This window comes from Zootoca vivipara, chromosome 11 (assembly GCF_965207765.1).
Source record: "Zootoca vivipara chromosome 11, rZooViv2.hap1.1, whole genome shotgun sequence".
Lineage (NCBI taxonomy): Eukaryota > Metazoa > Chordata > Lepidosauria > Squamata > Lacertidae > Zootoca > Zootoca vivipara.
This window is the reverse complement of record NC_142594.1, coordinates 51,782,679-51,854,606: the sequence shown is the minus strand read 5'-3', so window position 1 is coordinate 51,854,606 and position 71,928 is coordinate 51,782,679. Positions and strand designations below refer to the sequence as shown.

General features: G+C 47.3%; 1 protein-coding gene across 1 annotated transcript; it reads right to left on the bottom strand.

Annotated features, from left to right (window-relative positions):
• Positions 1-26,535: 26,535 nt before the first annotated feature.
• GHRHR (growth hormone releasing hormone receptor) lies at positions 26,536-68,348 on the bottom strand. The gene is made up of 14 exons (XM_035129516.3): positions 68,285-68,348; positions 65,709-65,723; positions 62,996-63,079; positions 55,503-55,610; positions 55,113-55,210; positions 50,018-50,115; positions 49,196-49,328; positions 47,332-47,485; positions 47,179-47,239; positions 45,899-45,974; positions 44,050-44,135; positions 43,010-43,139; positions 31,096-31,137; positions 26,536-29,519 (listed from the first exon to the last, which is right to left on the bottom strand). Exons 1-14 carry the CDS (start codon positions 68,346-68,348, stop codon positions 29,394-29,396), a joined length of 1,275 nt encoding a protein of 424 aa, XP_034985407.1. The 3' UTR covers positions 26,536-29,393.
• Positions 68,349-71,928: the final 3,580 nt, after the last annotated feature.

Here is a 71,928-nt window from a genome sequence, read left to right as displayed (position 1 = left end):
CCCAGTGGATCCTGCTGCCTGAGGCAGTCATCTCACCTTGCCTCATGGGTGGAACAATGTAGGGAATGAGACTAGAAAGGGTTTTGGTGTAACCTAGCAAAACTCTGTTCCCGCCCATAAAAACCAGAAACCAGAATGAAGCAAAATAGAGCTGCCCTCTTTCCTTGATGTTGGTTTTAATGTGATGTACATTTGCATTAAATCTGCATGTGCAGATTTTAATGAGAACCCCAATTATCTCCCCTCCCCCCCCTGCCAACTGCTTTCAGTACTATTTTGTTGATGCTGTTGGTTCGGGATTAAAAGTAAATAAATGAAAAAGCTATCGTATTGCTGATAAAAGCTACAAAGCCTTTTGCATTTTTTAAAAAATGATTTTTCAAGCCACAAATTAGTGAGCCCGGAATATGTGGTGTTATTATATGTAATTAATCGATGCTTTTTAAGATGTGCAGCCACACCGGATTAATCAATGCTCTTTAGCCACGCACTCGTGCCAGACCCTCGAAATTGCATAAAATCTCAGACATCTGTAAAAATGGTAATGGGCACCCAGACAAAGAGGGTCATGGTTTCCTTTTGTGTTGGTCTGGGTGATGGGTCATTCCAGAGGCATCGGCCATGAAGTGTGGAAGAGAAGGGGGGCAGCTGTGTCAAGTGTTTTATCTTTTAATTGAGCTCCATGGCGCTCTCTGTTTCAGGGTGGGGGTGGGGGAATAGCGACAAACATTGCTGTTCCACAGCATCAGCAAAAGCATGTTTTAGAGTTGGAAAAGTACCAGATTCGGGTAGCTGAAGGTATCAGAAGGCTGGAGCAGTTTCCAAACGAGAAAAGGTTGCAAATAATTGGGGCTTTCAGGAATCTCAACTAAAGCATCCATGACAGATGGCCATCCAGCCTCTGCTTAAAAACCTCCAAGGAAGGAGAGTCCATCACCTCTTGAGGGAGTCTGTTCTACTATCCAACAGCTCTTGCCATCATAAAGCTCTTCCTGATGTTGGGCCTCCATTGGGCCTCCATTGGATAACAACCATTCATAGGCCTGTCCTTCATATATGTGTCTATTTCTGAACGCATAGCTTTTACATCTGCATCAAAGTTTCACTTGTCCTCCGAAATCTCTCTAGTTTCATCTAAACTCTTTTTAACTTCCTTCAAAATTCCCCAGATGTCTTGCCTGAAGGGGAGAAATCTCTTTGTGGCCACTTTCAGTATCAGTTGTGCAAGAAATGATGTATCCAAATAAGCACAGTGGTACCTCAGTTTGCGAACGCAATCCGTTCCGCAGAGGCGTTCGCTCGCCGAGGCATTTGCTCGCCGAAGGCACGCTTCTGCGCATGCGCAAAGCACTGATAGAGCACTTCTGTTCACGCATGCACGCACGCGCTGCGCAGCTCGCTTCTGCGCATCTGATGCCGTGGAACCCGGATGTAAACACTTCCAGGTCCACGGCGTTCATAAACGGAGGTTTTCGTAAATGGAGGTAGTCGTAAACCGAGGTTCCACTGTAATGCAAAAAACATACCAGATACTATGGAGAGTCAGTCCCACAAGCTGGCTGTAACTTGACTGCAACCTGGTTTCTCCATCAACTGATGTTCCTACTCACTTCCAGTGGGTGTTCCGGTCATGAAAGCACACAGTTTCTCTTTTCCATCTGCATCCCATATACTAAGGTACAGAGTGAATCATCACAGGTGTGTTGAGAAGCTCAGAGTGAGCTCAAGAGTTCTCATCAATATGAGAGCACTGCTGCGCTCTGCATGTGTCTTGCTTTGCCAAGTGAACTGAAGAATGATTGAATATTCGAATTATTGCGGAACAGGATGACGTTCAGGAAGGTGAGAAGAATTAAGTGAAGAGGTTGTCAGTCTTGAGCTCTCGGGGTGGAATAAAGCATTGCAAGGAACTCAGGGCAGCTAAAAACAAAAGCCACATGAAAAGTTCTCCTACGTTCAATGTCTGGAACAACTTACTCCATGACCTGACACCAGGAGATGATTCTAGCAGTGTCATAACTATCAATGTAATTGGGTGATGTGGACGGAGGGGGAGTCACAGGCCTTGTGAATGGACAAAACACCTCCTGTCTACCTTCTAAGAACATGCAAAGAGTTCTGCTGTTCCAGGCCAGCATTCTGTTACCACAACTGCCAGCCACACATCTATGGAAAGTCTTCAAACAGGACCTAAACAGCATCATTCTCCTGTGCCTCTTTCAGCGGCATGCTGCCCAGTAGCGTAGCGTGGGTTGCCAGTGCCTGGGGCAACAACAACAACAACAACAACATATTATTATTATTATTATTATTATTATTATTATTATTATTATTATTATTTCTACCCCACCCATATGGCTGGGTTTCCCCAGCCACTCTGCGTGGCTTCCAACAAAATATTAAAATACAATAGTCCATCAAACATTAAAAACTTCCCTAACCAGGGCTGCCTTCAGATGTCTCCTGAAAGTCTGGTAGTTGGTTTTCCCCCTTTGACATCTGGTGTGTGGGGGTGTTCCACAGGGCAGGCACCACTACCGAGAAGGCCCTCTGCCTAGTTCCCTGCAACTTGGCTTCTCGCAACGAGGGAACTGCCAGAAGGCCCTCGGAGCTGGACCTCAGTGCCCGGGCAGAACGATGGGGGTGGAGACGCTCCTACAGTTATACAGGACCGAGGCCGTTTAGGGCTTTAAAGGTCAGCACCAACACTAGGAGCCAGTGTCGTGTAGTGGTTAAGAGCGGTAGACTCTAATCTGGGGAACCGGGTTCGAGTCTCCACTCCTCCACATGCAGCTGCTGGGTGACCTTGGGCTAGTCACACTTCTCTGAAGTCTCTCAGCCCCACCCACCTCACAGAGTGTTTGTTGTGGGGGAGGAAGGGAAAGGAGAATGTTAGCCGCTTTGGGACTCCTTCGGGTAGTGATAAAGCGGGATATCAAATCCAAACTCTTCTTCTTCTTTGAATTGTGCTCAGAAACATACTGGAAGCCAATGTAGGTCTTTCAAATGTGGTCTCGGCGGCTGCTCCCAGTCACCAGTCTAGTTGCCGCATTCTGGATTAGTTGTAGTTTCCGGGTCACCTTCAAAGGTAGCCCCACGTAGGGCACATCGCAGTAGTCCAAGGCAAGTATTGCACCCCCTAACCAATGGACCGTTAGCACGGGTGCCAAGAGGGTGCACCGTGGAGCGAACACCATGGAGATGGCTCTGTGTGTGCTCGCCACTCTCCTCCTTCGCCACCCTCCTTGCTCAATTGTCCCTGGGGTGTTTATTTTCATCTCAGGGTGTTTGCACCAATAGGAAAGGCAGTAGAAGAGGGTGTCTGCTTGGTTCCCTTCCCTGCCACCCGCTCCCAGCTTGGGGGGCCTTTCTCTCGTGCCTCCGCTTCAATCGCCAGCAGCACGCAAGAAGGAGACAAATGCCCAGCGAGACTTCCAGCAGCCTCTAAGCACGACCCACCCTCCTTGGGAGCTCACCAAGGATCTTTTGCAAGGCAGGGCTTGGCGATGCCCTGTGGGGCTGAAATGGACCGAGTTTGGGAGCTGTAAGTAACCCTAAAATCAGAGGCAGGCAGAAAAGCAAACACAACTTTCCGCTTGCTTGTTAGTTAGTTTGGGGTGTTGTTGTTTAGTCATTTAGTCGTGTCCGACTCTTTGTGACCCCATGGACCATAGCACACCAGGCACTCCTGTCTTGCACTGCCTCCCGCAGTTTGGTCAAACTCATGTTCGTAGTTTTGAGAACACTGTCCAACCATCTCGTCGTGTGTCGTCCCCTTCTCCTAGTGCCCTCCATCTTTCCCAACATCAGGGTCTTTTCCAAGGATTCTTCTCTTCTCATGAAGAGAAGTTTGGGGTAAGTCCGTGCAATTGGTCGTTTCTTTTTAAGAGAAGGGCTTTCTGAATCTGAGGAGGTGGGAATCACAGCATGAAAGAAGACAGCAGCAAGCTGTGAAATGCTGGGATTTTTTCTTTTCACATATATTCCCAGCCCTAACTATACTACTAACTATGTACTGCAGTCACACCATCAATCAATCAGTAGCTGAATTGGGTTCCACACAGTCACAAACAAACAAACAAAAAACCCGCAAAAACAAAAAAGCAAAATAAATAGCAAAAACAGGTAGACCTCAGGGTAAGACTCAAAATGGAAGTGTGGCACTAAAAATGGAAGTGTGGCACTCAAATTGGAAGCGTAACACTCAAAACAGAGCACGTTCGGTTTCCGGATAAAGTTCACAAACTGGAACGCTTACTTTCGGGTTTGCAGTGTTTGGGTTCCAAGTTGTTTGAGTCCCTAGGCGTTTGAGAATCAAGGTACCACTGTAAATGTCAGAGATTGGACCATGGCCCTTATTCATGCAAAGTAGATGTTCTCCAACTGATCTCCACCTAAAGGGTGGGCTGGCAAGTTGCAAATGAGCAGGATAGGCACCTCTGCTGAACAGTTGTTCAGTAGAAGGAAATATGTGGGGAGGAAAGGCACCCCTTGTCTCAATCGGGAGGGGCAGAGGAGACACAATGTGGGACTGAATTCAGGGCAGGTGGTGTTCCCGAGGTACAACCAGAGAGAATCATCAGTTTGCTCCCCCCAGATCAGAGCCATGGGGCAGATCAAAGTGTGCATGTGTTTGGGCATAGCCCTAGTCAACACTGACTCCCTTCGCAACACATGAGGAGAGGAGAGGAGAGGTTATAACTGTACAAGCCCTGTTTGTTTGTTTTTTTGCTGTGCTCTGTTCCATCCTGATGCTACAGAGCATCACATCTCCACACCCCTTTGGGGGGGGTGAAGGGCTTGATGTTTTTTCCCCCAATTCTCTCTCCCCATCACTTCTTGCCTCTCTTAATAGGGCTAATTTCCTGAATGTACTCCCCCCCCCCTCGCCCTGTTGTTCAGTAGCAAACTAAGTAGCTTTTAACTGCTGGCTGGATATTAATTTTACCTCTCTGAGCTTTAAAAGCTTTGGGGAGTGTGGGGTGGGGGTTGGGAGGAGGATGGAAGAGTAGCTTTTAATAAAGGGGAAACTATTGGAATGGCAATCATTTCACTTTTCTCCCTGCCTCTTCAGTGGCTGCAGAGAGCGCTATTTAATTAGATTAATTCACAACTCATATGCAGAAAGCTTTTCTCCCCTTCCTATTTTTCCTTTCCGCAAACCATCTGAAAGGTATTCAGCCACCTTTGCTCAAGAGCCGCCTACGAGCAGCAAGTACCCTCATTTACTCTTTTGGTAACGAGGCAGCCGGCTGATGAGGACAGAGCTACATGACCAATTACTCCAGAAGAGAAAATGGATCGCACTCATGCAAAGGGGACGGAGATGCGCGCATGAAATTGAACACGCTAATGGATGGGTGGGTGCAAATGCAGACACAATCACGATAATTTAAACACCGTGCAGCACACAATAGTGGAGATGATCTCCCAAGTCCCCGCTCGATTTGCTATCTGGGTGCTCACTGTGGATGCATAACTTCTGGGCCCTTCCAGTGCTCTCCCGACTTAGAATAATTTACCCACAAACTGGACTTGTACCAGACAGCCTTTCAAACAAAGGATGCCTTTGAGCAGAGGACATCCTCTGTAAAGTAGGACACTTGGACACCGCAGGAGGCAGTGGAATCATAAGGTAGATCCAGGCCAGGAGGGTGCACTCCTCCTGGCACAGGGACACGGGTGGCGCTGTGGTCTAAACCACTGAGCCTCTTGGGATTGCCGATCAGAAGGTCAGCGGTTCGAATCCCCGCGACGGAGTGAGCTCCCGTGGCTCTGTCCCAGCTCCTGCCCACCTAGCTGTTCAATAGCACGCTGGTACAAGTAGAGAAATAGGTACTGCTGTGGTGGGAAGGTAAAACGGTGTTTCCGTGCGCTCTGGTTTCCGTCACGGTGTTCTGTTGCGCCAGAAGCAGTTTAGTCCTGCAGGCCACATGACCCGGAAAGCTGTCTGTCGACAAACGCCGGCTCCCTCGGCCTGAAAGTGAGATGAGCACTGCAACCCCAGAGTCGCCTTTGACTGGACTTTACCGTCCAGGCGTCCTTTACCTTTTTTGTTACCTTGTGGCTAGTTGCATTCTCCTCCATGAAATTATCTAATCCTTGATCTAATCTCCATGTTGGGTGCACTGCCTCCTGCGCTGTCCTTCCTTTTGTCTTCCAATGTTCAGCTTCATTGGATGTCCATGAAGTCTAGTCTCAGGAGAAAAGGAGGAAAACCTCTCTCTTATCCATTTTGCCTTATCATGCATCATTTAACACACACACACACACACACACACACACACACACACACAGAGAGAGAGAGAGAGAGAGAGAGAGAGAGAGAGAGAGAGAGAGAGAGAGAATTATATAGATGCAACCATTTGCATACACAGTCCTGCATAGCTTGAGCAAGATCACTGCATTTTGTGCCTTCAGAGCATCATAACCATGGCTCAATTTGACAACAACAACAACAACAACAACAACAACAACAACAACAACAACAACAACAACAATTTAATTTTTTAATTATAACCCACCCATCTTGCTGGGTTTCCCCAGCCACTCTGGGTGGCTTACAGCACATATAAAAACACAACAAAGCATCAAATATTTTTTAAAAACAAAATGTCCTATTTGAGCAGCAAACAAACCAATAAATCGATCGAAACCAACAACAACAACAACGATAATAACAACAACAACAACATCAACCCGACAAAAACAAAACAGAGGAACCAAAATTAGAGCCATTTAAAACATTTTGAAACATTTTAGGCAGTTGCCCCAACCCCAGAGTGCATGTCTGAGAAAGTAATTGGGGTGGGGGGATTTCTAGATTTGAAAAACAAATGACCTGACTCCCAGCTCATACCTGAAGGAGCGTCTCCACCCCCATCATTCTGTCTGGACACTGAGGCCCAGCTCCGAGGGCCTTCTGGCGGTTCCCTCGCTGCGAGAAGCCAAGTTACAGGGAACCAGGCAGAGAGCCTTCTCGGTAGGGGCACCAGCCCTGTGGAACGCCCTCCCACCAGATGTCAAAGAGAAAAACAACTACCAGGAGACATTTGAAGGCAGCCCTGTTTAGGGAAGCTTTTAATGTTTAATAGATTATTTGTATTTTAATATTCTGCTGGAAGCCTCCCAGAGTGACTGGGGAAACCCAGCCAGATGGGCGGGGAATGAATGAATGAATGAATGAATGAATGAATGAATTATTAGTTCTGATGATGTTGCGTCCTGATGGCTCATGCTTTGGCGATCCTCTGATACATACTTGGTGCATATATCTTTCCCCCACTATAATATGCGCCTCCGATGTTATGCGGACATTGGCCATTGCAGAAATGATAACTCACAAATTTAGAGTATTCCGAGGAAAAGAAACGCCTGAACATTTCTATGCTGTATGGGGGGACTTTATCAGCCACAAAAGAAACCTGGACCTTATAGTATTTGATTCTGATACTTAAACACACACACACACAGATCCATAACGTTTTGACCTGCATATCTATTACAGTGGTACCTCGGGTTAAGAACTTAATTCGTTCTGGAGGTCCGTTCTTAACCTGAAACTGTTCTTAACCTGAGATGCCACTTTAGCTAATGGGGCCTCCCCCTGCCGCCGCACGATATCTGTTCTCATCCTGAAGCAAAGTTCTTAACCCGAGGTACTATTTCTGGGTTAGCGGAGTCTGTAACCTGAAGCGTCTGTAACCTGAAGCATCTGTAACCCGAGGTACCACTGTACTTTAGGAGTTGTTGCGTATCGGGTTCTTTGAGATATACAAGGCTAAATAAACAAAGATTATAACATAAGATGAAAAGTGGAACCTAATCTGTGCACACTTGGTGGCATATTTTAGCCCAGACACCCCCAAACTTCGGCCCTCCAGATGTTTTGGACTACAATTCCCATCTTCCCTGATCACTGGTCCTGTTAGCTTGGGATCATGGGAGTTGTAGGCCAAAACATCTGGAGGGCCGCAGTTTGGGGACGCCTGTCTTAGCCCTCTGAAATGTGAACTGCCTCTCTCTGCTGTCATTTTGACTAGTGACTGGCTAGATGACTGGTAGCTGCTCGAATCCTCTCACAGTCTCAAGTGGTACAGTCATCTGCGGCTGATGTACTGCAGCACACCCACAAAGCCAGCCTCCCCATCTCTAGCACAGCCGTAGTTTACCTGGACGGAGCTGGGGTGAGCCAGGGGTTGGGTGGGGTGGCAAGTTTAGAGCTGGTTGTATGGGCAGGGCAGTGGGGAGGCCGGCTCAACAACTCCCTCGTATGCAAAAAGAGAGAAGGAATCCTCTCCAGGTGAAAAAGAAGAACCCGCTTTCGCAGAAAACTTTTAATGTGGGAAGCATTTCAGATCTTTTATTGAGATTGCCATGACAACGGCACTCGGAGCTTGGTCATCGTTATTTTATGGGCAGAAAGCAAAGGATTTCTTTGCCCTGGCTATTTTCCCCAGCTGGATTCTAGAACATGCTGGAGGGAGATGTCAGACTCCAGATTTTGGATGGTGTGCCCTCATTAAGAATTCCCCTCTCCTTTCCTTCCAGGTTTTGTTCCAGGAAGGCGATAAATATCTCATGGAACAGATTCCAGCTATGACAGATGCGTCTCTCGCCCAGAATTTTTTCTGGATAAAGGTAAAGGTACCCCTGGCCATTAGGTCCAGTCGCGGACGACTCTGGGGTTGCGGCGCTCATCTCGCTTTAGTGGCCGAGGGAGGCGGCGTACAGCTTCCAGGTCATGTAGCCAGCATGACAAAGCCGCTTCTGGCGAACCAGAGCAGTGCACGGAAACGCCGTTGACTTTCCCGCCGGAGTGGTACCTATTTATCTACTTGCACTTTGACGTGCTTTCGAACTGCTAGGTGGGGAGAAGCTGGGACCGAACAACGGGAGCTCACCCCATCGCGGGGATTCAAACCACCGACCTTCTGATTGGCAAGCCCTAGGCTCTGTGGTTTAGACCACAGTGCCATCCATGTCCCTTCTGGATATGTGGGGCCAAAAGCCCCACCCCATCAGCTGCAGGGTTGCATCCTCTCCAACATTTCTCTGATCAAAATAGAGACATCCCATCCCATACCCTTTAACATTTCTCTGATTCAAATAGAGATTTTTCCCCCTCTAACATTTCTCCAGCAAAAATAGGGATGTCCTAATGAAAAGCGGGACATTCCGTGATTAATAATAATAATAATAATAATGATAATTTGTTATTTATACCCCGTCCATCTGGCTGGGTTTCCCCAACCACTCTGGGCAGCTTCCAACAAAAGATTAAAAGTACATTAAAACATCTGAATCTGAAACCAGGATGGCTTCTGCAAATCTGGGACTGTCATTGGAAAAATAGGGGCACTTGGAGGGGCTGGCAACTGTAGAATTGGAAGGAATTCAGAGGGTCATCAAATTCAACCCCCTGCAATGCAGGAATCACAGCTAACTTTTTAAGTTCTCCATCCTCATCCCCATATGAAATGGGGCTTATCCACACATATGTTTTCTCCACAATTTCCAGGCATGGTCCAAAGTCTTTTCTTCACCTCAGAGCTTTCTCAGTGAAAACCAGCTCTTTACTGCTGAATTGGAGCAAACCTGAAAGCATCTGGTACGCAGGCTGAGACCCTATCTCCCTACGGACTGTCTCACCAGAGTGGTGCATGCTTTGGTTATCTCCTGCTTGGACTACTGCAATGCGCTCTACATGGGGCTGCCTTTGAAGGTGACCCGGAAACTGCAATTAATCCAGAATGCGGCAGCTAGACTGGTGACTGGAAGTGGCCGCTGGGACCACATAACACCGGTCCTGAGAGATAAACACTGGCTCCCAGTATGTTTTCAAGCACAATTCAAAGTGTTGGTACTGACATTTAAAGCCCTAAACGGCCTCGGTCCAGTATACCTGAAGGAGTGTCTCCACCCCCATCATTCAGCCCGGACACTGGGGTCCAGCTCTGAGGGCCTTCTGGCCATTCCTCCTTTGCGAGAAGTGAAGTTACAGGGAACCAGACAGAGGGCCTTCTCAGTAGTGGAGCCCACCCTGTGGAATGCCCTCCCATTAGATGTCAATGAAATAAACAACTATCCGACTTTTAGAAGACACCTGAAAGCAGCCCAGTTTAGGGAAGTTTTAGATGTTTGATGTATTATCGTCAGGGCCGGTGCCTCCATTTCGGCAAACTAGGCTATCGCCTAGGGCGCCGAAATGGAGGGGGCGCTGACGAGCCTGCCCGCTGCCAGCTGCCGCCTGCCCGCCAGCCGCCCGTGCTGCCACCTCCATGCGCGTCGCCGGAGCCTGGCGGGCGGCTGCTCGGCTCCTTGGCTCCTTGGCTCCGCCCCTGAAATGGAGGGGGCGCTGACGAGCCTGCCCACCGCCTGCCCGCCGTCCGACCGCGTTGCGCGGCAGCGCCGGCGCCTCCATGCGCATCACCGGAGCCTGGCGGGCGGCTGCTCGGCTCCGGATCCCGGAGGCGCTGCGCCCCACGGGGGACCCTGTGTGCAGGTAAGGGCGAGGGGCATTGTGCCGCAGCGGCCGCGGAGCGGGGAGAGCAGCGGTGTCCTGCCTCGCCCGCCGGGGTGCTGCTGCTACTGGGTGGGTGGGCGGGTGACGGGGCGGGCGCCTTGCACAGGGACAAGATGAGGCAGTGCGCCAGGCAGCCTCTCTGCATGGGGAAAACAGGCGGCCAGGCAGCGCTCCGCCGCAGGGGCAGGCCAACCCCAGACGGGAGCCTCTCACTGGCTCTCCGCACCCCTTGCGCGCCCCTTGCGTGCCTGCCTGCCTTGCGCTGGCTCTCCCGCGCTCCACTCCCAAGCTTGGCGTGCACCCCCGCCTGCGTGCAGCGGGACGCGAGGAAGAGCGGAGGCGTCCGAGGTACCCGAGCTCTTGCGCGCAGCCCCCTCATTTCACCTTGGCTCTCTGGCCGAAAGATCCATGGAGTTTTGGGAAGCAATAGTTCACATTTCCAATTGCACAACCAACGCAGCATGGGGATGCTTGCTGGGAGTCTGCTTCTAAGCAAGATGTTCTTGCCTTAAAAGAAAAAGAAGTGGTGAAATTGGGGCATCCATTAAGTTTTCCATTACCTCTAAGCCATTTATGCTTTTTATACAGTAGTCTTCTTTGTAGAGTGGAGGCAAGTTTGATGACTTAGTAGTGTGAAAGGCAAACATCTCAAGCCCACATGACTTCTGTGATGTAGTAGTGCTAGTTTCTCTTGGGCCTCTGATCTGAGGCATGCTTTTCTGGAGCTTTTAGGTTCGTTCTTGGGGGCTTTGTGCGTGTAAAATGTAATCCTGTACATTTGGAGAGTGGGGGTTTCATATCAAACAGGAAGCAATAAGCTTGGCTCTCTGCTCTTGGTTTACCATAAAGCCTCTTCCCGTCTCGAAGGGAGGAGGGGTTGTGGGCAGCACGCGAGCTTCCCGCGGGGGGGGGGGAATGGCTAGCATTCCTCCCCAGCCCATTGGTCGGCCCCCTGCCGCGGCACGCCTGCGGCGCGTCCAATCAGGGCGCGCCGGGAGGGCGTGGCTCACCTATATAGGTGGGCCCGCGGCAGGAGCTCGCCCTCTCGCTTTGGACTCGCCTCACCTTTTCTCCCACCCACCTCCCCCCGTTCAGGCAGGGTTTCCCTCTCGACGTTGCCTACGGACTTCGGTTGGTCGCCGTATTCGGGGCCTGGTAGGAGTTTTTCCCACCTGGCGAATTGGCTCAGGCCAGGTGGTTTTTCGCCTACCTCGTGGTAATCGTCACAACTTGGTTTTGGCGATAGGCATTGGATTATCTCTTGAAGGTCCAGATGTGGTGGGGAGGCTGCTGCCATCACCTCCCCCAAATGCGGAGGGGTACTCCCTTAAGGAGTCCAAGGGGCGTTGCCAAGTCCGAAGCCGTGGAAGGTGAGGGCCTGAGGGCACGACCCCGAATGGTGACCCCAGGATGGGTACCTAGTTGATGTGCATCGCAGGACCCATCCAACGGTGGTTAACCCTTCACAGACTGCCAGCAGAGCGGGCTGGAGTCAGATATAGTCGGTTAGATCCAATGCCTATGCCAATACCTCTTTTCTTCCGTAATCAATAAAGTTGTGGCCTATTCGACCCATTAACCATAAGCTACGTGTCCTGTGTCTTTATTCCTTCCGGGGAGACCGCGTGCATTGCCACACAACTAATACACCGTCCGTGACCTCCTAACTTCCTCCTGATCCTACATCCCTGATGAGCCGTTTCTGCTTTTTCCAGCCTGTTGGATGTTTCCAGTTTCCACTCTGGTGTGGCTGGGCTAACTATAGACACTACATCAGTGGGACCTGTGTGCTGAACAGATTAAATGGCAGCATGGGGACAGCTAGGTGTGGAATGAGTGGCTGCTGCTGGGGCAGTAGCTGCTGAACCCTCATCCATGCATCCTTTTTTTCTCAAGTCACCTTTCTATCCCCCCATGTTGCTTTTGCTTTTGCCTTTGCCGTGCGAAGTGCGAGCCTGGGGCCACCTCGCTGCGCCTCTCAGCTGTTTTTTATTTTATTTTATTTTATTTTTATTTTTTCCACTTTTTATTTTTTCTATTTTCTATTTTGCTATTTTGCTATTTTGCTATTTTTATTTTTGCTATTTTCTATTTTATTTATTTATTTATTTATTTATTTATTTATTTATTTATTTATTAGTGGGGGGCGGGGGCGCCAGAAGGTGATCTCGCCTAGGGCGCAAAAAACCCTAGCACCGGCTCTGATTATCGTGTTTTTAATATTCCGTTGGGAGCCACCCAGAGTGGCTGGGGAAACCCAGTCAGATGGGTGGGATATAAATAATAAATAATAATTATTATATTACAGTGGAACCTCGGTTTATGAACACCTCGGTTTACGAATTATTGGTTTACGAACGCCGCGGACCCATCGGGAACAGATTAATTCACTTTCCATTACTTTCAATGGGAAAGTTCACTTCAGTTTATGAACGCTTCAGTTTAAGTACTCCGCAGACCGTCTGGAACAGATTAATCCACTTTCCATTACTTTCAATGAGAAAGTTCGCTTCAGTTTATGAACACTTCAGTTTATGAACAGACATCCGGAACCAATTGTGTTCATAAACCGAGGTACCACTGTATTATTATTATTATTTGTTGTGTTTCAGTTTTAAAGAACAAATTTTCACTGGGAAAGCTCTGGGGCGGGGGGGGGGGGGGCGGGCGGGCGGGGAGAGCTTTCAGACATGGAGCTTTAAATCTGTGCCTGGAAAGGGTGAGGCAAAGGATAAGTGTGGATAAACTCAGGTCTAAAGGCAGATGTGGAACTACAGCTCCCATCAGCCCCAAGAAGCATGGACAATGGCCAGGAATCATGGGAGTTGTAGTGCAGCAACATCTGGAGGGCCAAATAGGGCTTTACAATACAGGAGATGGTTTGCTTCCACCACTACAGTGTATGAGGCTTTTTCAATTTCAAAAAAAGAGATAAAGGAGGAGATGCAGAAAGAAGATTACACCCCAAGCTTGATATTCACATGTCCCTGGGATTCCCAATGGATCCCTCCTCCGTGCAGCAAATGCATAGCTGCCAAGTTTTCCCTTTTCTCGCGAGGAAGCCTATTCAGCATAAGGGAAAATCCCTTTAAAAAAAGGGATAACTTGGCAGCTATGCAAATGATGAGTCTGACTCGTGCCGTTTTCTTTTGAAATTTCTCCCCGCAGAAGCTATTCACCAGCCAGCTGCGCTCACGCTGGGAGACTGAGCCGCAGAGGCAGTCAAAACATTCTCAGCGGAAAAAAACCAGCAGCCTGGCTTCCAGAGACTGCCTGCCACCTTGTGGCTGAGAGACTGGATAGCTGCTCTGCTCTCAGATGGTTTTGTTTCCCATCCAACAAATGGCTTCTGAAGGAAGAACGTTTTCAGTTGGCCCAGATTCAGTAGCCTGAAATCTCTAGCAGGGCCGGCCCTTCCCTTAGGCTATGTGAAAAAGCTGCCTCAGGTGGCACATGCTGGAGAGGAGGGGGCAGGCAGCGGGGTGAGGTGTTGGAGAGCATCGTAGGGGGTGTGCTAGAATTCCAGCAGCGTCCCCTAAGCTCACAAGGCAACAAGGAATGCTGGAGAATTCTGGCAAAAGCAGAAATAGGAACAGCGGTTGCTGCTATTCGCTTGTTCAATCCATGTTCAAGACGGGATTCAATTCAACGAATATGAGCTCAGTATTGTGAGTTTGTGAGCACAGGTAAACAGGAATATAGACTGATCTATTAACAGGGACACAGGTGGCGCTGTGGGTTAAACCACAGAGCCTAGGGCTTGCTGATCAGAAGGTCGGCGGTTCGAATCCCCATGACAGGGTGAGCTCCCGTTGCTCGGTCCCAGCTCCTGCCAACCTAGCAGTTCGAAAGCACGTCAAAGTGCAAGTAGATAAATAGGTACCGCTCTGGCAGGAAGGTAAACGGCGTTTCCATGTGCTGCTCTGGATCACCAGAAGCGGCTTTGTCATGCTGGCCTCAGGACCTGGAAGCTAGACGCCGGCTCCCTCGGCCAATAATGTGAGATGAGCCCCGCAACCCCAGAGTCGGTCACGACTGGACTTAATGGTCAGGGGTCCCTTTACCTTTACCTATTAACAGGTTTCAGGCATGACTGGCCTGGTGGGACACAATATTCAGATGGAGGAATGGGGAAAACTATGGAAGAATGAGTTAAAATTTACAGCATGTGTGACGATTAAAGAAAACTATATGAAAATGATGTATAGATGGTAATTAACTCCAGTCAAACTAGCAAAAATGTATAAAACTAAAAAAAAAGCAAGTGCAAAACAACAGAAGGGACATTTTTCCACATGTGGTGGGCTTGTAAAATTATGAAGAAACATTGGGAAATGATTTATAATGAAATGAAGATCTTTAAAATCTTTTTAAAAAAAACCCAGAAGCTTTCCTATTAGGTATTACAGGAGTGGACTTACCAAAATCACAAAAGAATTTATTTATGTATGCAACTACAGCCGCACGGACATTATTAGCACAACATTGGAAAGAAGAAGGTGTCCCAACTAAAGAAGACTGACAAGTTAAATTAATGGAATATGCTGAAATGGCAAAACTGACAAAGAAATTAAGAAGTAGAGACGACAATGAATATATGGAAGAATGGAAGGCGTTTATTGCATATATACAGAAGCATTACATACATACATTAGCATCACACCCTTGCCTACCCTTACTAACCCAAGCAATCCCCACAGACCTCACTCCCCCACCCTTTTTATATATTTTACTCAGGGAAAGCAGAGGAAACCTGCAAGAATCAGCTGTTGCTGTTTGGCTGCTTAGCCTGAGGCAGCAGGAACAGTTAAATCCTCTATACACGGCTTACAGGAGGCAAGCTGGGACCGCAAAAGGGGAAGGAGGCTTTTGGGCGATCGCCAGTAGCACGGCAGCTGTGGGGGAGCGTTGAAGCAAAACAACAGCGGCAGCCACGTGGGCAAGAGCCAACTGAGGCGCAGGCTGGGGCCTGGGTTACCCGATCTGCTGTAGGCAGGGAAGAAGCAGTGGGAGGCCCCGATCCACGGCGAGACAAGGGGCAAGCGGAGGCTAAACAGGCAGGAGGCAAGGTGGCACGGAGCAAAGCGGTGGCGGCCCCAGCTGGTCTTGCTATGCTAGCAAACATCTGAACAGCTGAGGGGAAAGCGGGCAAAGAGGCAGAGTTTCCGCCTCTGCTCTGTTTAAAGGGGGTGAGGCCCCGCCCCCTAGCCGACCTTATTGGTCAGCCCGGGCGTGATGTAGGCGTGAACTCCCTGCACGCGATGGGCTGGGCTCCCAGCCCCATCGCGAGAGTGCAGAAGGGTCCCGCCCATAACACCACCTCCGTTGGGATGCGGAAGTGGTTTAGCAGGGTTCGAAAAGTACTGGAAATTTTACAATGAATGGATAATAGTGATTTAAATATGTTGGAAATTAAATAATGGACATGCAGCATGTTGAAAAATAATGGAATCAAGGAAGGGACTAGAGGGAAGTCCAGGGGAGATGGGAAGCATAGGAATTTGTTTTGTTTTTGTTTTGTTTCGTTTGTTTTTCATTTTTTGTTATTTTTGGAAAACTAATAAAATATAATTTTAAAAATTAAAATAAGGCATGACTGGGAAGGTATCCGATACAGTCATACCTTGGGTTTGCGACCACAATTCGTTCTGGGGAGCCGGTCGCTCCCTGAGTTCATCGTAAACCGAGGGGCTTTTCTGCACATGCACAAAGCGCCGGTAGAGCGCTTCTGCGCATGCGTGCACTGCGCAGATCGCTTTTGCGCATGCGCACGCTGCTCAAATTACTTCTGCGCATCTGAATGGGGTCACTGTGCCCCTGAAGGACCAAGTGTGCAGCCTGGGAGTCATTTTGGACTCACAGCTGTCCATGGAGGAGCAGGTCAATTCTGTGTCCAGGCCAGCTGTCTACCAGCTCCATCTGGTACGCAGGCTGCGACCCTACCTGCCCGCAGACTGTCTTGCCAGAGTAGTGCATGCTCTAGTTATCTCCCACTTCGACTACTGCAATGCGATCTATGTGGGCTTACCTTGGAAGGTGACTCGGAAACTGCAGTTAATCCAGAATGCGGCAACTGGGCTGGTGATTGGAAGTGGCTGCCGAGACCATATAACACCGGTCCTGAAAGATCTTCATTGGCTCCCAGTATGTTTCCGAGCACAATTCAAAGTGTTGGTGCTGACCTTTAAAGCCCTTTAAATGGTCTCGGTCCTGTATACTTGAAGGAGCGTCTCCACCCCCATCGTCCAGCCTGGACACTGAGGTCCAGCTCCGAGGGCCTTCTGGCGGTTCCCTCACTGCGAGAAGTGAGGTTACAGGGAACCAGGCAGAGGGCCTTCTCGGTAGTGTCGCCCGCCCTGTGGAACGCCCTCCCAGCAGATGTCAAGGCAATAAGCATCTATTTTACTTTTAAAAGACAACTAAAGGCGGCCCTGTTTAGGGAAGTTTTTAATGTTTGATGCTGTTTTGTTTTTAATATTCAGTTGGAAACCGCCCAGTTTGGCTGGGGAAACCCAGCCAGATGGGCGGGGTATAAATAATAAGTTGTTGTTGTTGTTGTTGTTGTTGTTGTTGTTGTTGTTGTTTAGTCGTGTCCAACTCTTCGTGACCCCATGGACCATAGCACGCCAGGCACTCCTGTCTTGCACTGCCTCCCGCACTTTGGTCAAACTCATGTTGGTAGCTTCGAGAACACTGTCCAACCATCTCGTCCTCTGTCGTCCCCTTCTCCTTGTGCCCTCCATCTTTCCCAACATCAGGATCTTTTCCAAGGATTCTTCTCTTCTCATGAGGTGGCCAAAGTATTGGAGCCTCAGCTTCACGTTCTGTCCTTCCAGTGAGCACTCAGGGCTGATTTCCTTCAGAATGGATAGGTTTGATCTTCTAGCAGTCCATGAGACTCTCCTCCAGCACCATAATAAATTATTATTATATTATTATATTAGCCTGGTCTCCCAGGTCCTATTCCACTATATCACACTGGCTCTGACCCCACACTCATAGGTCTAGAACAGGCATCCCCAAACTGCGGCCCTCCAGATGTTTTGGCCTACAACTCCCATGATCCCTAGCTAACAGGACCAGTGGTCAGGGAAGATGGGAATTGTAGTCCAAAACATCTGGAGAGCTGAAGTTTGGGGATGCCTGGTCTAGAAGGAGGTATCTGAGACCAGGGGAGATGGGAAGCATAGGAAACTGCCTCACACCATCTGACTATTGGTCCTCCTACCTCAGTATTGTCTATCTGACTGGGAATGGATCTCCAACATTTCAGCCCGGGAGTTTTCCCTACATTTATCTGAAAATGCTGGGTATTGAACCTGTGACTTTCTGCCTGCTCTACCACTTCAACTGCATGATGCAGCAGTCAACAAGGAACATTGCCTGTGAAGAATTTGCCTCCCACCGACTGGAGACATTTCCAAGAACTGCAAGCTGGATGTCATCTGAAGTCCGCCCTTCCACTTGATTGAAGAGGTACAATTACATCGTTGGGTGGAGGGCATGTCCCAAGTCCAGGGCTCACGTGCCCGAGGTTCCTATTATGAGGCACTCAAGAATGAAATTACCATCCAATTATTCCAGGGAGCATAACACATTTAATCAAGAGCTATTCTCCGATCCAAATCACACAGCCCTTGAAAGCTTGATCTGGAGTCGTTTGTGGGGGGAGAAGATGGGCTATTTGATGGAAATTGTCACATAATTTAAAGGTCTGAGACCAATTACAGAAACTTTGCCAGAGGAGAAGTGGCAGTGGGGGGGTAGAGATTTCTATTCCGTGTCAAAGCAAAGTTCATTAAACACTTTTTTCTCAGGATGGCCAGAGGGGCTTATGATCCTTGGGGTTATATATTTCTTAATTTTATGACATCTGCATTCCATTCTTTTCCCCTCCAGGGTAGATTGAAGATAGCATGCATGGTGTTTGCCTAGCATCTGAGACTCAAGGAAATGCTGGGCTTTGCTGATGGAATTGCAACGACTCCTGGCCATGCCCTAGACCAGGCATCCCCAAACATGGCCCTCCAGCTGTTTGGGGACTACAACTCCCATAATCCCCACCTAACAGGACCAGGAGTCAGGGGTGATGGGAATTGTAGTCCCCAAACAGCTGGAGGGCTGAGTTTGGGGGTGCCTGGTCTAGACCAGTGTTTCCCAAACTTGGGTCCTCAGCTGTTGTTGGACAACAATTCCCATCATCCCTGACCACTGGTCCTGCTATCTAGAGATGATGGGAGTTGCAGTCTGAAACATCTGGAGGGCACCAGGTGAAGAATGTAAGGTGAATCTGCTGGATCTTGACCCATCCAGAATTCTGGAAGTTGTAATTTGTTAAGGGTGCCGAGTGTTGTTAGGAGAACCCCTATTCCCTTCTTGGAGCTACAATTCCCAGAGTGGCTTGACAATCACTCCCTCTTTCCAGGGAACTCTGGAAATTGTAGCTCTGGGAAGAGGAAAGGCATTGCCTAACAGCTCTCAGCATCTATATAACAAACCACAGCTCCCTGATTTCTTCTGAGGAAGCTATGACTGTATAAATTAGCATTATGCATTGTAGGGGATTGGATCAGATGAGGTCTTTTTCCAGCTCTACAATTCTATGATTCTATGGCAGTATAATATTTTAAACATATGGTGCGAATGTAGCCTTAAACGACAACACTTAACAAATGTATTTTTCTTAGTGCGATCAAGATCCACCCACACACCGCGCAAATATAGAATTATACAACTGCACCTGTCCTCCACTTTTATGTATAAGCTAGCTGGCCCTGCCACGCGTTGCTGTGGCATTGTTTGTTAAATGGCAGGTCAGAGTCCCCCTTCAGATTCCCCAGGCCGTCAGAGTCCCCCCCTGTATTGTGTTTAGATAGGGGCATACCTGTGTCTCCCCACACTCTGTAGCGACCCATCCCAGGGAAGGTCTTAGTTATCCCTGTCACCTATTGACAGACCCCCCATCCCAATCAGGGAAGGACTTACCTATCCGTGTCCTCCATTTTGACCCCCGAAACCCACCCCAACCTGGGAAGGGTTTACCTATCACTGACCCTTATTTTCCCCCACACACACCGATTGAGGGTAATACGGAGGGGGGAGGGGGCTTGTTTGGGGTGGGAGGCGGGTGAATCGCTGGGGGCGTGATCCGTGGGGTGGGGGTGTGTCTGGAGTTGCTTGGGGACTGTGCAGAGGCCTAAGAGTGGCTTACGCCTGAGGCATAGCTGCCAAGTCTCCCGTTTTCCCCGGGAAATCCCCGTTTTTCCAGCTGTTCCTAGCTGAAAAAACACATTTTTTTGTTTTTCCCCAGTTTATTCTGGTGTGCCGGCCATTTTGGAACTGGGCGGAGCATGCTCAGAAGCGACTTTTGATGCTGCTCTGCCCAGTTCCAAAATGGCTGCAGTGCGACTTCTGGCGCGGCGGACGTTTTGGAAGTGGGCAAAGCAGCATCAAAAGTCACTTCTGAGCATGCTCCGCCCAGTTCCAAAATGGCGGCAGCGCTACTTCCGGTCTGCTATTTCCGGCCCGGTCCCTCATTTCTCTGACAGCAACTTGGCAGGTATGGCCTGAGGTGGTAGGGTGAGATAGGCCTGAGGCATCAGGATCGCAGGGGTGGTCCCCAGGAGACATCGGGATCAGCGGGGGTGGAATCTGTGGGGTGGGGGTGGGGAGTGGGCTTTGTTTGGGGTGGAATCAGCAGGGGCGCGATCCGTGGGGTGCGGGTGTGTCTGGAGTGGGTGTGGTTGGTCGGGAGGGGGTCGCTGGTACATGATCTCCTAGGCGGGCGTGGGTCCCTAGGGAGCAGCCTGGTCTCGGATGTGCGATCTCCGAGGCGGGCTTGGTTCCCTGAGGAGTGGCTTGCTCTCCAAGCGGTTTTCTCTCTGTTGAGGCGTGAGAGTGGGAGTGAGGGATTGTGGGAGTATGTTTGTCCATTGTTCATTGAGTGTCCACTGGAGGGCGCAATTTTTTGGACCACAAATCCAGGTTTATACCTGTCTTAGGTGTGCCAGCTGGTCAGTGTAAGTGCATGATGACCTGCTCACGTGTGAGTTTGAGGTTGTGGCCAAATTTCAGGACGATCGGGTAAGTGTTTGTGGGAGAAAAGTGGGGAATAACACACATGCACCTTCACCATTATAGATTTAGAAAAATATTTTTTGCAGATAATGTAGATTCCACTGTGGCAGTAGGGCTAGGACAGGAGAGTGCCTGAGCTCTGTCTAGTCAAGTTGTATGGGATCAGTTTCAACCTGTTACCTCTGAGGATGTGGACAGACTGCTTGGACAAGTAAAAGTGACCACCTATCTCCTTGATCCTTGCCCATCACTCATAAAAAGGAGCCAGGCAGGGCTAGGCAATGGGCTCCATGGGCTGGTGAATGCTTCCCTCCATGAGGGAGTCTTCCCAGACCCGCTTGAAGAAGCGGTTATTAAGCTGCTTTAAATATTTTTTTAAAAAAACCCACCATCTTTGGACCTGGCCATTATGGCTAATTATCACCCAGTCTCAAATCTTCCATTCCTGGGCAAGGTGATTGAGCAGATGGTCTCTCTGAACAACTCCAGGCACACCTGGAGAATGCAGACCATTATGAGGCTGAAACCACCTTGGTTGTTCTGGTCGATGATCTCCAGCAGGCCACGGACAGAGCCATGTATGTGGACTAGTGGGAGCAAAGAGTTGTCTGGAGGAGTCCCTGCTGGGTATGGGATTCAGTTTAGCACAGCAAAAGAAAGTGCAGTAGAGATTCTTTGACTTAGTAAATGCCAATTTACACAATACAGATGGGACAAAACAGTTTTCTAAGTTCCTAAAGACAAAACACACGATATACAAACAGTTGCCTGGGGAAGTCTCTCTCTCTCTCTGAGCCCAGAGAGCGCTTTCACTTTCAAAGCCATTGCTTAGGCCAGTGATGGGCAACCTTTTGAGCTTGGTGTGTCAAAATTCGCCAAAAAAAAACCCGAGCATAACTCAGGAGGTGTGTCACTTCAAGAAAATAACCATAATTTCGTGATATTTATAGTTTAAATAACAACAATGTATAATTGTAATATATAACTGTATTTAATAAACCAAAAACTAATTATTTAACCTAACCAAACCAAACCAAAAAACCCTTATTTATCACAAAGTGCCCAGAGTTGTTGAGCTTTTGGGAGGGAGCTGCTGGCCAAAGTTTTGGAGGTTTTTGGGGTGTGTGTGCAAAAGTTGTTTTGCTTTTTTGGGGGGGGGGTGCCCCAAAGCTGCTGCGCTTTGGGGGGGAGAGAACAGAAATAAATGAGGAATAATACCTTCGCTGGAACTAACATGCAGCACCGACATAGTCTGCCAAAGTGACAAAAAAACCCCGCACAGAACGGGTTAAAAAACTAACGCTGTTACACCAAATCATAGTCTGCCAAAGCGCCAGAAAAAAAAGAACAGAAAGGGTTAAAAACCAATCTCTGGCTACCAGCAGCAACAACAACAACAACAACAAAGGATCCAGGTTTTAACAGCGGAGACAATGAAGACAAGCTGTAGCGTGAGGAGGAGCGGGAGAACAAACGGGGGGGGGGACAACAACAACAGTGTGAATGGGCCAATGGGGCGTGTGCCAGCAGTGAGGGCTCTGCGTGTCACGCCTGACACGCGTGTCATAGGTTCACCATCACTGGCTTAGGCAAAGCTCACAAAGCAAGTATAAAGTCCACTTGCCAAAGTCCTGCAGCACACAGATCTCCAAGTCCAGTTCTCCAATGGTCTTCCGATTCTCCAGCTTCTCTCCATCTCCACCACTTCGACTTCACACGTCTCCAGAATTTCTGCCACCAAGGAATGCTGTGAAATGAGCCTCTTACATAGGCCAGCAATACTTTCCAGGCTGCCCAGCAACAGAGATAAGGAATCTTGTATTGGCAGAGCAGCGCCACCCTGCTGCTGGCTGGTGATGCCATCATCCTGAATCTTTTCACTATAATGGCATAATAAGTTATAATGATAATGTCTCATCTCCTGTCAATTTGTTGGGTTTTAAATAGTTGCCGTGCTTTCATTTTGCTTATTCTTGCATGGTTGTTTTTGTGTTTTATCTATTATAAGCCACCTTGAAGGGCAGCCTAAAAATACATTAATATATAAACACAATCATTTGCCTCCGCTGAAATGCCGCAATTACGGTTGGTTTTTCTTTACTGCAGCTTTAGATCAGATTATCCAATGACATGCAAACATCCCCAGGCAACATTTCTGCTTTCTGCCTTGAATTCGCTTAACTCAGCAGTCCCAGAACATGTCGGCATTCTGCAGTTTTACCTTTTCCAACTGTGGCCGGTGTTTAGTTCAGCTTAATTTGTTGTATGTTCACTGATGTAATTGCTGGCAGCTGTATCGAACTCCCACATCACTATTGATTTGAGGTTTGTCTTAATCTACAGTTTGTAGAGAAAGAGTTTAACTTCTTGTGATTGGGACCCACTTTGCGGTTCTTTTTGTAATGAAAAATGGGCTGGATGAATATTAAATTATTGTTGTTGTTTAGTCGTTTAGTCGTGTCCGACTCTTCGTGACCCCATGGACCATAGCACGCCAGGCACTCCTGTCTTGCACTGCCTCCCGCAGTTTGGTCAAACTCATGTTGGTGCCTTTGAGAACACTGTCCAACCATCTCGTCCTCTGTCGTCCCCTTCTCCTAGTGCCCTCAATCTTTCCCAACATCAGGGTCTTTTCCAAGGATTCTTCTCTTCTCATGAGGTGGCCAAAGTATTGGAGCCTCAGCTTCACGATCTGTCCTTCCAGGGAGCACTCAGGGCTGATTTCCTTAAGAATGGATAGGTTTGATCTTCTAGCAGTCCATGGGGCTCTCAAGAGTCTCCTCCAGCACAATTTGGGAGTGTCAGCTTAGGTTTTATGTAGCCTCAAGGCTATGTTCTACCTATCCTGTCACAAGCAACATCCTTCTGTCAATCAGTTCCTGGGACAGAAGGATACAGTGCTCTTTTACTCTGGGTCTTGCATCTTGTTGGTCACTGTGGGAATATGATGGACCATTGGCCTGATCTAAGAAGGCTCTTCTGGTGTTCTCAACCAATCAGGCAGGTGTGGGGGACTCCCTGTCCTTAATAGGGTAATTATGTCCCTAAAGGACCAGGTGCACAGCCTGGCAGTCATTCTTGACTCACAGCTATCCATGGAAATGCAGGTTAATTTTGTGTCCAGGGCGGCTGTCTGCCAGCTCCAACTTGGTACGCCGGCTGAGACCCTACCTGCCTGCATGCTGTCTCAATAGAGTGGCACATGTTCTGGTTATCTCCTGCTTGGACTACTGCAATGCACTCTCAGTGGGGCTAAAAGTGAAGGTGACTCAGAAACTGCAATTAATCCAGAATGCGGCAGCTAGGGGCAGCGCCCACTGGGGGCGGGGCATCACTCTGCAGCATGCATGTGTCCTGGTGCACAACGCGCGTGCCAGAATTTAGTGGGGCGAAACAGAAGCAGAAATTGTCCGCGATGATCTATCTGCAGTGATTCAAATATTCACATCAAATTTGTGTTTCGGGATCCTCAGCGACACACTTCCAAATCTGGATTGTTTTAAACAATGCGGACAGTGTCAGGCTGTTAGCCTTATCACATCATGGGGAGAAAAGTAATCATATTGAAGCTGGATAATTTCTGTTGTCTGGGTTTAAAAACTCAATTAATTGCCTGGGGGGGGGGGGTTCATATGGCAAGCACTCTGAATTAATTCTGTTCCTTACACATTACACATTACATAAGGCCCTCAGCCAAGGGGAAACTCCCTCCTCTGGAGACATTTACATTTACATGATGAATCTAATGCTCCCCGCCAGCATGCATGCATGTGTCCTGATGCACAACGCGCATGCCAGGATGAGCCAGAGTGGACTGCGCATGTCCGCACATGCGCAGTCGGTCCGGGTTGGCACTGCTGCTCTGCTTGGCTGGAGCGCTCTGCTTCTTCCTGCTCAGGCGGAGGAGGAGAGGGGCGGGCCAGGGCGCTGCCCCCGTGCACTGTCCCCATGCTGTCCCCACCAGAGTGGAGCTAGGGGTGGCCCGCCCCCTTCGCCCCTCCCTTGCTACGCACCTGTCCGGGACCATATAAGACCGGTCCTAAAAGATCTACCCTGGCTCCCAGTGCATTTCCGAGCACAATTCAAAGTGTTGGTGTTGACCTATAAAGCCCTAAGCAGCTTTGGCACAGTATACCTGAAAGAGCATCTTCACCACCATCATTCAGCTTGGACACTGAGGTCCAACTCTGAGGGCCTTCTGGCAGCTCACTCACTGTGAGATGTGAAGCTACAGGGATCCAAGCAAAGATCTTCTCACTAGTGGCGCCCGCCCTGTGGAACACCCTCCCATCAGATGTCAAACAGATAAACAACTATTTGACTTTTAGAAGACATCTGAAGGCAGCCCTGTTCAGGGAAGTTTTTAATATGTGGTGTTTTTAATATTTTGTTGGGAGCTGCTCAGATTGGCTGGGGCAACCCAGTCAGATGGACAGCATATAAATAATAAAAATATTGTTATTGTTATTATTGCAAACCATTTCAATCCAAGGCTGACTTTTACTGTGGCCACTGCTTTTCCAAAGTACACCTATCTCCTCCACCATGAACCACAGCTAGTAAATTGTCGGGTATAAGTAGGACTATTAAACGAAATAGTAATGTGACCAGGTGCACAGTATACTGGCATTCTGAAGGGGTTATTCTGATTACAGGTAGGTAGCCATGTTGGTCTGAGTCGAAGCAAAATAAGAAAATTCCTTCAGTAGCACCTTAAAGACCAACTAAGTTTATATTTTGGTATGAGCTTTCGTGTGCATGCACACTTCTTCAGATACCTGAAGAAGTGTGCATGCACACGAAAGCTCATACCAAAATATAAACTTAGTTGGTCTTTAAGGTGCTACTGAAGGAATTTTCTTAGGTTATTCTGATGTTTTCTTTGGCTCTACTCAACCACCTGTCAGGGACTGGTCTGGATCTGAAGATTGGGGAATGCGGTCACAGGCAGATCAGCTTCTCTCAGAAGAGGAGGGGGAGTACCCCCCTTCAGTGTTTTCAGAAGCAGAGAGACAGGCAGACACAGAAGCTGAACAGATTTGGGAGGAGCTATCCAGCTACAAGATAATGACAAGGGATCCAGAAGGGAGGGGGCAGCTGGGAGACACCTCAGTTGAGAGTGTGGGGGGAAACCCTCCCCGCAGACTCAGAGATCTGAACATATCAAAGAACAAAGGGGGCAGAGAGGGGGAGGAACTTCCTATTGGTGCACTCCTTGCTGCGGAAGTCGGAAGTCAGATTCAGAGTTGGCAACTGGGCTCCTTGCGGAGAGCTGTGTACAGTGGTACCTCTGGCTGTGAACGGGATCCGTTCCGGAGGTCTGGCTGCATCCCAAGGAATTTGCTTCTGCACACGTGCACGGCATGTAGAGCATTTCTGCGCATGCGAGCACAGCGAAGCCTGGAAAAATACTTCTGTGTTTGCCACGTTCACATCCCGAAGATTACGTATCCAGAGGGATACATAAGCAGAGGTACAACTGTACGTTTCCGAGCACAATTCAAAGTGTTGGTGCTGACTTTTAAAGCCCTAAATGACCTCAGTCCAGTATACCTGAAGGAGCGCCTCCACACCCCCATCATTCTGCCCAGACACTGAGGTCCAGCGCCGAGGGCCTTCTGGCAGTTCCCTCATTGCGAGAAGCCAAGTTACAGGTAGAGGGGCTCGCTAGAATTGTACAAGGGCTCCAACTCGATGCAACTCCTCTTTGCAGCAGCCCAGCCAGGACTGAATGAGAATTGAATGAGATTGCGACTTCAGAACTTTATCGCTTTATCACTCTATTTAGAAGTCTGATCTCATTGATTTAAGAAGAATCTAGCAATGAGAGCAGCTAAAAGACCCAGATGTCCTGCCAGTGACTAAAGTAGCACCCATATGCTCCGGCTCTTTCATTCCTGAGGAATAAAGCAACTTTTTTCTACTTCCTGGTGTGACAAGTTCTTTATTAGGCACAACTGTTAAAGGTATACACACATTTTTTTAAAAAAATGGACGCATGTCAAAATGTCGCATTCCTCTCAAGAGCGGACGCCAGGTCTATACATGTGGTGAATACGTACGCAGGTTCAGACATACCACCTTGTAACAACAAACACACACGAAATTTTGAAAGGAAATTCATTTGGTAGGGTTCTTTTGTTTCATGGCAGACATATATTTTAAAAAGTAAGGGTGAGTACTTTCCCACAATTTCCAATCAATTCTTGATGCAAACTTATCCAACCCTGTCCACTTTTACTCAGAGGACCCCTTGAGTTCGACAGACTCTAGGCTACGATCCTAAACATATTTATTCAGGAGTAGGCTCCATTGAGCAGAGGTGGGCTTACTCATGGGTAAATAGCATCCAGAGGATTGGGTTCCATGGCTGCTGAATCATATGCTAGCTAACTCAGAGGCCAGCCCACACTGAAGTCAAAACGAATTTAGTGAGGCGAAACAGAAGCAGAAATTGTCCGCGATGAACTATCTGCGGTGATTCAAATATTCACATCAAATTTGTGTTTCGGGATCCTCAGCGACACATTTCCAAATCTGGATTGTTTTAAACAATGCAGACAGTGTCAGGCTGTTAGCCTTATCGCATCATGGAGAGAAAAGTAATCATATTGAAGCTGGATAATTTCTGTTGTCTGGGTTTAAAAACTCAATTAATTGCCTTGGGGGGTTTCATATGACAAGCACTCTGAATTAATTCCGTTCCTTACACATTACACATTACATAAGGCCCTCAGCTAGGGGGAAACTCCCTCCTCTGGAGACATTTACATTTACATGATAAATCTAATGCTCACCGCCACTTAAATATGCGGTATATTTCCCCCCCCCCCAGGTGCTCTCGGCTGAAAATCCTCAACCTTCCCTGTGCATATTAACCCAAAACGCCCTCCTAATTATGATTAATGATCATGTTCACTCCTCCAGATGTCTGGAGGGAACTGTAAGGGGTGGTGTTGCTATGGCAACATCGAGTCCATTCCCATGGAGTCCATTCCACGGAGCAGCCCTCTCCTGAAGATTACAGCTTATTCCGCACTTCACAGAGGGCAAAACAGCCTGTGTTGACCCAGGCTGAAACTGGGTAAATGGAAAGCTGTGGGAAATGGCCTCAAAAAATCCCGTCCGAACTGGATGCTGTGGCCTGTTGCCATGCAGTCATTTCCACAATTTGGCTTCTGGAATCTTGCTACAAACGCCGATAGTAAAAACAGTCGCAGGGATGAGCCGGAAATCCATGCTGAGCCAAAATGGCCTCCCAGAATTCAATGCACCATTTGTGGGTGGTGAAATGAAACAATTTTGTGGAGGTGGAAACCAGCAAGGGCCACAAAGCCTAGTGGTGATGTTCTACTTCCACTGCTGGAGGCAAAATGACACTGAATTCCAGTTGCTGGAAGCCACAGGGCAGGACATTAGATGTTCTCAGACTCCAATTCCCATCAGCCCCAGGCAGCATTCTCAATGGTCGGGAGTGAGGGGTTTTGTAGACCCTCAACATCTAGCAAAGTGTTTCCCAAACTTGGGTCTCCAGCTGTTTTTGGACTACAACTCCCATCATTCCTAGCTAGCAAGACCAGGGGCATTCCAAGGGGCAGGGGCGGTCTGCTCCAGGTACCATTCCAAAAGGGGTGTGTGACAAAATGCTGACCCCCTAATCGGTGCGCACCGCTCGCCGCACACCACCGGGACGCGTGCCATGGCCCCCAGGACGAGAGCTGCTCCAGATACCATAGCAGGTTGCTTCACCTCTGAGCAAGATGAGTGGTCAGGGATGATGGGAATTGTAGTCCAAAAGCAACTGCAGACCCAACTGCTGGCCTAGCGGGTCCCATGTCCCTCATCCCTGTGTTAAAGCCCTGGCTTGCGGTGACTCCACCAGCCCACAAATGGACTGGCGTGACCATGTGACAAGAAGGGCAGCCTCTTCCCCTATATAAAGGAGAATCAGGACATACATTTGAGGGTTGGGGAATAGTCAACATGGTGTCCAATTGGTGGACTCCAACTCCCATCAGCCACAACCAGCAGGGCCAATAGTTGGGGTGATGGGAGTTCTAGTTCATCTCTGGAGGGCCATTTTGATTACCCCTTTCACATCGCAATAGGGCACAGCTTATCTATTTTTTGTTCTGGAGTAAGTCTCCCTATTGTGATTAGCAAGTATCCTAGAAACACCATGAGTTACTATGGCTTTATTGAATTGTATAAATTGTTTGGATGAATCTGTTGATGTTGCTTGCTTTATTTATATGCCACTGTGTTTGATATTATAGCAATTGCAATGTTTGTGTGTGTGTGTGTGTTCAAGATTTTTGTGTTTTTGGGGAGCCCCCCCCCCCAAGCTCAACATCTGTCGTTGGAAAAGCAGAATACAAATATTAAATCAAATCCAAGTCAATAATCTGCTCCCTGATCTTGCCAATGGTTGAATTTTGCTTGCAAATCAGGGGCTTGAGCCATAGTCTATCCCACAAAGCAAAACGAAGGAGCTGAAATAAGAAAGATGCAGCACTCTGCGTACCACAATTTCAGGAGGGGGGGGGAGGAACAATGTAAGTTTCTTAAACCATCATTTCCACTTCAGAGGCAGGTGCAAGAGATCCAAAATCTGAGAAATGAGAAGGTCAGAATGTTCTGTACTGAAGCCACAGTCTTTAAGCAATTTGAGGTGCTTGGTTTGGAGAACTAACTCTCAGCTTAGTGGTAAATCTGGGTGACAGCTTCTTCCAAAACTCCATATTCCTTACTCCTGGGTCCTTCCTGTTTCCTTTCACCTTGTCAGTCACCCCTAACACACCGAGGTTGTCATCTTGATGCCAGAACTCGATGGCACGGTCCACCTTGTCCTCTTCCTCCAAATCGGCATAAATCCATAGCTGTTGCCGCGCCATTTCCGACAAATTTCCGCCTGTACCTTGAAAAATCAAAGAGCTGCCATTAGCAGAGAGCTGCCATTTCAGTTCTCGGACACAGCCAGAATAGAAGTGCAAAGCTCTGACGGTGACATTTGATATATGTCAATCACAGAAGGAATAAACCTAAAACCTTTGGATTAATCTTAGCTATTTTGCACTCCTCTTGACAACATTCAACTGAAATTTGTCAATGCCAACAAGTACAAAAGTTTAGATGCCATTTGGTGGCATCAGAAAACACTGTGGAAGGTTTGGGGGACTTCATCATTATCTAGTGTTGCATCCTTGTTATTTTCTTAGTTTCACTGTTTAACGTCTACCTACCTTATTCGTTTTGTTTGGTAAACTGCTTAGAGATTGTTGGGATATTAAGCAGCATATAAATAAAGGTAAAGGTAAAGGGACCCCTGACCATTAGGTCCAGTCGTGACCGACTCTGGGGTTGTAGCGCTCATCTCACGTTATTGGCCGAGGGAGCCGGCGTACAGCTTCCAGGTCATGTGGCCAGCATGACAAAGCCGCTTCTGGCGAACCAGAGCAGCGCACGGAAACGCTGTTTACCTTCCCGCCGGAGCGGTCCCTATTTATCTACTTGCACTTTGACGTGCTTTCGAACTGCTAGGTGGGCAGGAGCCGGGACCGAGCAGCGGGAGCTCACCCCGTCATTTGAATTTGAACCGCCGACCTTCTGATCAGCAAACCCTAGGCTCTGTGGTTTAACCCACAGCGCCACCCGCGTATAGAAGTAAATAAGGAGAAGCTTCCATAGCATCAGATCATTTTTACTGATGGATTGATCGAATCACAGAATCACAAAACCATAGAGTTAGAAGGAAGATGGAGCAATCCTATTTTCTCCGGCTTCAAGTTACAAGAAAGGAAATTCCGATTAAACATTAGGAAGAACCTTCTGACAGTAAGAGTTGTTTGACAGTGGAGCAAACTCCTTCAGAAGGTGGTGGACTCTCCTTCCTTGGAGGTTTCGAAGCAGAGGTTGGCTAGCCACCTGTCATGGATGCTTTAGCTGAGATTCCTGCATTGCAGGGGGTTGGACTAGATGACCGTGGGGGACCCTTTCAACTCTACCATTCCACGATTCTACAGCCCTGCTGATGTTTGGAGGCTGGGGGAAGCAATAATTTGTGTAACCACAAGAGGGCCACATCCTCCCGGAGAACAGGGAAGGGTTTGTACTCTCTGCTTCTGTGTCTTGTTGCGCTTAGGATTTCCTGGCCGGATTTTGAATCGCTCAATTTCATTTTCTACATTTTTTTTTAAAAAAAAAATATTTCTATTAATGATTTCTTGAATTACAAAGGTGTGTGCAGTGCCACTCATATTTTAACATGTATCATTTTTGCAAATCAGTTTCATTTGTTAAGACACTAAGAAGAAAGAGGGAAAACGAGGTAGATAGGGGATGGGAGGGTGGATTGGGGTGAGAGTAGGTGACGATGTTTCTGTTTTGCTTAGATTTCATTTTCTGTTGTGGTCGTGGGAATCGCAGGCCTTTGCTTCCCTGAAAACACAGCCCAGGCAAAATAATGCAAAGCCCCCGGCCCCAGCCCTCCTTACCTCTTGATTTAGGAAACAGTACAGAACCGCAACAATGAGACCCTGTAAGGAGGTAAAGCACAGAAATTAAATAACTGAACTGGCAGCTGGGGGAAATCAGGACTGTGGGCCAAATGGATTCCTCTAGATTTCTCTACCTCGTTCCTGGGATTCTCCATTGGCCATTCTTCCCTCCCAAACCACACCACTGTCCCTCTCCCACACCCTCCTCTGGTCCCCCCTCCCCAAAGATGTTATATGCTCCTGACAGGGGTGGACCTTAGTAATACGGTGTCCTTAAAAGGTAAAGGGACCCCCGACCATTAGGTCCAGTCGTGACCAACTCTGGGGTTGCGGCGCTCATCTCGCATTATTGGCCGAGGGAGCCGGCGTACAGCTTCCAGGTCATGTGGCCAGCATGACAAAGCCGCTTCTGGCAAACCAGAGCAGCACATGGAAACGCCGTTTACCTTCCCGCTGTAGCGGTCCCTATTTATCTAACTTGCATTTTGATGTGCTTTCGAACTGCTAGGTTGGCAGGAGCTGGGACCAAGCAACGGGAGCTCACCCCGTCACAGGGATTTGAACTGCCGACCTTCTGATCAGCCACCTGGGTCTCTGGGGCTCGTCCAGGACTGGTGTCCTTAGTGAGGACAAAATTTGAGGCTCCCCCCCCCCCTGGCCACACTTTGAATTGTGCTCGGAAATGTGCTGGGAGCCAATGTAGGTCTTTCAGGACTGGTGTTATATGGTGCTAACTAGGCTTCAAGACGGAGGACTCTAGGTCCCTGTCAGAGCCCTCGCGCCTCCTTACTGAAGTAATAGCTTACTAGGCGGGAAGTCACCCCCTTGGGTGGCTGGGGCGGGGAAACTTACATGTGATCCCTGAATGTTTGAACCACTAGGGAATGTGACTCCTGTAATGGATTAGACCCAGGAGGGAAGATTTATTACACCCTGGATTAGAAAGAGTTAATCCACCTCCAGCTTAACTGACAGCGCATCTTTAGGAGGCGGGACGGTGCCCGGTTTAAAAAGGAGGGAGGGAATAACCGTTTTGGCAGTTGGAAGAGGGGGAGTGTGGTGACTTAGAGGGAAGAAGAAGGTTGTGGGGCCAGGATAGTGGCGGTTTAGGTTAGGCTTAGGATAACTTGAAGTTAAAGTCTGGCAGAGTTAATGTACAACTGTAACTAAGCTTGTAAACTTACGCATCGTTAAGAAAAGAAGAACCTATGTTCTCAAGAAAATGAAATTCATCTTTTCGTGCCAAAAAGTATTGTCTTGGTTATTCCAGCAGCGTATTAAAACTCACAGAGGTGGAGACTCAGAAAAGGGCAAAACTTACCTAAGGAAAAGGGGATAGTTTGTGTCCTAGAGTCACACAGGAAGGGCAGTACTGTATGGTGTAAACCTAGAGTGCCACAAGTTTGCCAGGGTGATATGGCAGACTGATACAGTGGGGATCTGAGTTGAGGGAGCCCCTGTTCTGTAGGCAAGAGGTTGTTCATTCAAATAGCCCTGAGTGTTTGTGAGGTCAGGCCACGAAAGCTGGAATTAGACTCTCTTTACTGAGAAGCCCAGAACTGAGGGGTTTATTTTAAGGCGTAAGGAATTGAGTGGGGATTGCTTTACCCCTGTACCCTTTTTTCTCATAATCTATTGGCAACGTCGGCAAGGGGGTTCGTTACAACTCCCAGGCTGAAGCAAGCTACTCAGCAATAATCCAACTCTTATAAAGGCAACTTCATCCATGATCAGAACTTTTGTCTAGTCACTGCTAGACTATACCAGAAAATGTGGCTGGGGCTGACGGCCATTGAAGAGACAAAGGTACCTCAACCCTGATTTAGATGATACCCTGAATTGTGTGAACAATTCAGTCTGAGAGCAGCAGCAGCAGTGAGCTAATTTGTGATTATAAGAAAAGATGAGCCTCCTAACCCTAAAATAAACTCAGCAGTGGCCCTGACGCTATAGTAGCATCGGAAACACCCGTGCTGTTACAAGATTTAATCTCTGCAACAAAAACAAAAAGTCCTACACTTGCACTATATAAAACTTTACTTAACAGGAAGAAATATGATTTAGAATATGAAAGACAAAAACAGAGTAAAGAGCTAGGAGTACAGATAACAAATGATATATGGGAGACAAGTATAAAATCAATAGAAAAAGCCTCTATGGATTTAAGACTTAGACTTATTCAACAGAAAATAGTATTTAGAGTCCTCTGGACTCCAGCAAGATTATATCAGGAGAAAATAACAAGTGCAGATAATTGCTGGCGATGTGGGAGTAAAAATGCAAATTTTATACATATGTTGATTAACTGGCCAACGATCAGACCATTCTAGAGCGAGGTGAAGATATTTATAGCAAAAGTAATAAAAAGAAACTATAATAATATCTTTATTACAGTCGTAGACCAGCAAAAGAAAAAAACAACCCAGTAATACATAAAATAGATAGTTCTTAAGTATCATCCTTGAGCAATACTGTTTCATAATCCTATTTTAAATTAAAATTAGGTTAAAATTTAATGAGGGATAGTTCCCTTTAACTGTTATCTGCTATGAATTAATAGGCGGCTTTATCACTGTTATTGATTGATGTCACGGCATGTCTTAGTCTTGATGCGTAGTAACAAAATTTAGCTACATTCTTAGTGCACTCTGGATTAAAATCTGCTAGTAGGTATCTAGTAAGCATTTCAGTTGAGCGGCCTGGTAAGTTTTTTAACAAGGGTTCAATTAATTCCTTCCTCGTGTCTCGATACAATGTGCAATGCAGGAGGACATGACTTATAGATTCAATCTCCTTGTTATTACAAGGACATACTGTAGTCTCTGTTCTACTGGGATCTGGAGATATCTACCAGTTAACAATGCCGAGGTTAGAGCATTGAAACGAGCCCTAGTGAAGGCCCACCGATATCTTGGATTTTCTAACGTTTTTAAATAATTAGCTAGATAATTTAATCGGTGCTCGTACAGTTGTCTATGTATTAAGGAAAGTCAGGTTAAGTTGTTTTGTCGATCAATATATGAGATTCTTTGTGTGGCAATGTCCCTCCCCAACCCGAAATAAGAGACAAGACACAGGAAGTTAAGTTTAAAGTGGGTGAAAAGGCCACAACTTTATTGGTTAAGGATGTTGAGCGGTATTGGCTTAGGCATTGGACCCTAACCGATTATATCCGACTGCAACCCGTGTGTTACAGTCCGGGAGAAATTAACCACCAGAAAGGAGCCCGGTGATATATATCTACCGAGACACCTCCTGTGGCCACCGTTGGGGGGTGCTCTAAGGCCCTGACCTCCGTAGGCCCAGGACAAAGCTACCGCCCCCGGAACCCCTTTAACGGGATTAAATCTCCAATTGCGGGCAGAGGATGACGTGATCTGCCCCCCATACCTTATTTATGCGAAATTTCCAATGCCTAACCGCCAAACCAAGTTGTGACGACATGCTATGAGGTAGGCGAAAAAACCAGTTTGGCTAATCCAAGTGGAAAAAGTCCTACCCGGCCCCCCAGCCAACCAAGGCGACCAACAAAGTCCATAGCAGCGTCGGCCTAGCCTGCCTGCTCGCCTAACCTAAAAGGGGGGGTGGGTGGGTGATCCGATTGCTCTGGCTACCGGGGAGAAGAGAGGCAGAGTTCCCGCCTCCGCCCCGATTTAAACGCGGGCAAAGCTCCGCCTCCCAGCCGGCCCTATTGGCCATCCGGGTGTGACGGAGGCGGGAACCCCATCTCGCGAGAAGGCTGAGTACACAGCCTCTCGCGAAGGTTGGGTCGGTCCCTGCCCACAACGCCACCTCCGCGAGACACGGAAGTGGTTTTGTGTGGCAATGTCCCTCCCCAACCCGAAATAAGAGACAAGACACAGGAAGTTAAGTTTAAAGTGGGTGAAAAGGCCACAACTTTATTGGTTAAGGATGTTGAGCGGTATTGGCTTAGGCATTGGACCCTAACCGATTATATCCGACTGCAACCCGTGTGTTACAGTCCGGGAGAAATTAACCACCAGAAAGGAGCCCGGTGATATATATCTACCGAGACACCTCCTGTGGCCACCGTTGGGGGGTGCTCTAAGGCCCTGACCTCCGTAGGCCCAGGACAAAGCTACCGCCCCCGGAACCCCTTTAACGGGATTAAATCTCCAATTGCGGGCAGAGGATGACGTGATCTGCCCCCCATACCTTATTTATGCGAAATTTCCAATGCCTAACCGCCACTCGAGCCCCAAAGGCTCGCCGCCAATACGCTCACACCCGCAACCAATGTTCCAACCCCCTAATTATGTTGCCTAACCAGATGTCATTCCGTCGTTACGATAAAGGGCTGCTTCAGTGCGCACCAGCTCTGGGTGGGAAATTATCTGCCCATTCAACTCAAGGACCCTGCGCAATACAAATGAATTCAATAACCTCCTGGTTCTGTTCAAAGCCTTTGGGCAAAGCCCGTCACGCCAAACACGCCTCTGCAACAAGGCGGACCACAGCAACGTCATCCCAGGGAAGGAGGCCAGCAGCTTGTCAAAGTCCTCCCAAATATTCCATTTCAATTCTACTGCGTTTCGACACGCCAAATCATTCTCCCCCAACTGTATGAGCAGCGCATGGGGGGGGGGCAACTGAAGCAGCCTTCGCCAGGACTGCGGGGAGAAGCTCTTTCCACCGCATTCCACGCCTGGCAATCCACGATACTTTGACATTTTCTGGGAGGCCGAGGTTACTCCCGAGACCGGTTTCAATTGCCCTTTCTCTGGCCCAATGCACAATGCTGTGACCTGCAATCCACACATTGATGCAGCGCCCACCTGGAAAGGAAACATCGAAAGACGGGGGATCAGAATACCGTGGGTAAGTAAGGCCTGAGGCTAAGCGGGGGGGGGGGGCGCTAACTGTTTTACACGCGTTGGACTTTCCCTTCCCATGGCTGGCGGCTAAGAGGTGGGGCGCAAGTATCCTTTATAGGCATTGGACTTCCACCTTCCTAATTCCTGAATCCTTTCAACCGACAGTCCCAAGTGCATCGCGGAGGTTGCTGCGCCAATACGGAACGAATGGGCTGAAAACTGGCCTGGGTCAACGCCACAAAATGAGAGGGCCTTGCGAAGAACCCGTGTGAACTGAGCGCGCGTGAGCCTAGAACTGTCCTGGTGGATCAACAGTGGCTCTGTGCCAGCCGGTCTCAGATATAGAAAGTTTTTTAGATCCCTCACAGGACAAGGGCCTTGAGCGCCTGATGCTGGGAGGCGAATAGTGGCCCCTAACCCTCGCTGATCTGTTTTTGAACGACGGATGTGAAGTACTGCCAAGGAGCTAGATAAGGATACATCCTGCATCCTGATCCCCCGGGAGGATCCATTAGGGTGGTCCTCGAATACTACTTCTCCCACTCTGAGGGCCCCAAAGAATGCCAGGGAGAAGGCTGCGGAAAACAGGCTTGCTTCATAAGGGGACCAGCAAATGGATGCCAATTGGCTGTGGATGCTGCACAACAGGTCTAAAGTAATGGGTCTCCTGTTGTCGGCCGCCGGCGGCTGTAGCCTGCGCCAGCCTTCCATGGCCCTGCGTAGGTGAAAGTTATTGCAAGGGTCCTTGGAGTACAGCAACTTGCAGAAGAATGAGATCGCCGCAGCGTGCGTGTTAAGTGTCCTGGCCGCGCGGCCCAACTCCCTTAGGTGAACCACATATTGCATGACCTCATGCTCCGTGGGGGGGCCTACAGGTGCCGGTGGGGAGCCCTTTCCTCTAAATTTTAGGAAATCCGCCCACGCGCGTTCGTAAGAGGTCAGCGTTGAGGGAGCGACCGATGCAAGTACTCCCTTTAAAATTTCTCGTTCCCAAGGCTCCATAGGGATTCCGGGAACGGTTCTGGATACAGCTGCGCCTCCGGTGCCAGCAAGCGGAAGCGGTCCATCTGTGAACGAGACAATGCATCGGCGACATCATTATCGACACCCGGAACGAACTTGGCAGTGAAGTGCATGTTTAGCTCCAGACTGTGCAGTACGAAAGCCCGCAAAAGGGTCGACACTCTGTCAGAACGGGATGATTGCCTAGAAATCACGCTGACCACCGCCTGGTTATCGGTACGAAAGCAGACCCTGCGGTTCCTGAATTCCTCGGCCCATAAGTGTACCGCCACCACTATTGGGAAGAATTCTAGAAAGGTCAGGTCCCGCGTGACTGCCGAATTCAGCCAACTGGCTGGCCAAGGCTGAGCGCACCATCTGCCCCTGAAGTAAACCCCGAAACCTATGGACCCGGCTGCATCCGATTGAATCTGGAAATCAGAACCCAGGTTCAGGTTGTCCTGCCAAAGCGACACTCCATTGTAGTGATCCAAGAAGGTAAGCCAAGCCCCTAAATCGGCTTTCACTCCTCGGGGTAAACGGACCCTGTGATATGGCTGTTTGAGACCTATGGTGAGCCTAGCAAGGCGGCGGCAGAACGGGCGCCCCGGAAGTACAACCCTACACGCAAAATTGAGGTGCCCGAGTAAGGATTGAATTTGCTTAAGCGTAACTTTTTTCAGGGGAGTTAGCTGCGAAATTAATTCCTTAAGAGCCGTCAATTTCTCGATGGGTAGGCGGGATGATTGGGCCTCCGTGTCCAATTCGATGCCTAAGTAAGTTAGTTTTGCAGTTGGGCCTTCAGTTTTTTCATGTGCCAGTGGCACCCCCAGCTCCCGCGTAAGGGCGGCGAAGGCCTTCAAGAGGTCGGCGCACTCCCCCGTATTAGCCCCGCCCACGAAGAGGAAGTCATCAAGATAGTGTGTAACACCTGCTAATCCTGTCTTAAAGCGGAGGGCCCAGTCCAAAAATGTGCTGAAGGCCTCAAAAGCCGAGCATGCCACTGAGCAACCCATCGGCATGGCTTTGTCAATGAAATACGCACCCTCAAACCGAAACCCCAACCACTTGAAGTCCTGAGGGTGGACCGGCAAGAGTCGAAACGCTGACTCGATATCGCATTTGGCCAGCAATGCTCCTTTACCATATCGCCTGACAAGCTTAACAGCCTGGTCAAAAGATGCATATTTCACTGTGCAAAGCTCATCTGGGATACCGTCATTTACTGATTTACCAACTGGGAAGGAGAGATTGTGAATAAGTCTGAATTCGCCCGGGGTCTTCTTGGGCACCATGCCAAGAGGGGAAATGTGAAGCCCTGGGATGGGGGGGGTTAGAAAAGGACCAGCTACTCGCCCCGCCGCGATTTCTTTATTAATTTTCTTGATTGCTATATCTGGCCTCTCGCGTATAGATTTTTGGTTATTCGGGGTGCCTGATAGAGGCGGGGTAAGCACCGGGATTCTAAAACCTTGAGAAAAACCTTCCCAGATATACGAGGAGGCGCTGGAATTAGGATAGACGTTTAATAAGGCCCGCAGCGGGGGGAGTTTTATGGGTGAAGCAGCCAGTGATAGGGACAGGTTAGTATCTGTTCTGGCTGGCGGCCGATCCCTGTGCGGGTCCCTGGGAGTTCCTGGTAGCTGTGTTTGAGCCGACACCCCTACCGCCCCGAAAGGGCTGCCTCCCCTTAAAACAGGACGTACCCGGGTGCTGGCCGAGGCATTTCTCGCACTCATGTGCGTACTTACAGTTGGGCCTCTGACAGAGGCCCTTGTTATACTCCCAGCAGACCCTGCGACGCGGATCCCTCCTGGGCTCAAACCTGGCTGATTTTTGAGGCTCCGCCTGCTTCTTTTCGACAAAGGGCACCACGTGGTTACTCCAGTAGTGCTGATTCCTTTGGTCCCAACGCGTCCTTGAGTTCTGAGAGGCGTTTCTACGGAAATCTTCATCGTAGTTAAGAGCCGCCGCTTCCCCCGCCATTGAATAGGCCAGCCTGACATCTATTATGTAGGCCCACAAATGCATTGCCCTTTTGGGGTATGCTGCTGCGATTACTGCAGCCCAAATGTGAATACCCGTCTGCCAATTCTCAAAAGTACGGTCAGCACGCGGGGTTCTATATCTACGCTTACCGAATTGCTTCCTTTTTTCTCCTTTTCCCAACATTTGTGATAGGGGCAGCAGCGTAAAAACATCGATATAATCGCCATTCAAGATCTTTTCACGTTTACGATTAGACAGGTGAGAACCCACAATTATGTCAATGTCTGAATTGGTGGAGGATTTAACCTCAGGCACCAACCCACCATCCCGCCATTCCAGCGTGCCGTTAAAGCCCCTGCGGTGGGAGCTCGCCCTCCTCCTATGCACCCAGACCGGAAGACCCATCTGTTCTTCTGCCTCCCCCCAGTAATCCTCCATGGGAACCTCCGTGTCAGAGTCGGAAGACGTACCTGAGTCCTCATCCGAGTCGTCTTTCCTGGTGCGCTTCCTCTTCTCCGTCTTCTTCTTTGCTTTTCCTCCAGCCCGAGGTGCCTCACCCCCCGCCGGCTCTCCGAGGGGCTCGGCCACCGACCGGGTGCCAGCATCCTCCCGCGATGCCATCGACCCCGCGACCAACAAAGGAGGCCCGGAATGGGCCTGCGAGGATTGGGATCTAAAGAGGTCTGAAATGGTCTGAGCAGACATGAGGGGCGAGACTGGTGTGCGAACCTGATCATGAGAGGCTTGGGGCAGGCTAGCTGAAGAGGTCTGGAGGCCCTGCGCCATGGTCTGGGCCTGTTGAGCGTGCTGCAGGAAAGAAGCCGACGTGCCCTGCTGGGCCCTCAAATCCTGTTGGGAGGTTTGAAGCAAGGCAGCCCGGGGGGGGTTAGTGTGACGCGGGCCGGGCTGTATGCCCTGAGCCATGGTCTGAGCCATGGTCTGGGCCTGCTGAGCGGGCTGCAAGATAGAAGCGGATGTGCCCTGTAGGGCCATCGAATCCTGCGCTATGGCCTGACTCTGCTGACGGTTCTGCTGAAGGATCTGTAGGGAAGTAGCCGATGTACCCGGCTGGTTATCCATATCCTGCTGAGAGCCCAGGACCACCTCCCCACTGGACTGCGAGCTAAAGAAAGAGAGGGAAGAGCTAGATAACTGAGTGTTGCCCGGGGGGGTTTCAGGAACGCCGGCTTGGGTATTGCTAATACCATTCTGGGCCCCTCTGCTCGCGGAGGCGAGAGATACACATAAAGGGGCAAGAGTGGAGCACAACGGTCCCAGCTGATTGCAAATATTCTGTAAATTGGAAGCCACTTGGGCCAAAGCCTCGGGGTTAAAAGAGGGAGCCGGGCCTGATGAGGCATCGACAGCAGCCCCTGCGGAAGCAGCACCCTTAGCGGACTTGCTGCGCATACTGCGTCCAGAAGGCATCCTCTTGGAGGTAACTACAAGCACTTAAGGAGACCACCGGAAGCGAAACGCTTGTAATTTAATAATAGAAGCTGCAATGCTAATTACGCCCCCGCTGCCAGATCTGCCTAATTAAACGTGCACTATAATTAACCGAATAAATAAGCAAAGGCCACAAACCTCAGGTATAACAAATTACCCAGCGGGTGACAAACTAGAAAGAGGAAAAATGAATAAATGGCTAATTAATACCCTGAGGAAACAACCAGGGAAAAACTAAATTAAATTTTCCCCGAGCAGATCAACCGGGAGGGAAGGAAACCGCTTTCGCACTTGGGGAAAAATGAAACAAATAATCCTAATCAACGCAAGGAATAAACAACACCAGGAAAAAACAAGGCAATTAGACACGAGAAATGGTAACTAACAGAGGAAATAAGCAACTAAGGCAATTGGGACGCGAAAATGCAAATAAACAGAGGGAGCAGACAACTGAGTAAATGGGCAGAGAAGCCTCATACAATTCCGCCAGTAGGCAAGTCGCGGTTAATTATTCCCACACACGCTCAATCACACAATATGCCTGTAACGAATATAAACATATATGGGCCTTATCAAAGTTATGGCGGCAGAGAAAAGGCAAACCAGAGCCACCCCACAGGCAGCTGCGACTAAGCAGGGGAAACCTCAGGAGGGGGGCACCAAAATGGCCGCTGAGGCCTGCACGCTATGACCTCCTCAAGATGGCCGCCAAGGCCAATCCACGTGGTGAGTCTGCCCTCACCTGAAATGGCTGCCTCGACACACGTGCCCTAAACTGCACGGGAACTACAATAAGCGTGAGATTGCTGGGAACGAACAAAAGAGAACAAAGGAGAGCACAAGTCACAGGGGGGGAATATAAAATTAAACTAAGTCTGCTGAGACCCCACGTGCCCTAAAACGAACAGTAAATAGAATTAAATCACAAGATTACTGAGGACTAACAACAGAGAGCCCAAGTCGCAGGGGAACGGAGTAGGTGGAAACCCCACAGCCCCGCACGATCAAAGCTGCGCGCTCGTAAAGCTCACCACCTCCGCCGGGACGTTCGCTGCTGAAATACGACTGCTGGCTGGATAGGTCGCCGGGAGGCAGCCGCCTCGACCGGCAACGCTGGCGATGCTCCGAACGGCCCCTGGCTGTACAAAGCGGGCTACGTGCCCGGTGGGGAGGCGAGCCTCGGATGGCTCCGCCTCGCTGGATGCCGGCTGAGGACCCCTCCGCCGCTGGGGCCTCCCGGCCACTGGCCGCAGAAGGAAGAGGGCGAGCACGCTCCCGAAAAGAGGGAGGACAGGGCAGGAATCGCGGCCGAAAAGGCAAGCGCCAACCGCGCGGCCCTCTTAAAGCTGCCCGCCCACGCACCGCCGATCAGCTGTTCAGCGGGAGTAGGAGCGGCGCCGGCAAGCGCTAGCGGCGCTTCTGCAAATCTTCAGTAAAAAGGCCACACCGCTCCGACGATCGTGAATAGCCTGCAAAGAAAATGCTGAAGCCGCAAGGTGAGGGTGAACCGGCAAGGTAAAGCAATCGGGAGCTCAAAAGGCTGATCCGATTGCTCTGGCTACCGGGGAGAAGAGAGGCAGAGTTCCCGCCTCCGCCCCGATTTAAACGCGGGCAAAGCTCCGCCTCCCAGCCGGCCCTATTGGCCATCCGGGTGTGACGGAGGCGGGAACCCCATCTCGCGAGAAGGCTGAGTACACAGCCTCTCGCGAAGGTTGGGTCGGTCCCTGCCCACAACGCCACCTCCGCGAGACACGGAAGTGGTTTTCCTTAATTAGCTTTTTCGCCCTTTCCCATCCCATGGACAGAGTGGACCCCACTGGCAGTCCATACAAGACTAATTTCTTTTGGATGGTCTGCTCCCATGTAGATCGAAATCTATCAGTGAAGATTAGGGGGAGAAGGCCATTTGGAGTCTTATTCACTTTTATCCAGTACTGTAGAGCTGATTGCCATACTTTAGATTATACTTCCTGTAGTCCAGTTTCCAATCGTAAGGCTGCATTAGGAACGCATTTGGGTGTTAGGAATATAGATCTTAAAAAACCCGATTGGATTTTCTCATACGCATCCAATTTAGAGGTTATCATAAAGATAAAGAAACTGTTATTTAGGGGGAACTGAATTTAATTCTAAATTACATTCCGGAAACTTGGAAGATCTCAAGGGGCCAAAAATAGTGGTTTTATCACGCTATATTAGGAGCAAAACAACTTGTTTTGAGGAACTGGAAGAGTCACAAAAAGATTCCACTGAGCACATGGATTGATAATATGGACAGATTAGCTACATACAAAAGAATTGCTTATCGACACAAAATAAGAATGGATAAATGCAAAGAAATTTGGAATGAATATCTAAGTGACAAGGCAGATAACAGTGGGAAATAGAGTTGGGAGAGAGTGGTGATAAACAAGGAGTAGGCATAGGGATATTACTGTATCTAAATTTGTGTTGTCAATTTGTGCTATTATTGTTATTATGGTTTTTTGTTGTATGTGTATTTTTAGTTCGGTGTTTGTACTGATTGGAAAAAGTGAATGAATAAATAATAATAATAATAATAATAATAATAAACAACCCAGCAGTGGCAAAGCACACTAGTAAAATCTGACTCATTCCTTAAGTCCATACTCCACCTGGAATGAGCCGATGCAGAGCTCCAGCGAGAGACGGACCCCCACATTGGCGTAATCAGGAAGAAAATTGAAGATGATGTAATGCGTCCCAAACAGAGGGATGAGGAGCAGAGTCGACTTACAGAGGCGTCTGGTTTGGGGGGAGAAATCGGGAGAAAACCACAGTCACGACATCCTGGCTTACAGAAAACGGGCACAAGATGGCACTCCTAGCACCTAAACTGATCTAAAGTGATGGTCAGGGCCCGTTGGAACTGGCAAGGCAGAAAATGAGGGGAGCCGCTAAAAGGTGGAATTTGAGCCAATGGAAGAGGGAGCAAACAGATCCTAGCTTTGTCCCCACCACCTATCTGTTGATGGGAGGCAGCGCTAACAAGGAGGTGCAGCTATTGGCACCTCCCACGCTGGTTGTAAGTAAAGAGGCAGGTGGGGACTGGCTGAGATTGGGGGGTCAGTGCCTCATTCCCTCTGATGAATGCTGGTGGTCCATACTCTGCGGCCATGAGTCCTGTACATTTGCTGCTTGTTCTTAAAGGAAGTCCCTTCCATCCTGAGCATGCTACCACTCAGGCAGAGGGGAGAGGTCTGGAGCAGGACCACACTATTGGCCGAGAGACTAGAAACATTTGGCTTCTCCTCTCCTCGATCTGTTTATGCTCCAGTTTTATTACTTAAGTGCCTGGGTTGGTTTGTTTTTCCTCCTCCCTCCTCCTCCCTTTCCCCCTTTTGTGCTGTGCCTCTTAAGATTGCGAGCCTGGGAGCAGACGCTGCCTCGTTACTGAAATGTACAAGCCTTTTTAGCCAAAGAGTACAAGCCTTTTTAGCCAAAGAAACAATCACTCCCATTGTGTGACACCCCACCCCAGATGTTCTAGAACTAAGGAATGAAAAAGAAACATTCCGCTATCTTCACCCCATTTCAAATTCCTGTGAACCTCAGATCTTTCTCTAAGCCCTCTGCTCAAAAACATGTTCACAGTATGCAGTATGCAGCCTGCCAGCATTTCTTCATGCACGCTGGCTGGTTCCACTCAATTCACCTGTACTGAGATGAGTTGTTGAAACTGATTTTTCCTGGATCCAGTTTTTTCAGCAGGATTCTGATGATGTTGATAAAAAGGATGAAGTTGACCTGTCCCAGATGAAGGGAGGAGAGAGGGGAAGAGGGAAGAGGGAAGAAGAGATTGATTGATTGATTGATTGGCCACCCTTCACCAGATTCAAAATATATCCTCCAAAATGTTCTGGATAGAGAAATGATCTTGAGCTTTGCGCGAATGGGGGAGAATATTCAAATCATATTCTGGAAAACACACTCGTTTTCTTTCTTTCTTTTCTTTTCAAATATATTTATTGATACTTGCCCAAAGATATACAAAAGTTCATACCCAATACAAGCACACACTCTTTTTCTATGGGAGTTAAAAAGAAAGAACATTCTCAGACAGAAAACCCTCTTCGGAGAAGGTTTGGCTTACTCTGCAATAAACCACAACAAAAGCAACAATCAAATAACCACTAGAACCATCAGACATCAGATAAAACTAAGCAGTATGCAAGAAGCAAGATTTTAAAAGGACTAGATCAACAGAGACTGGGATGATGCGTTAGCAGTCTTTGAACGTCTCTCTCTCTCTCTCTCTCTCTCTCTCTCTCTCTCTCTCTCCTTAACACACACACACACACACACACACACACACACACACACACACACAGAGAGAGAGAGAGAGAGAGAGAGAGAGAGAGAGAGAGAGAGAGAGAGAGTTACAGGTAGGTAGCCGTGTTGGTCTGATGTAGTCAAAACAAAATAAAAAAAATTCTTTCCAGCAGCACCTTAGAGACCAACTAAGTTTGTCATTGGTATGAGCTTTCGTGTGCATGCACACTTCTTCAGATACATTGAAACAGAAGTCACCAGAAGTATTACTCAGAAGGGTGGTGGGATTGGGTGATTGGCTGATAGGTGTGGTAAACCTGTTGATGACTGTTAACAACTGCAATTGGTCTTACAGGAAAAAGCAAAGGGTGAGATGGCTAAAATAGCTTTATCATGTATAATGAGATAAGAATCAAAATAAAAAAATTCCTTCAGTAGCACCTTAAAGACCAACTAAGTTTATATTTTGGTATGAGCTTTTGTGTGCATGCACACTTCTTCAGATACATGCACACGAAAGCTCATACCAAAATATAAACTTAGTTGGTCTTTAAGGTGCTACTGAAGGAATTTTTTTATTTTGCTTCGACTCAGACCAACACGGCTACCTACCTGTAATGAGATAAGAATCCAATGTCTTTATTCAGACCAGGTCTCTCCATGGTTTTAAGTTTGGTTGTTGTTGTTGTTTAGTCGTTTAGTCGTGTCCGACTCTTCGTGACCCCATGGACCATAGTTTGGTAATAAGTTGCAATTTATTACATAAGTTTGGTAATAAGTTGCAATTCAGCAACTTCTCTTTCCAGTCTATTTCTGAAATTCTTTTGCAATAAGACAGCTACTTGGGGATCTTGTATAGAATGTCCTGGGAGATTGAAGTGTTCTCCTACTGGTTTCTCTGTCTTGTGATTCCTGGTGTCAGATTTATGTCCATTTATCGTTTGGTGGAGGGTTTGTCCTGTTTGTCCAATATAGAGAGCTGAAGGGCACTGTCGGCATTTGATGGATAAGGGCTTGGTGACTTCTGTTTCGGTCTATCTGAAGAAGTGTGCATGCACACAAAAGCTCATACCTACGACAAACTTAGTTCGTCTCTAAGGTGCTACTGGAAGGAATTTTTTTATTTTGTTTTGACACGCAGAGAGAGAGAGAGAGAGAAAGAAAGAAAGAGAGAGAGAGTTATGAAAGCCAGGACTTCCCACCATTCAAGTATACAAAAATGCAAATAGGATACATACCCCGACAGAAAAGATAATGGGTCCTTTGATTAGCCACCAGTAAGGAGAGCCTTGGTTTGCATCCCAGCAGCTGGAAAGAGCATGCAATGGTTAATGCAAATGAATGTGTGGTCTTTTCTGAATATTGTTTGATTGAATTATTTATCCTTCCTCTTGTGTTTCTCTCTCCATTGGTGGAGTGGGGGGTTGGGTCCATTCTTAACAGGGCCGGCCCTACTATTATACAGAGACAGCTGCCTCAGGCGACAGGTGCTGGCAGGGAGGAGGCAGCAGTCAAATATGGGAAGAGAGTGCTTGTATGTGCAACACAGCCGACCTCTGGCACCCTCTAAACAAGGCAGTCTTAAATTTGCTTTGTCTCATTTTTGCATCACTTTACAATTTCTTTTGTTTAAAAAGTCCTCCCCAAAAATTTGCCAGCATTTTACTGTGTATTTTTACACACCGTTTTGCCCAAATCAGGGGTGTCCCTGGAAAATAGGGACACTTGGAGGGTCTGAGACGAGAAATGCCATAAGGGACCTTCCTGTTTGGCCTTTACCTGAGCAACAATGATCTTCCAGGCAATTTTTTGGATTTTTGTGTGCGTTAAGCATCAGCCCAACACTAATTTGACTACTTTAAGCCTGTGCAACTTGTGATATACACACACACTACAATCCAAAGACAGGCCAACAGCCACCACTTGCCACATTTGCAATAGCAGGTTGACCACCTGTTATGTACTGAGCTGAATCCTAGAACAATAGGATCCAGAATGCAGCAGTCTGATTGGTCTGCAGGAGCCACCCAATCCAGCTCCAGGTGGAAGTGAATCAGCAACCTGATTGGCCTGCAGGAGCAGCCAATCAAGCTGCTGGCAAAAGTCAATCCGCAACCTGATTGGCCTGCAGGAGCAGCCAATCAGGCTCCTGGCAGAAGTCAATCCACAACCTGATTGGCCCACAGGTGCAGCCCTGAAGTAGCCAATCACGCAAGGCCCATTGTGTAAATAATGTATATAAGCAGACGTTTTTTGGGGAAAGAGCCATTCTTCTTCTCTTCTTCCTCTATTGCTACTACAAGCTGAATAAAGAGCATGAAATTCACTCTCGACTCCGAGTATATTTCACCACCAAAAGGGAGATGAGCATCTCTGGGGAGAGTCACCATGCATGGCTCATAGATCCATAGCTCGGTGGGCCAGTATTTCTGGAAGCTTGGATTACTTTCTTGTCTCCTGTGCCCTCCCCCCACCCTCATTTTTATGAATCTGAACATAGGACATGACTCACGAAATGTCTTCGAAATGCACCTTGACTAATATCCACAGTATGGTAAAAAACGTCGGAACACCTGTAGGATGGAAAGCAGAGGACATGGTGATTTTTATGGGTGCAATCAAGCCAGTCTGAGGTCCACCGCTACTGCAAGGCCTCCTCACTTACCCCAGCCAAACAGCATGAGCCACCAGTAATATTTTCTTCCATGGGGAAAGGAGGATAGCAGCAGGCAGTTGAGGTAGAGAGCCTCCACCAGCAGCCACATGAAGTTAGCCATTGTGAAATATTGACAGAAAACCACCGAGATCTTGCATTCGGTCTAAAGAACGCAGAAAACGAAACATCAATGAACACCTTCATTTGCAGGGCATTGCTTTGGTTGTGTGTGTGTGTGAGTGTGTGTGTGTGTGTGTGTGTGTGTGTGTGTGGCTGATATTATTGTTGCTATTATTTCTTAAATCTGCATACATATCAAAGCACTCATGGCAGTTCACAGCACAGAAATACAAAACAGAAACACAAAAGACATAATACGAACAAGAATAAAACAAACCCAGAACCCTTCCATGTGTGCCCCTATGGCACAAACTATAGGCTCCCATGTTGCACAAACTACCCCTGAAACTCAGGGGAGCTTCAGAAGGAAGTTATGGAGAAGGTAGAAACGTTTGTTAGAATCCGAAAGCAAAAGGGGGAAAAAACTCCAGTTGTTGTGGACTACAACTCCCATAATCCATGGCCATTGTCTGTATTTGCTGGGGCTTATGGCAGTTGGAGTACAACATCTGGGCACAGGTTCCTCAGCCCAATTCTAACAGCATCCTGTGTGTAGGATTTGTAGATTTGGGGCATATCAGTTTCTCATTTTTCAAATTCTCCACATTTTGCAGCAATTTCTGAGTTTTGTTTGTAAGAGATTCGTCAGCTTTTAGTACAATTTTCTTTCACCAACGTACAGTACAGGTTTCCACGAGCAGTTTCCCCAAATATAATGCATTTTGTATGTTATTTCTACTCATAAGTTCATTTTTTTAATGTCTGCTTCCCCACAGTGCTATTTTTCTAGATAAAGAAGTGCCAGAACTCACCATGAACGCCTCCCTTGTTCTCTTAGAACCACAATGGTGCCCAACCTGAGAGGTGCTGGAACAGAGTTCTGGTGAGTTCCAGCTGAAAAAAAAGATCTCTACTTCCCCTGGTATGTTCATTTTTGTAAACCTTGTTTGCAGTTGGAGGCAGCAAAGCTTCCAAATTTGCTTGAAACCAAATGAGGGGAGGGCTGTTTGTGGGTTTCCATGGGCACCTGGTGAGAACAGGATGTCGGATTAGATGGGCCACTGGCCTGATCCTGCAGGCTCTTATGTTTGGAGAACTACATCACAAAATTCAGATAAGTGTGAATTTGGAAAACTAGCTCTGTTTCGGGGTTTGCATATTATCATCATTATCGTTATTATTAAATTTATACTCCAACTTTTCCCCTGACAGGGACTCAAGTTGGTTTACAGATTAAAGAATGAGAACAGCTAAGAACAAAATGTTTTGGAAAACGCTGATTTGATAGATTCAGCATTAAATGAGTGCTATGTTGCTCCCATCCCTCTCAGGGACTGGTTAGGCACAGAGAAGTGGTGGAGAATCCGGCACCTTCAGTCTCGGCAACTGATTCATGCAATTGAGCTGCTGTGCTCATAAGGCCTGACACCCAGCCAAGGCTGTGAAGATTGGATTCTTGTTGACAAAAAGTTTACTCCGACTTTGAATGGTGTGATTTGCTGCCGCTTCACTCTGTGACAGACCCTGTCTTCAGCTGAAAGCAGAAGCCAGATAACATGAAGCTTTGTTCTGCTAGAGCCAGGCAGTTGGTGTCCTCCCCCCTCCTTTAGGTTCTTCTGAAGGTTTCCAGGCTATAGTTTGTGCTTTAGGAGAAGGACCAAGCAGAAGAAAGTGGCTCTGGTACCCACGTGGTCATGACACACACAGATGAAAACCAGAGATAAAAGCAAGTCACACTTTTTTTACACCTTACCGTGGAAAAGCTACAGTAGTCAATATCTTCTGTTCTGAAAAGAACCTCATCCTTGACAAAGACGGCAATGGTCTTCAGGATGAAGGTGAAAAAGAGATGGACGTGGATGTAGTTTCTGGGGCAACGGAGCCTCCTGCAGGAGCAGAACATGGAACCATAAGAGGCTGATGGCAGAAGCTAAGAGACTGACAGTGTCAATCCTATGCTTGTCTACCTAGTAAACTTAAGTAGTAGTAACAGTAATCATCACCGTCATCATAATTTTATTATTTGTACCCTGGGGTTGCCCCAGTCATTCTGGGCAGCTTCCAACGCATTAAAAACTTCCTGATACGGGGCTGCCTTCAGATGTCTACTGAAAGGTGTATAGCTCCTTGAGATCTGATGGGAGGGCATTCCACAGGGTGGCCACCACCACCAAGAAGGTCCTCTGCCTGGTTCCCTGTAACTTGGCTTCTTGCAATGAGGGAACCACCAGAAGGCCCTCGGAGCTGGACCTCAGTGTCCGGGCTGAATGACGGGGGTGGAGATGGTCCTTCAGGTATACTGGGACAGAGACCATTGAGGGTTTTAAAGGTCAGCATCAACACTTTGTTTAGAAACATAATGGGAGCCAATGTAGATCCTTTAGGACCGGTGTTATATGGTTCTGACAGCCACTCGTTATTACCGGTCTAGCTGATGTAATAAAAGATAACTCAATGTTCAGGCAGAAATGAAATCCCTTTAGAGGAAGGGATTCTCCTGAAGTCATATCCCTCTCGTGATTCTTCCCCTCCCTTGGCACACAGCATGCTCCCTGCCAGGTTCCCACGAACATACCTGAATGCAATGAGGACCATGATGGCCAAAGCAAGGGAGGTGGTGGAGATGCTGTAGCCCACAGTGTAGATGGTTTTGACGGTTGTCAGATAGGAGTGCTGAAATGAAAGGAGAACAAGGGCATTGACAGGCTGAACCTCATTACGGAAAAGAATTGCATAGCAATTACTGGGCGAGCCAAGAATATTGAACCATTTGAAAAACGCCGTACTCGAGGACGATTTGGAGGTAACGTTGAACTATCTCCTGCAAAATAAAAATGGCTAAATCACAGAGCAACGAATGTACAAACAAAGAGATTGCTGCAAAGAGGGACATCATCATTATCTGGTAGGATAAATGCCCTGCTGTCTGTTATGCAATGGTCTGAGAACCTCACTGGCCTGGCTGCATTTGAACGTCAGCTTCATGTGGATATCCGTTTGGACACCTGGAGGCCATACATTAACTTATATGTTTGGCTTAAGGTATATGTCTTGGTATGGAGCAGGTGGTGCTGTGGTCTAAACCACTGAGCCTCTTGGGCTTGCTGATCAGAAGGTTGGCGGTTCGAATCCACACAATGGGGTGAGCTCCCGTTGCTCTGTCCTAGCTCCTGCCAACCTAGCAGTTCGAAAGCACGCCCTTGCAAGTAGATAAATAGTTACCACTGTGGCGGGAAGGTAAACAGCATTTCCATGCGCTCTGGTTTCCGTTACGGTGTTCCATTGTGCCAGAAGCGGTTTAGTCCTGCTGGACAAATTACCCAGAAAGTTGTCTGTGGACAAACGCCGGCTCCCTCAGCCTGCAAGCGAGATGAGCGCCACAACCCCATAGTCGCCTTTGACTGGACTTAACCATCCAGGGGTCCTTTACCTTTACTTACAAGTATTGGTGGCTTCTGTGCCCACTGGTGGTGGGGTTTTGTTATTTCTTATTTGTTCAATGCATTTCTATTCAACTCTTAAGCCAGGAAGGTTCCCACAGTGACTTACATACATCCATGTAAAGCAGGACAGTCTCTGCCCACAGGCTTACAATCAGAAAAAACACGCCACACTGGTCTCCCAGGGTAAGAGACTGGGAGGAGAAAGGGAAAATACCAGGTGAGAGCTGGGAGGAGCGACTAAGCATTACTTTTAAGAGAGGACTCCATATTGCACTTATTTTTGTTTGGATTTTTGTAATCGCTATTTTTAGCGAAGGGACCCAGGTGGCGCTGTGGGATAAACCACAGAGTCTAGGGCTTGCTGATCAGAAGGTCGGCAGTTCAAATCCCTGCAACGGGGTGAGCTCCCATTGCTCAGTCCCAGCTCCTGCCCACCTAGCAGTTCGAAAGCACGTCAAAGTGCAAGTAGATAAATAGGGACCGCTCCGGCGGGAAGGTAAACAGTGTTTCTGTGCGCTGCTCTGGGTCGCCAGAAGCAGCTTTGTCATGCTGGCCACATGACCCGGAAGCTGTCTACGGACAAACGCCGGCTCCCTCGGCCTATAGAGCGAGATGAGCGCCGCAACCCCAGAGTCGGACACGACTGGACCTGATGGTCAGGGGCACCTTTACCTTTAATCGCTATTTTATTGTATTATGGAAAACTTTAATAAAAATCGAATTACCAAAAAAAAAAAAAAACCACGACAACACAAGGGGAACGGGGAACGGGAAGGGTGGAGAGTGAAAACTCAGACACCAATTCTTAAACAGTTATTATTATTTACTATTTGTAAATTATTTCTCTCTCTCTCTCTCTCTCTCTCTCTCTCTCTCTCTCTCTCTCTCTCTCTCACACACACACACACACACACACACACACACACTTCTTTCCCCTTCCCTTTCCTTTTGCTAACTTTGTAAGTATTTTTTTTAAAAAAGAAAGAAAATAAATGCTTTTAAATAACTAACAATTCTCTGTGGGCTTTAGCTACTGTTCCAAAACACTACCGGCTTCCCGTTGCATTGAAATATTGCAAACAGAAAGCAGATTTGAGGCTTAATGGTCAATTATAAGCAAATAGCAGACAATAACAACACGCGTGAGCCACAACAATAATTCAGATTTCCGTTCTACTGCTTGGAAAAAGATGTGCACTTTTGAACAGGGAACACAGTGTGCCTTTCAGACCACTGTGGATAATCTTTCCTTTGTGGTTGTTTGTTTGTTTATTACCGCCGTCCCACTCTTTGGCCCCGGAGGGTTTCCAGCAAACAATTAAATATTGAAACTACTAGGTTAGAACAAAAACAAAAACAACAACCCACCATGAACAGAGCATATAATTATAAAATAGTGGAACAGTAAAAACAAATACCATAGAATCATAGAATTGTAGAGTTGCAGAGTTGGAAGGAGCCATGAGGGTCATCTAATCAAACTCCCTGCAATGCAGGAATCTTTTCCCCGACGTGGGGCTCGAACCCACAATTCCCATGCTATAAACAAATGAACAATCTGAGCCAAGCAAGCATAAGCTCCTGGAATTGGTCAGGTATAGATTCCAACAAATCTTCAGAAATATTGTGTACTCTACGCTGAACAACCAAACGGTTTTGAGCCTCGACATCCCTCCCTGCAGCCTGCTTCGAAAATAGCAATTGTTAGAGATACTTTTTTAGTCTTCGAAACCTCGGAGGAGGCAGGAGCACCACCGAGCTCATAACCTAGAAGCCTTGGAGCCGACCGTCTCAGCATCAGCAAGCACCAGGGGGTCCCCAAGAGGGTTGCTAAGCAACAGGGCTTTCCTTTCCAAGCAGAGCTCTGCCACTATTACTTTGGAGCAAATGTGTTGGAGTGGCCCAAACCTCCGAAGAGAAGCGGGAGATGGGCAGATTAAAGATATAAAAGAAGCATGAAGGCCAGTCTTCCACAGGAAAGGGAAGGGGTGGTGTTTTCTTCAACAAATATAAAACATGGCTGGGGGAAAACTGTTTCCCTCCAGGTGTCACACCAACCCCAGCTCGTGAGGATGACGGCCGAGGATGAGAAAACCTGCAATATTTGGATGACAACAGCTTCCCAACCCTGGTACAAAACCAAGGAAATGGCCCAGACTTGAGGTTGTTCAAGCTTGATCACTGCAGATGGTGACAGCAGTCACGAAATTAAAAGACGCCTGCTTCTTGGGAGAAAAGCAATGACAAACCTAGACAGCATCTTAAAAAGCAGAGACATCACCTTGCCGACAAAGGTCCGTATAGTTAAAGCTATGGTTTTCCCAGTAGTGATGTATGGAAGTGAGAGCTGGACCATAAAGAAGGCTGATCGCCGAAGAATTGATGCTTTTGAATTATGGTGCTGGAGGAGACTCATGAGTGTCCCATGGACTGCAAGAAGATCAAACCTATCCATTCTTAAGGAAATCAGCCCTGAATGCTCACTGGAAGGACAGATCGTGAAGCTGAGGCTCCAATCCTTTGGCCACCTCATGAGAAGAGAAGAATCCTTGGAAAAGACCCTGATGTTGGGAAAGATGGAGGGCATTAGGAGAAGGGGACGACAGAGGACGAGATGGCTGGACAGTGTTCTCGAAGCTACGAACGTGAGTTTGACCAAACTGCGGGAGGCAGTGCAAGACAGGAGTGCCTGGCGTGCTATGGTCCATGGGGTCACGAAGAGTCGGACACGACTAAACGACTAAACAACAACAACAAGCTGGGAATGGTTCAGACCAGCAAGGCCTTTGATGTTTCAAGGCAGAACAGGGAGCTGTCCACAGGTTCCCTGGCAGCAGTGGTGCTGAAGCTGAGCAGTAGCCCTTGTAGGGCTACTCAGAATATGTTGGAGGCTTGGACCAGAGGCCTGGGTTAGGGAGAAGGCAGGGTGGTGCCATTCTAGACTCTTGACTCAGATGTCAAACTGAGCACCCCTTTTGAATGGTAGCAATTCAATGACAAAGCAGTGTAGTGGCTAGATCAGGAGAGGGGGACTTACGGAGCTCCAGGTGTATTTGTACTTTGGCTCTCAACAGGCCTAGCCGGCATGCCCAGTAATCAGGGATAATGGGAGTCCAGCAGCATTGGGAGAGCTTCAAAGTCACACTCAACTATGAACCTAAGCCAATTCCTCTCTGTGTGTGTCTTTCTGTCTCTCTCCCTCCCTCTCTCCCTCCCTCCCTTTCTCTGTCACACCATGTACACCACCTTGAACTAGAGGGATACTGTAAATTTGATTCGGTTCACATTTAACTCATAACTGACCAAACCCACACTTTCCAAAAGCAATATGTGGACCAAAATTCAGCCATCCTTCAAAATTTACATTTTTTGGAATTTTGGAATGTCGTTTTCTTGCCAAGTACTGTGTACAAGAACGCGTATAGCGCACACAAAATAATCACGTTATGGAAAATAGTTTTGAAAAACCAAAGTGTATATTAGAAAGTGACCCTGAAATCTGACCGGTTTCGATGAAAATAAATCACATACAGGTGTGGAAATGTGGAGAACAGAACCTGAGATTTGAAAGAAGAGAAACAGGAAATTATCACACCCACCGAACCCTATTCTGAATTTATTGGAAGAAATGGGGGGACGTAAGAAATACGATCCCCTTCATGAATTGCCTTGTCGTGGCGAAGGGGCTTGAATAACTCCAAGCTTCCAAGAAGCTATGAGCTATGTTGTGCAGAGCCACCAAAGATGGACAGGTTATAGCCAAGAGTTTAGACTAAATGTCATGAACCTGGAGAAGGAACTGGCAAACCACTCCAGTATTTTGCCAAGAAAACTCCATGGACATAAATAAGGAGAAGCTTTGAGAAGAAAGTGAGAGTTTCCAAGGCATGCTCTGGTTCATGGTGTCATGGAGAGTCAAACACAACCAGGACAACTAAACAACAACAAGGAAATACATTGTGTGGTACCCAAATAGTAGGAGGAAGAGTCCTTCCCCGACTTGAAAGGTGTGCCAATCCATGAGATCCCCTATCAGCAAATAAACTCTAACTGCAGAGTTAATTCAATGCCAACTTTTTGAGGCACCATTCCTTGCCATCCATCATGCTTTACCTAAAAGCAGAAAGCATTGATCTCCAGCAGAAGATGTCCTCTTTCCTTTACCTTTCCCCTGCCTCCCAAATACCAGGGTGTATCATTTTGAGGTACTTATTCAGCTCTACCCACCTCATAAAGAGTAACCTCATCTTCCACTGGACATGCTGTGGAATAGGGCGGAAATGGGTCAGACCAGCCCTGAGCTGTACAGCTTCTTTTCACCGAGCCTATGAACAATAAGGGGGAAAGAAGTTAGAAATGTAAGATGGGATTCTCTCAGTTCCAAAGTGCCTCTTTTGAGTCCTTTTCTCTTGCAAACTGTGGGTCTCACAAACACTTGAGGCACCCCTACCATTTATGTCCCTTCTGCAAAAAAAAAATGTATTATTGGAAACATTGGGGGGAATTACTGAAAAAGATACCTCAGGTAACAATTTGCAAAGGGTTCAGCGCAGTTGTAAACAATGCCTAGAAACAAATCGACACAATGGGGGGCACGTCAAGCTACAGCACCCTCACCTGGCTGCTTTGTGAAGTGGAGAAGGATGCCTGGGCAGGTAAAGGTGAGCGTTTGTCCAGCATTTGTATCCGGCCAGCACAGGAGTTGGTCCCATATTCTCTTGCAACCTTGCAAAAGGAGGGGAAAAGGCACTTTGAAATCTCACATCTCTTTGCCATGCTTGGAAATGGGAATACAAAAGCAAATAGGATTATCCCAGTGCCTTGAACTGAGTCTAGAGGCTGATTTGTAACCTCTGGAGCTCCTTCAATATCATGGCTATGATATTCCTAAATCCATTGGAGGGCATCTCAACCAAATTGTCTCAAAACAGCATGCTTTCAAGGACCCATAAATTATTATCAGGCTAGACGTTGGCAGTGGGGACGGGACCACAAGGGGTGGGGGTGGGGGGGAGAGAAAAGGCTCTTGGTATTAGTTAAAGAAGGCTGATCGCTGAAGAATTGATGCTTTTGAATTATGGTGCTGGAGGAGACTCTTGAGAGTCCCATGGACTGCAAGAAGATCAAACCTCTCCATTCTGAAGGAAATCAGCCCTGAGTGCTCACTGGAAGGACAGATCCTGAAGCTGAGGCTCCAATACTTTGGCCACCTCACGAGAAGACTCCCTGGAAAAGACCCTGATGTTGGGAAAGATTGAGGGCACTAGGAGAAGGGGACGACAGAGGACAAGATGGTTGGACAGTGTTCTCGAAGCCACCAACATGAGTCTGACCAAACTGCAGGAGGCAGTGGAAGACAGGAGTGCCTGGCGTGCTCTGGTCCATGGGGTCACAAAGAGTCGGACACGACTAAACGACTAAACAACAACAACAATTAGTTAAGCCGTCCATATAGTAAGTTTTAAGAGGGAAAGTGGGAGGCGCTAACAGCCATTCAAATAAGACACTTTCAGATGCTTTAGGGAAATTCTTCCCAGGGAGCTTTGGTGAAACCTGTAAGCACATGAAATGCTCTGTTTGAATGTCTGCTAGCCGCTCCCGCATTCCTTCTTAGAACTTGTCAAATGCAGACATCATTGGATAGAGTCACTCCAGCTGCCTTTTCTTCCATTTCCCCTTTTTAAGTTAAACTATAGAAAGAGTTAAACTATGGAACTGCTCTCTCGGGAGGCAGTGATGGCCACCAAGTTGGGTGGCTTTTGAAGATGTTTAGACATATTTGTGAGCATTTTCACCCCTCCCATTCTGAAAATCTGGTGATATCTGCTGTTGGGAGGGAACAGTTAGGAATTGTTACTTTGTTGTTTTTCAGTCCTGACTCTGCTCTCTGCCGTGTGCTGTGTGCAGTTTAATATCTTCTGTAGACAAGATGGCTAAGTGAGAGGCTGTAACACTCACAAAGTCAGATCTGTAAATATGCAGTAGTTAATAGAAATAAATGAGGAATGTTTTGAAACCTCTACAAATGCTTCTGCTGTTCACTGCTGATTTGGTGCTCATAAAGCCCAGTTATGAGTCCATGATTCCCGGGTGTATGCTGAAGGTGTTCCAGACGTCCTGCCCAGGCATAGGGGCCTAAGAAGACCTGGACAGATCCTGGCATTTACCCACATATGGTAGCAGGCGGATGGTTGCTGGTAGCAGACTGGTGGTTGCAGATGGCTATTGATGGTTGGATAATTGGATGTTTCTGATCCATTTCCATCTGATGCTGCACATCGGAGTTGAGCTGTGAGCTGAAGCTGTTTTTCAAGCTGCTGTTTGATTTACAGAAAGGTATGTTGCTGGCTGCCAGGAAGACAGCAGAGACGCTTTTCCAGTTTGCCTGTTAATTGTGCTGAGTGGGGAGAGAAGTTGCTGAGAGAGTCAAGAGTATTTGGGGTGCATGAAGGGAAGTGTCTTGCTGTTAACTAAACACAGGCATGGCTTCTGCACATTCTGGCCAGATGTCTCTATCTTTTCCTCTCCTTACACCAGAGACCTATCCTACATGGCAGGTCAAAATGAAAGCACTTTTACAAAGGGAAAAGCTTTACCATATTATAGAAGATGACCCCCCTAATGAGGATGATGATGGATGGCCAGCGTGGCATGAGGCAGACATGAGAGCCAGGGGGACAATTATTCTGAGTGTCCAGGACCAGTTGTTGGTCAACTTGGAGAACCAGCAGACTGCACGGGCTGTTTGGAATAAACTTCGAGATATGCATCTAAGACAAAATGCAGGATCCAGTGTGCTTTTCTTTAAAAAGCTGTGTAGGCTGGAATTGCAGAAAGATGGTGATTTGCCCAGCCATCTAGCCCAATTAAAACGTCTCAGACAGGATCTTGTCCAGCGAGACTTAAATATTTCAGAAGCTGTTTTTGCAATGCTTATCATAAACAGTTTGGATGAATCTTATGATGCTGTAGCTGCTCAATTGTCGTCTTTGCCCAATGACCGTCTAACAGAAGATTATGTGTCTAGCGTGCTCTTGAATGAGTGGGATCGCAGACAGACTGCTAGAGAAAGCAGGGACAAGGCTGTTGGAAATGCCTACAAGCCTTCAACAGGGGAAAGTGAAAGTGTTGCAAAAGCTCTTAAAATGCGCCGCTGTTTTTCTTGCGGAGAGGTCGGCCATTTTAAAAATCAGTGTAAAAACTCTTCAAAGAAGAAGGGCAACTTCAAAGGCAAAGGGGGAGGAGGCCGAAAACCCCAAGGGCCAGCTGCATCAAAGGCTTTGATTTCACGCAGTTCTAATCAACTCACACGTTCTGTTTTTGTTGTCGACTCAGGAGCCACAAGGCACGTGGCCAATGATAAAAATCTCTTTCTTCATCTTGAGAAACAGGGAGGAGCAATTCATCAAGCGGATGGAACGACTATTAAAAGTTTGGCTCAGGGAACGGTTTCTTTGCAGAGCCTTAATGCAACAGTTAAAAATGTTATGTATGCTCCTCATTTGCAGGATAATCTCTTGAGTGTTTCTCAGCTAGACGCTCAAGGATTTAAAGTGGTGTTTGCAAACTCTCGGTGTGAAATTCTTCGAGACAACAAACTCATTCTTTATGCTAAGTGTGTTGATGGTTTATATGTATTGCCTTTTGTTACAGGTACAGCTGCTGGAGCAACTAAAGAAACTGAAAAGGCGTGCTGTAATATATCAGTAGATAAGAATGAGAAATTGCATAACCATTGTATTCATGATTATCATCGTTTGTTTGGTCATTTGCATTTCCAGGCAGTAGGTAAAATGCAAAATATGGTTGAGGGCATGAAAGTTCAAAAGTGTCCTTATCATATGAAATGTGTCTCATGTGCAGAGAACAAAATTAAGCAAGCTCCCAAAGGTACAAAATCTGGGAGGGAGGTTAAGAAACCTTATGAGATTGTGCATGCAGACTTGGTTGGACCTCTAGCGCTCTCTAGAGGAAACTCATGTTATTTTTTGGTTCTGATAGATGCCTATTCTAGATATGTTTGGGTCTATATGTTACAAAAGAAGTCTGAAGCCTTCTCCAAGTTTCAAAAATTTTGTGCATGGCTCAGGAATGTTCACGATGAGCATGTACGTTGTCTTTTCACTGACAGGGGTGGAGAATTTTGTTCAGAACAGTTTGAAAACTTTACTGCAGAACAGGGCATAGAGCACATGACTGCCACGCCCAGATCTCCATGGCAGAATGGTTTATGTGAAAGAGTAAACCAGACCTTGCAACAAGGAATTAAAACTCTGTTGCATGATTCAGGCCTACCCAACCCCTTCTGGGCTGAAGCTCTATCGTGTTTCACCTATATTTACAACCGCAGGTATCAATCAGCCATTGATTGCACCCCATACGAAATGCTGTTCAAAAGGAAACCGTTTGTAAAACATTTAAAAATTTTCGGTTCTGAAGTTTGGGTGCACACTCTGCAAGGTGACAAACTGAGCAAATCTGGTCAACATGGCATTTTTCTAGGTTATGAAAAAGGTTCCTATCGTGTGCTGATGACAGACACAAACACAATTAGGCTGACCAGAAGCATGGATTGTAATCCAAAATGGGACAAAGTTGGCATTTTTCAATGTCATCCCATTTCAGATGATGAGGTGGTTAAACCAATTAACAAAGAGGCAAAACCTGTAATTGATGCTGATGGTAGCACAGATTCTGACACTGATACAGATGATCAGAATGAAAAGACCTCTTTTAAGAAATCAGATGGGTCTCACACTGATCTAGAGGTAGAATCTTTGCCAGATACAGGTCACCATTCTCCCAAGGAGGAGGAACCAGACCCAGAGGATCCCAGAGTATTGCGTAGATCTGAGAGAACTACCAAGGGACAAGCACCTAAACGATTTTCTAAAGAATTTGCTAAAGCTGCTATTTCAGATATGGCTGCCACTAGCAACCCAAACTCAGTTTTTGAACCAACTAACTACAAAGAGGTTCAAAATTTACCTGAAAAAGATGCTGAACCTTGGCTTAACGCCATGAAAGCTGAATTGAATTCCCTAAAGCAAAATGACACGTGGGAATTGGTTCCAGCAGAACCAGGCATGAAACTTGTAGACAGCAGGTGGATTTACAAAACCAAGACTGATCAGACTGGTAAAGTGGTCAGATATAAAGCCAGATTAGTTGCACGTGGTTTTTCTCAAGTTCCTGATCAGGACTATCATGAGACATATTCACCGACAGTCAAATTTGAGACAGTTAGGCTGTTGATGAAAATTGCTGCAGAAGAGGGCATGACCATATCTCATCACGACGTTAATACTGCGTTTTTGTACGGAATTCTCAATGAGAGTATTTACATGTCACCGCCAGACGGAGTGCAGATAAAAAAGGGAATGGTGTGTAAATTAAAAAAATCCCTGTATGGTCTAAAACAAAGCGCTCGATGCTGGCACACTAAGCTGACAGAAGTGCTGTTTTCCTTAGGTTTCAAGCAAGGAAAGGCTGATTCTTGTGTTTTTGTTAAAGAATCTAACCAGCACAAATTGTACTGCATTTGTTTTGTGGATGATATTTTGTTTTTCTGGAAGGATGCAAATATTTACAAAACCACTCTTGCAAAACTGCAAAAGCATTTTGATATGAAAGACCTAGGGGAAGTCAGCAATTATCTCTCACTGGAAGTAGAGAGAAATAAGCAAGGTGATGTTTTGCTGCATCAATCACGTAAGATAAATGATGTGATTGAAAAATTAAATCTGACAGATGCCAATTCTGTAGACACCCCCATGGTCACAGGGTACCAACATGATACTAATGCTAATGTTTTTCCTGACACTACATTGTTCAGAAGTGTGTTGGGTAAACTTAGTTTTATAGCAAGGTGCACAAGACCAGACATTGCTGTTAGCGTAAATTTGCTCAGCAGATATGTAAATAAACCTACAGTGCAAGACTGGAAGGCGCTGAAACGCATAGTTAGGTATTTAAAAGGCACTATGCATTACAGGTTGAAGCTTACTAGCCAAAACTCTGGAGGTCTTGAGATCTATGCCGATGCCAGTTTTGGTAGTGATACAACTGATGGCAAGAGCACCTCAGGTGTGTGTTATTTGTACAATCAGTGCCTATTTGATTGGTCTTGTAAGAAACAGGCAACAATAAGCATGAGTTCATGTGAAGCAGAACTCAACGCTTTAAATTTTTCCCTCATGAATGTAGAGTGGTTATTGCAACTATGTGAGGATATGAGAGTTAAAATTTGTTGTCCAATTCAAGTTTATCAGGACAACAAAGCCTGCATAGAACTAATCCATTCAGAAGGGTGCAAGCAAAGAACAAAACATTTGCTAATCAAATTGCACCGTGCCAGAGAATGCATTCAGAAGGGAGTTGTAAAAGTCTCATATATGCCAGGGAAAGAAATACCTGCTGATGCTTTGACTAAAGCTGTTAATAAGGAACAACTTGGTATATATGTAAAGAAATTGCTTTTGTGCTAGATTTTCATAATGGTCAGAATGAAAAGGGGGAGGTTGTGAGCATTTTCACCCCTCCCATTCTGAAAATCTGGTGATATCTGCTGTTGGGAGGGAACAGTTAGGAATTGTTACTTTGTTGTTTTTCAGTCCTGACTCTGCTCTCTGCCGTGTGCTGTGTGCAGTTTAATATCTTCTGTAGACAAGATGGCTAAGTGAGAGGCTGTAACACTCACAAAGTCAGATCTGTAAATATGCAGTAGTTAATAGAAATAAATGAGGAATGTTTTGAAACCTCTACAAATGCTTCTGCTGTTCACTGCTGATTTGGTGCTCATAAAGCCCAGTTATGAGTCCATGATTCCCGGGTGTATGCTGAAGGTGTTCCAGACGTCCTGCCCAGGCATAGGGGCCTAAGAAGACCTGGACAGATCCTGGCATTTACCCACAATATTCACAGAGGATAGGCTGGATGGCTATGCTTTGTCTCCATGGTTGGAGGCAACTGCATAAGGAGAGAGTACTCTTATGGACGGGTGGCGCTGTGGTTTAAACCACAGAGCCTAGGGCTTGCCGGTCAGAAGGTCGCGGTTCGAATCCTTCCGACGGGGTGAGCTCCCGTTGTTCAGTCCCAGCTCCTGCCCACCTACCAGTTTGAAAGCACGTCAAGTGCAAGTAGATAAATAGGAACCGCTCTGGCGGGAAGGTAAATGGTGTTTCCGTGCGCTGCTCTGGTTTTGCCAGAAGTGGCTTAATCATGCTGGCCACATGACCCGTAAAAGCTGTCTGCGGAAGCGGACAAACACCGGCTCCCTTGGCCTGTAAAGCGAGATGAGCATGCAACCCCAGAGTCATCCGTGACTGGACCTAACAGTCAGGGGTCCCTTTACCTTTACTCTTATGCCCAAGTCCTGCAAGCATCTGTTTGGCCACTGTGAGAACAGGATACTGGCCTGATCCATCAGACTCCTCTGTTTTTCCTTTTTTTCTTGTGTTTGGGTTTTTAAATACTTAGCCTGATGGAGAACTCTGCAGAGCTAGGAAACTTGTGCACTATTTTGTGGCATTTTGGTTGGCCTAAATCAAGGGCTTGCTCTAATAGGGACATTGGGATTTTCCTTATGAAATCCCGGCTCTTCCTTTACATTTTGTGTGACTGATGCAATGTACTCACTGAAATTCACCCCAACCAGTAACCAGGCAGCCTCATTCTGGACCCCTTGAAACACCCAAACTATATTAAAGGGTGTTCCCACACCGAGTGAAAGTTAGCAATCAAACTGCAAAGTGAATGAAGGCAACACCAGGCTCCAAGACAGTCACCTAAGCAAAACACAGGCTACACACTGTGGCCCAACACCTTAACGCTGACTACATCTCTGTAAAATAGATATATGCGGGCTGCTTGCACACCCTTCTTTGCCCACCATCCCTGCAAGTGAAAGGCATGATCAGAGTTTGAGGACGTTGTTTCAGCCAAACAAAGGACACTTAAGGAGGGTGTGAAGCAGAATTGGTGAGCGGCATGGCTTGGGCCAAGCATCAAGAGTTAGATTGGAGGTCTGGGGGTCCCAAGGCATGAAATTTCCCAAACTTGAGATATCCAATGCCTCTCCAGAGATCCAAACACTTCTTCTTCTAAGGTACCTGCTGTTTCATTCATGTGCTGCTGGATCTCCTTGAGGCACTCACTCTCGTTTTTCTTCCATTCTGTTAAAGCTTCGCATTCTGCTTGAGACATTCCAAGACCCTGGAAACAGGTGAGAAATAAGAAGCTGGGCACATTGGTACAACCTCTCCTTCTTTCCCTCCCTGCACCCCCACCCCCCAAAAATCTCCTTATAGTACAGTCCTAACTACGGTCCCATCTGCACCATACATCTAAAGCATGGGTAGGCAAACTAAGGCCCGGGGGCCGGATCCTGCCCAATTGCCTTCTAGATCCAGCCCACGGACGGTCCGGGAATCAGCGTGTTTTTACATGAGTAGAATGTGTCCTTTTATTTAAAATGCATCTCGGGGTTATTTATGGGGCATAGGAATTCGTTCATTCCCCCCCGCCCAAATATATATATATAGTCCGGCCCCCCACAAGGTCTGAGGGACAGTGGACTGGCCCCCTGCTGAAAAAGTTTGCTGACCCCTGAAAAGGATTATGATACCACTTTAAACAATCATGGCTACCCCCAGCAAAGAAACCTGGGAACTGTAGTTTGTTAAAGACGACGATGTGAGTTGTTAGGAGATTCTATTCACCTCCTAAACCTACAATTCCCAAAGTGTTCTATCAGTCAATCCCTCTTCCCTGGTAACTCTGGAAATTGTAGCCCTCTGAGGCAAATAACAGTCCCCTAACAATTCTCAGCATCCCTAGGAAACTACAGTTCCCATGATTCTTTGGGAGGGGACCTATGGCTGTTTAAAGTGGTACGGTATTACTTTACATGCATGGTGCCCATGTCTACTCAAATGCCCCTCCTATTGAATACAACGGGACTTACTCTAGGGTAAGTAGGGTGAGGATTGCAGCCTTTGTTGTTTGTGATGCTATTGAGCGATGTATTCCTCCCCCCCCCCTTCTTCCTTTCACATCCTACATCAGTTCACTACGTCAATCATCACTCAGTTGTTGAAAATGGTGTGACATGTAATAGTTACTGAATAAATGGCTCAACATTGGGTACATCTGGTGCTCAGAAAAAGGGGGAAATGTCATGGAATCATAGAATTGTAGAGTTGGAAGGAACTCTGAGGATCATCTAGTCCAACTGCCAGGGCCGGCTTACCCATAGGTGCTAGGGGTGTGGGGCACCCGGGCGCCGGGCTCTCAGGGGCACCAGGCCGAGAATCCGGGGCCAAAATTTGGAGTCCGGGGATTGAAGAGCGAGCCTAGCCGACAACCATGGAGCAGAGCCCATTGGCGCACTGCAGGCTTTTCTGCTGTGGGCGCTGAGGTGGCTGGCCGGCTCCTCCCTCCTGCAAGCCTGGGATTGGTGGGCCATTGAGAGGCACATGCATGCTGCTCACACGAGGTGCACAGCTTCTCTCCCAAGCCCCCCCCAAAAGCTCAACAACTCTGAGCTGCCCCCCTAAAAAAAAGCTCAAAAACTTTGGCCTGCCCCCCCCCAAAAAATTGTGGGCTCTGGGCAGTTTTTTGCACCCTGGTGCCACATATGCTAAAGACAGCCCTTCCAACTGCCTACAGTGCAGGAATATGCAGCTGTCCCATACGGGGATCGAACCTGCAACCTTGGTGTTATCAGCACCAGGCTCTAACCAACTGAGCTATGCAACCACTCCTTCCTGGAGACCACCACCTTTTAGGAACACAAAGGATGCTGCCTTATGCAGAATCAAAGCAGTACTCCATCAAGCCCAGCATTGTCTACAATGAATGGCAGAGGCTCCCCAGCTTTGCCTGGCATTGCAAGAGATTGAACCTGGGACCTTCTTAATGAAAGACAGATGCTCTGCCACTAAGCTACGGTCTTTCTTCAATTGTCAGCCTGATGCAGCTTTTGCCATTTTTACCCCTGCAAGTTTGGGAAAGCTTTGTAAGACTGGCCTTCTATCCCTTAACGAACAAGTAAATTAGCACCACCAGGGGCTCTCTGCTAATCCTGCTTTGGACCACCCAATTTTCTGTGAATCACAGCCAATTTAAAAACTAGGAGGACATATACAGAAGATGATATATATTAATTTGCTTTTCAAAAGGGCAAATATATGTTTCTCCAAATGCACCAAGCCATCTACAGATGACTATATAACAGTAACACCAGTCCAGAAAGACCTACATTGGCTCCCAGTACATTTCTGAGTACAATTCAAAGTGTTGGTGCTGACCTTTAAAGCCCTAAACGGCCTCGGTCCTGTATACCTGAAGGAGCGTCTCCACCTCCATCGCTCTGCCCAGACACTGAGGTCCAGTGCCGAGGGCCTTTTGGCGGTTCCCTTACTGCAAGAAGTGAAGTTACAGGGAACCAGGCAAAGAGCCTTCTCGGTGGTGGAACGCCCTCCCATCAGATGTCAAGGAAATAAACAACTAGCCCTCTTTAGAGAAGTTGTTAATGTTTGATGTTTTATTGTATTTTTAATATTTTGTTGGAAGCCACCCAGAGTGGCTGGGGAAACCCAGCCAGATGGGAGGGGTATAAATTATTATTATTATTATTATTATTATTATTATTATTATTATTATTATTTTCCCCTTGCATTCTGGGAATCAACACATGGTTGCAAACTTTCCTTTTGGCCTCTGCTCCTGATTCTTTTGACTAGTCATGGCAGGATGCTACAACTCATTGATTTGTTCTCGTTAAGGGGCGGGAGAGAATGAGGCCCGGAAAAATCAAAACACGGTGTAATCGACCTACTGGACAGGTGGCTTAGCTGCTGCTGCTCAGCTCATTTCCACACCAGCGGGATAAATATTCAGCAAGTTTTCCAGATCTCTGGATCATATATATTTTTCGGGTCACAAAGAGTGCAGAAGGCAATGATTCCCTAATGCATGTGTTTCCCCTATTCATATTCACACCGTTCTTCATTAATGAAGAGGCCTCCAGCCAAATACATGGCTGGAGATGGCAAATACTTCATCCACTGCAAGTCTTCTATTTGCCACCCTCCTCTCATTTCTGTAAGAAAGTAAAAAGAGCCTGCTCCCCCCCCCTCCTCCAAACACTGTCCAAAAATGGGAGCCTGTGTTATACAAAACCTTTTGGGTGCCCCTAGATTACGGATGGGGAGAACTTCACAACCGATCCCTTTTCCCATGGAACTCTGGGAATTGTAGTTCCGTGAGAGGGGAAAGGGTCTCTAAACAACTCTCAGCACCTTTAACAAACTACAGGCTTCTTTGGGGGAAGCCATGACGATTTCAAGTGGGATTATAGTGATTTACAAGGGAAGTGCAGATGAGATGGTGAGATTTATGAATCTAAATCTTCCTAGTTCAAAAATTCTAGCCAGTACACAATCATTGAAATGTGCACATTGATTGAAATGCCATGGGGCACTGAATGACTTAACCACACAGGACCAAAGTAGATGCCATAGCATTCCCTTCTTTAAGGGTAAAGTAAAGTAAAGGGACCCCTGACCATTAGGTCCAGTCGCGGACGACTCTGGGGTTGCGGCGCTCATCTCGCTTTACTGGCCAAGGGAGCCGGTGTACAGCTTCCGGGTCATGTGACCAGCATGACTAAGTCACTTCTGGCGAACCAGAGCAGTGCATGGAAACGCCATTTACCTTCCCACTGGAGCGGTACCTATTTATCTACTTGCACTTTGACGTGCTTTCGAACTGCTAGGTTGGCAGGAGCAGGGACAGAACAACGGGAGCTCACCCCGTCCCGGGATTCGAACCACCAACCTTCTGATCAGCAAGCCCTAGGCTCTGTGGTTTAACCCACAGTGCCAAGTTTAAATAATATATAGTGGTAGCTTGGTTTACAAACTTAATCCGTTCCGGAAGTCCGTTCTTAAACCAAAGCGTTCTTAAACCAAGGCGTGCTTTCCCATAGCAGCAGGGGACTCAATTTACAAATGGAACACACTCAACAGGAAGCCAAACATGTTCTGCTTCCAAGGCAAAGTTCACAAATCAAAACACCGACTTCTGGGTTTTCAGCATTCTTAATCCAAGTTGTTCATAAACTAAGATGTTCTTAAACCAAGGTCCCACTGTATAGCCAGAGCAGAGGGTTCCAACATTATTACTAACTGGGGGTGGGGAGTTTAAACCCTCAAAAAGTCTTCCCTGGATTTGGAGGTGTTTGGTAACAATGGCTAACACCCCCTTTAATGGATTTGCTCATCAATGGGGTTGGTGGGACAAATTCAGAAGAGCTTGGAGGTGATGGGTTATCAAGAGTCAGTTCAGCCTAGCTTCAGGCAAAATCACTAGATTCAAACTGGGAGCCAATTTTTTTGAGAAACATGGATCATCCCGGTGTTTGAGAAAAACATCACATGAATTAAGCCTTTGGTCCATATGTTGAACTGAAACTTTGGGGCTCTCTCGGGCATCTTTCAGATTTTGCTTCCGAAATAAAGCTCTGAGGCTCACTCTGAATGAGGTCAGACCTCAAGCTTTGGCAGTGGGTTTTAAATGGCAACTTGCCACTGTGAATATTTTCACAACCATCGCACACACCCTCCCCTTAAATCCTCAATTTTTCTACAGCTGCAAATCTTGAGAACACTCCGAAAGTAGGAAAACCTGTATCTGGAGTTTTTGCAAGCTAACTGACTGGAGAATTTCTTTCTCCCATATTTGCTTCGCTACAGATGGAAAACATAGAGTGGATTTTGCAGACAAGATTGGCAATTTCCCCAATTACTTGATTTATATTTCAAATAATGTACAAGTGACCTTTAGCAGAATACCGGAAGGGGTGAGGTAGTTGGCAGGGCAGCCTGGAACACAGGAATTGCCAAGTCAAAGCATCAGTCCACCCAGTTCTGCATTGTCCACACTGACTGGCAGCAGCTCCCGAGGTTTGGGGCATCTCCATGCCTATCGTAGATGTCGGGACCACTCAGCAAGACATTTCAAGCAATACTCAAGGTGACAAACCAACAGACCACACAGAGTTGCCACTCCATCCCTACACAATGTTTCCCAAGCTCTGTCCCATCATTGTATCAGAACAAGCCCTTAAATTTCCTCATTTATTCTGCCTATCCTTAGTGCTTCTGAAAAACAGAACTGGAGCTCTCTAAATCAGAGTTTGTGTTCACAGGCAAGCGATGCAATCTGACAGTCAAAAGAAATCCCATTAGCGCACCTTCCTCTGCCCTTCTCTGAGCATCTTCTGCCAAATCAACGCCAAAAGAAAGAAAGATTGATGCGATATCAAACAGGGATCTGATCCGAGCAGAAGTGGACAGATACACGGGAACGACGACAACAAGACTTGGACTGTTTACTTACAAGAGACGGCAGAGTCAACAGGAAGAAGATGCGGCCGTTCCGTATATTTCCCGAGTTCATGTTGCAGGAGTTAGAGAGGCACCCTCACTTCCGAGCATCCCTCTCGCCTCTCGCCTCCCTACTGCCTGTTGCTGATCTGAAGCACACAAATGACCAACAGAACTGGTGAATATGTGTAGTGGAAGTGGGGAGGGGGAGTGGTGGAGATGAGAGAGGGGGGGGGACTCAATATTATTAGCAACTCTCTAGGCTGCGATTGACTTGTCTTCCACCTGTGTGCATTCTGCCAGTTACTGCCAAAGGGAGCTGGCAAGTCCCTCAAAAATTGCAACACGAACAGTGACAAGACAAAAGATGTGCAAGGACCTGCTCAAGTTGACTGCTTTCATGCAAATCAATGCAACTTGCACAGGCAGGAAACATATTAATTGGGAAGGTGGGTGTTTCAAGCAAGCAGAGGCATAGGAGTTTGTGGCTGGGGAAACCCAGCCAGATGGGCGGGGTATAAATAATATATTATTATTATTATTATTATTATTATTATTATTATTATTATTATTAGGTCAGGTGATACCTGGTGCAGAAAATTTATTGTCTCCCCGTCCCCCACATGGATTTTATTTTTAATTTTTGCCTGCAAAAATGGTTTTACGTTATTTCATATTTTCTTACAAAGGAATAATAATGAATAACAACAACAACAACAACAACTTTTATTTCTATCCCGCCCTCCTCGGCCAAAGTCGGGCTCAGGGCTGCTAATATCAGATACATAACATTGGTATAAAATCAAACAACGATTAAATTACGTCCTAAAATATGTCAAAATCAAATTGAAGTCTAATTAGATGGCTTTCCGCAGGGTTAGAATTGGGAACAGTAAGTGCTCCACTGAATTGAAATTTCAGCCTTCACGACATAGGAAAACAGCCAAGTAAATAGCTATTTTCGTGGAGGAGGGTCAAGATGTTAACTGATATGCATGAAATTTCATATATACCTATATAAACCATAGCGTAGTAAGAGAAGACCTTTGGAGCAGGCTTTTTTTTAAAAATGTTTTTTATGAACCACCCTAGTAGGGCAGTAATTGTTCCTTGATAATTTGTCACCCCCCTCCATGATGGAACTTGGGACGACCCGCCCCCACTTCCTACGCCCCTGCAAGCAAGGAGCTGGATAGTTTGGGGCTATGTGTGAAGGGAGAAGGAAAGCTGACTTCCCCAACCTGATACTGTGGGCTGATGCTTTGGACTACAACTCCCATCATCCATGACCATTGGCTATGTTGGATGGGCCTGATGGAAGCTGGAGTCCAACAACATTGGGAGAGCATCAACTTGTGTCTCTGGACTCAGTCTCCCATCCCTGAGCATTGGAAAATAAGAAGCCAACAGTGGTCCATCCTGCCCAGTAGTGTCCACTGACTGACAGCAGCACTCCAGGGTTTCAGATATCCCAGGGCTACCTGAAGATGCTGCAGTTTGAACCTGGGTCCTTCTGCAGGTGGGGCTGGTGCTCTGTCATTGAGCTATGGCTCTTTCCAACCTGGATGCCCTCCTGTCATCGTTGAGGTTGAGGACTACAACTCCTGTCATCCTGAAGGAGCGTCTCCGCACCCATTGTTCAGCCTGGACACTGAGGTCCAGCTCTGAGGGCCTTTGGGTGAGCCCTTCATTTGAGAAGTGAGGTTACAGGGAACAAGGCGGAGGGCCTTCTCGGTAGTGGCACCTTCCCTGGGGAACACCCTCCCATCAGATGCCAAGGAGAAAAATAACAATGGAACTTTAAGAAGACATCTGATAGCAGCTCTGTATCAGGAAGTTATTAATGTCTGGTGTTTTATTATGTTTTTATATGTGCTGGAAGCTACTCAGAGCAGCTGGGGAAACTCAGCAGGATGGGTGGGATATTATCCAGGGCGACTGTTTATCAGCTCCATCTGGTACGCAGGCTGAGACCCTACCTTCCCACAGACTGTCTCGCCAGAGTGGTGCATGCTCTGGTTATCTCCCGCTTGGACTACTGCAATGCACTCTACGTGGGGCTACCTTTGAAGGTGACCCGGAAACTGCAATTACACCCTTAGTTTAATGACACACCCTACAACGATGGATTCTCTGGGTCACAAAGTACAGTCAGATCGCAATGGGGAGAGGGGAGGTACCCTCCCAACTCTGAGCATGCGGGAAGAGTAATTGGTGGCAATGAATTAATTTTAATTATGCCTAAAATGGGCAGATGGGTTTTGATGAGTAGTGGAGTTGATTCGAGGAAACGTTGAATAGGAAGCTTTAAATTGCACTAAGTAGGAGGCTCAGGTGAGTGAGTGAGATATAGAGCTAACAGGAGCTATTTTTCTGTCCTGGTTAGAAATGTTTCCTCTCATATGAGAACACATATTTCACCATGACAAGGTAAGCTTGAAATGCTTCACTGGCTAAAGTTCCAAATGATTTCTGTAAGTGCCCTGTGAATAAGGCAGAAAAACTGAAGCCTGGAGGAAGAAAACTTTTAAGAAGCTGATTTTGACACTAAACTGCATATCTTGCATTGAACATGGACTCCCAAAATGGGATTGTTTACAGGAGCTGTAGCTCATGGATCCCATCAATATGGAAATTAACAGCGCTGACACTAAACTGGCCTATTTATATCTTCCACGCAGGAGGAACATTTTTGCATAGAAACAAGTAACCCACTCCCATTGTAGCAACTTAGCCTCTGGCCTTCGGCCGTATCAAAAACAAATGTAATCAATGCATCTCAGTGTAGCCAGCCAAGTAGGTAGATTAATCTGTTTGTGAATGAAGGGACTTTAAAAACAAAACCAAATAGCAGCTAACCAGGTAATTTGAAACATTTCCATGGCTGTCAGGGACGAAATCTGTCCAAGTTCTGTTGCTGCATACAAAACAGTTCCTTAAGATTCATTGCAACAAGCAAACTTCAATCAAAAGCTCCAACATCTTTCTGGAAGCAAAGGCTGAGCTTTCTCATCTGCCATCCAATAAAACTAAAGCTCATGAGTTTGGGGAAAGAGTCGCTTGTGTGCAGTCAACTGCCCATGTGTGTGCCTGGGCACGTGGATGTGTGTGTACAAAGACATATTTGCAAGGAACCTTGGCATAGCTGCCAAGTCTCCCGTTTTCCGCGGGAAACCCCCGTATTTAAACCCGTTTCCCGTTGTTATCCCGAATAGAGAAAAATCCCGTAAATCCCCCGGATTTCCTACCTGCCAGGGAGGCTCCTTCTGCGCATGTCTGGACATGCGCAGAACCGATTTCGGGTGCTGCTCTGCCCATGTCTGGGCACCGGAAATTGGGCAGCGTGGCACCGGAAGTCACTTCTACGCATGTAATGTGTAGAAGCGACTTCCGGTGCCACTCTGCCCATGTCTGGGCACCGGAAATTGGGCAGTGCCAGACATGCGTAGGAGCGACTTCTGGTTCCGCGCCACTGCTGATCCCGGATTTTTCTTACCGGGAGTTGGAGGGTATGAACTTTGGACGGATAGATGTGCATTGCAAGGGGCTGGGCTAGATGATCATAGGGTTCCCTTCGAAGTCCACAGTTCTATGATTCATAAGGCCAGCTTAACTCAACACAGGCCTGTGTTCTTCAGCCTTGGTTCCCTGCA

Excerpts from the sequence above, each read along its gene's own strand:
- GHRHR (XM_035129516.3), bottom strand. The coding sequence starts at position 68,348 with ATGAACTCGGGAAATATACGGAACGGCCGCATCTTCTTCCTGTTGACT. Across the intron at positions 55,611-62,995 it reads GCACATGAATGAAACAGCAG|GTTGCAAGAGAATATGGGAC; the intron begins GTACCTTAGAAG and ends TCCTTTTGCAAG. Across the intron at positions 47,486-49,195 it reads ACTACTGTAGCTTTTCCACG|ACCGAATGCAAGATCTCGGT; the intron begins GTAAGGTGTAAA and ends TGCGTTCTTTAG.